At 40.8% G+C, this 72,089-nt stretch overlaps 2 protein-coding genes across 2 annotated transcripts; both read left to right on the top strand.

The window, feature by feature from the left end:
• Positions 1–486: 486 nt before the first annotated feature.
• On the top strand, positions 487–8,822 carry moxd1l (monooxygenase, DBH-like 1, like). Its single transcript, XM_084953849.1, has 13 exons — positions 487–771; positions 2,552–2,698; positions 3,442–3,594; positions 3,677–3,760; positions 3,978–4,133; positions 4,721–4,823; positions 5,717–5,886; positions 5,961–6,049; positions 6,151–6,247; positions 6,340–6,399; positions 7,407–7,525; positions 7,620–7,698; positions 8,317–8,822. Exons 1-13 carry the CDS (start codon positions 502–504, stop codon positions 8,470–8,472), a joined length of 1,683 nt encoding a protein of 560 aa, XP_084809975.1. The 5' UTR covers positions 487–501; the 3' UTR covers positions 8,473–8,822.
• Positions 8,823–9,157: 335 nt separating this feature from the next.
• Positions 9,158–33,009, top strand: rps6kc1 (ribosomal protein S6 kinase B1). The gene is made up of 16 exons (XM_084953090.1): positions 9,158–9,349; positions 10,694–10,729; positions 11,813–11,933; positions 13,390–13,505; positions 13,582–13,675; positions 13,788–13,841; positions 14,316–14,738; positions 15,066–15,190; positions 15,407–15,505; positions 17,202–17,249; positions 17,780–17,912; positions 19,737–21,374; positions 23,133–23,222; positions 28,769–28,851; positions 30,578–30,673; positions 31,466–33,009. The coding sequence occupies exons 1-16, from the start codon at positions 9,248–9,250 to the stop codon at positions 31,565–31,567; spliced, it is 3,360 nt and encodes a 1,119-aa protein (XP_084809216.1). The 5' UTR covers positions 9,158–9,247; the 3' UTR covers positions 31,568–33,009.
• The last annotated feature ends 39,080 nt before the right edge of the window (positions 33,010–72,089 follow it).

The following is a 72,089-nucleotide window of genomic DNA, read 5'->3' on the forward strand; positions in this document are numbered from 1 at the left end:
CTAACTACACAATTCACATTCCTGCGCCATGAAATTGTTTTGGCTCGACTCAAGCCTTTGATATATGAGAACGTGACATCTAAATTTCACTTCTCCTTAGCACCCATTCATATATTAATTACCTGAGCCTGCCAGTTATAAAACAAAACAAAACGTAGGTGAAATCTTCAGCCTACCTGTGGACATTTTAGTGCTGTATGAAAAGCACTGTGGCTGGAGACTGCTAGTACATAAAAGATTCAATTACGGATTTAATACTAAGGCTTTAAAGAAGTTGAGTTTGAAACTCTTGTGAGTTTTTACAAGGATGAGAATGTGACAGGGAGCCCAGTTTTTATTGTTCAGCAAGGGCAAACAGTAAATGCCTGAGCACTTTTTTTCCCCCCACTATCATTTGAGCTGATCTCGAAACGCAGGTGTGTCTTTGGATGGTGGGAGGGAGTTTGGCAGCCCTGCTAGTATTCAGCTCAGTTTGAAGATTTTCAGCTTTGCAGAGACATCATGTGCTCTCCGCTTCCCTTTTTCTCCCTGCTACTGATCTGCGCAACAGGGTCATGGGCGATGGATGTCACAATGCCCTTTATGGAGTACCTGGACCAGGAGCAACTGGTGTGCCTGAAGTGGGGCTTTGACAATCCAGCAGGTGACATTACATTCCAGCTGGCAGTCAACACCACAGGCTGGGTGGGTTTTGGTTTGAGCCCGAACGGAGACATGAAAGGATCAGACATCGTCATAGGAGGAGTTGGATCCAGTGGAAGCTACTTCTCGGTTAGTTATGAAATAATTATAAATGAGCAGCTGTTGTATTTTTACTTATTTAGTATAAACAGCTGGAAGCTTTCATCCTCATTCATCCTGTTTAATTTAATTTTATGTTTTGGTTTTCTTTTCAGTTTCATATCAGTTGTTTTAGTTTGGATTCTATTGAAAATTATTAATTTTTGTTTAGTTTTTAGATTTGCATAGTTTTAGGTTTTATTGTTACTGTGTCCTGTTCGGTATTTGTCAAGGACAGAAATAGAAAAAATAGATACAGCGGTGTGAAAAAGTGCTTGCCACCTTCCTGATTTCTTATTATTACATGGCCCTGTGTGAAAAAGTGATGGCCCACACCTTGTTAAATCACAAATTAACTGTGATTAACCACATTTTATACAAAGCTGAGTTCAGTGTCACTGCCACACCCAGGGATGATTACTGCCAGACCTGCTGAATCAAGAAATCACTTAAATGGAACCTGTCTGACAAACTGAAGCGGGCTAGGAGATCTCAACAAAACATTTCATGATCCAAAGAAAAAGCTGAGAAACAAAGTCACTGACATCTATCAGTCTGGAAAGGGATATAAAGGAATTTCTAAGGCTCTGGGACTCCAGTGAACTATGGTGAGAGCCATTATCCACGAAAGGAGAAAACTTGGAACAGTAGTGAAGCTTCCCCAGAGTGGCCAGCCTACTAAAATTACTCCAAAAGTGCACTGATGACCCTTCCAGGAGGTCACAGAAGAAACCAAAACAACATCTAAAGACCTGCAGACCTCACTTGCCTCAGTTAAGGTCAGTGTTAAGGTTAGTGACTCCACTAAAAATGGGGCTGGGCAAAAGTGGCCTTCATGGCAGAATTCCAAGATGAAAACCACTGCTGAGCAAAAGGAACAGAAAGGCTCATCTCAGTTTTGCCGGAAAACATCTTGATGATCCCCAAGATCTTTGGGAAAATATTCTGTGGCCTGATGAGACAAAATTAAACTTTTTGGAAAGTGTGTATTCTGTTACATCTGGTATAAAAGTAACACAGCGTTTCAGAAAAGGAACGTCATACCAACAGTAAATTTTGTGGTAGTAGTGTGATGGTCTGGGGTTGTGTTGCTACCTAAGGGCCTGGAAGACTTGCTGTGGTAAATGGAACCGTGAATTACAGTCATCTGCTCATGACCTCAAGCTGAAGCACACTTGAGTTTTGCAGCAGGACAGTGATCCAAAACACACCAGCAAGTCCACCTCTGAATGGCTTAGGAAAAACAAAATGAAGACTTTAGAATGGTCTAGTCAAAGTCCTGACCTGAATCCGATTGAGATGCTGTGGCATGACCTTAATAAGGCATTTCATACTTGAAAACCCTCCAGTGTGGCTGAATTACAACAATATTGCAAAGATGAGTGGGCCAAAATTCGTCCACAGCGCTGTGGAAGTCTCATGGACATTTATTGCAAACTCTTGATTGCAGTTGTTGCTGCTAAGGGTGGCCCAACCAGTTGTTAGGTTTATAGAGAGGAATCACCATGCAGGTTTAGATTTTCCCCTTACTAATAAACAGCTTCATTTAGAAACTGCATTTGTGTTTACTTGTGTTATCTTTTTCTAATATTTAACTTTGTCTGATGATCTGAAACAATTAAGTATGACAAACATACAAAAAAATAAGAAATCAAGATGTGGGCAAACCCTTTTTCACACCACACAACTTTTGTAAGTGATCTTTCAAAAGGACACACCTAACAGTGCCAGAGACTAATGTCTGGCTTTCTGCTGTTGTTTTTTTCATTAGGATCGATACGCCACGGGCAACTCCATGCCTCTAGAGGATGCACAGCAGAGCTACACTCTCCTCTCTATGCGGGAAAATGAGGGGCAAACCATCATGACCTTTAAGAGGCCTATTAAAACGTGTGATGATAAAGACTTCCAGATCACTGTAACTATTTTGTTGCTTGTTTCTTTTCTTTTTTTTCTTTCCCCTTATCACAGTCTGCATGTGTAGGATTAGTGTGCCATCACAATTATTTTTTTTATTTTGTCTAATGAAGGTTTTTTGTTTTTTTCTTTGTTTTTTGTTTTGTTTCACAAAATAGTTCCCATAAAAACATAAAAACAAACAAGTGAATCATGCTGAGAAGAGGTGCAACGTTTCTCTCTTCATACCACATCTATAGGTCTCATATGACACCACAATTAGACTTTGTTGTCTAAGCCTGAAACACAAGTTAAGTCTCTTTGTTGTACCCTTTTCTCTGTTTTCCTTCTTTGTTGCCATAGATGTAATTCTCTGTCTAATGCTCAAGTTTCACAGTCTACAATCTGCTATTCCAGTTCTTTTGTTAGGCTCCCTGGGCTTTTTTTCCTCCATACATTGCCCTGGGTTTCCAGAAGAATACAATGGCATGATTTCATTTTGAACACATGAAATGCTACACAGTTCCTAGTAACAAGACTCAAAGATTATAGTACACCTTTGCAGTGGCACAGAAATCTACACAGTCAGAGCATTAAATCACTTTATGTAACATGTTAAGTTATTTTACAAGGTATAAAAAGATATTAATAATCAGAAACCTGTCACAACATCACCTTCCACATGAATGTATATATTACTTTATTGCTTCTATACTGTGTAAGGGATCATATTGCCTGACCTAAATTACCATCTCTCTCTCTCAGGCTCAGCCAATCAAACTCATCTTTGCCTATGGGAAAACAGATGAGATCTCTTACCACGGGGCCAGACGAGGCACCAAAGAAGTAAATCTACTGAACTATATGCCAAAGTCCATCCCAACCAACTCCAGCTATCTTAGTGCTACGGTGGACAACGTAAGAATTACTGACAATAACAGTCAGATCAGAAATATCGTATTGTTTGTTGTTTATTTACCTTTATATTTGTTGTTTACAGATCATAGTCCCTTCCAACACTACCTACTATCACTGCAAAGTTATGCAGTTCCCAAAGTTAAATACAAAACATCATATTTACCAGGTAAGCATTATTTCTTTATGTTTCTGTCGCCACTGTTCTTTCATTTGTGTCTGATTGGGTAATTAAGATGCATATAAAAGCACACCCACATTAATGTATGTGTAAGCATAAATAAACTAATAAAAAAAGTGTCACAACCAAGTAGACTTTATGAATTTATATGCTGTCATTGTGATTTTCATGTTTATTTCAACCTCATTCTCCTAATTTACCTCAGATTGAGCCCGTGATCGAGCACCTTGACCTCATTCATCATATGCTGCTGTACCATTGTCCTCCCAAAGTGACAGAGCCTTATGACAAGCCATGCTACATGGGAGACATAGGAGACAGCTGCTTTGGAATAGTGGCTTCTTGGGGAGTGGGAGGCGGGGTGAGAGAGACTGTACACTAAACCCAAAGAAGTTAGCAGAAGTTTATTAACTTAACAGTTGGACCTTCTCAGAACTCCAATATTTTGATTGCATTTGACATGTACCTTTTGTTTAAAATAAAAGTAAAATTGTTTAATAATTGAATTCATAAATATTTAGTAACAAGAACTTAGTTTTCGTTTATGACTCCCGTGTGAATAAGCTGACATAACTTACAAGGAACGAGTACAACAGAGTCACTGTTTCAGTTTAGCAAAACTCAATATTTATTGTTCACTTTTATAATCGTTTTTTAAATAAAGAAAAGTCAAACATCAACTTTGAAAACTCAAAAACAAATCAGACAAAATGTAAAGTTTATTTATATTTTTATATGTAGCAGGTACTTAATATCCAAAATAGTTGAAGTTCATCAAAAATAATAAGTTGAACTGACTAAAATGGGAGAAAATATTAGATTAACTTGAGTTTGTAGGACTTTTTTTTTTTTTTAATTAAGTTTACATCACATCATTTTTTTCTTGTGTGTGTTGTTTCTGTGCCAGTGTTACATCAGTTCTCCTACAATTCATCTCTAAATCTTCAGGTGTACGAGCTTCCGGAAAATGTGGGAATTCCCATTGGAGGAGAGAAGAGCGATGCATTCTATAGGCTGGAAATCCATTACAATAACCCAGAGAGGAAAGAAGGTAAATAGTGAGTTCATTAAAACAAGTTAAAAGAGAAATATGACCCCTTGACCTCTGCAGTGAGGTTGCACTTAAAGTGTCACTGAAAATTAATCCAGAGTTGTTCTAAATGTTCATCTTTCACTATGATGAAACATTTCTGGCCTGATAGAAGCCTTAATTTTTGCCACAAACCCCTTCAAACACCATTTTTGGTTTTAACCTTTATTTAACCAGAAAGGAATAATTTTGAGATTTAGAAATTATTTTCTGAAAGTGTCTCGGACTAGGTGGCATGGTGGTTAGCACTGTTGCCTCACAGCAAGAAGGGCCTGAGTTCAATTCCACCATCAGGCCAGGGTCTTTCTGTGGGGTGTTTGCATGGGTACTCTAGCTTCCTCCCACAGTCCAAAGACATGCAGTTTGTGGGGATAGGTTAATTGAAAAATCTATAATAATGCCCATAGGTGTGAACGCGTGGTTGTCTGTCCCTGTGTGTTAGACTGGCGACCTGTCCAGGGTGTACCCTGCCTCTCGCCCCATGACAGCTGGGATAGGCAGAAGCAAATGGATGGATAGATACCTCAGACTAAAACGGGTAGCGTTAATCTTAATCTTACATACCAACGCTGGGAGAAAACCGGCTCCCAGCTAGAGTGGGGGGCACCTGGGGAGCCATGTTTAAATACTGCGGCACAGATGTGTTATGCTGTGCCACCATTGCCACCACCAAAACACCCAGTTAGGTTGGCGATCTAGTTAAAGTGTTGAGGCACTTTGACACCCAGTATCCAACTATGTTTGTCAAAAATTGAATATGCTTCCTATGATCTTGAATTTATTTACTTAACTTTAATATTATTATTATTATTAGTAGTAGTAGTAGTATTTGACTGTTCTTTTTCTCTCTACAGGAATTAAAGACAGCTCAGGATTAAGATTACACTATACTGCAAAGCTACGGCAGCATGATGTGGGCATTATGACTACAGGTGTCTTACCAGGAAGAGTGAAGTACGATATCCCTCCAAAAGCTAACCAGTTCCACACCTACGGCATATGCAACACTGCTTACTTTTCAAAGGTATGCACCTCTGCAATATGGATTCCACGATGCATTTAAAAAGTCTGTAAAAGTTTTTTTTCTCCTTCCCATAGTTTTTGAACCCTGTGCCTGATCTTCAAGTGTTTGCTGTGTTCTTGCACACTCACTTGGCTGGGACGAAAGTCAGAGCTGGCCACTTCAGGTAAAAAACAAAAAAAGGCAGACTGTATGCAGCTCAACAGCAATCAATGTCGTCTGCATGAATTTAGAGTTGATTGGTTTTCCCGGTGCATCCCACTGCAGAAATGAACGACAGATAGATTTTTTGGGCATAGATGAAAACTACAACTTTGATCTACAACAGGCTGTCAGTTTGGGAAGCATAAAGACAATCAAGCAGGTAAGGGTTCATTACTTCCATGCACATTTATGAACACGATAGAGAAAAATGGAAAACAATTAGCTGTCTATGGTTTTTTCCTTCCACTACAGGGGGATGAAATTGTAGTGGAGTGCACCTACAATACTACCAATCGTGCTTCAGTCACTAAGGTGGGTTAGTAGTGTATGACCTTGTGTCATCATATGGCTTGAATGAAATCAAGACTGCCTGAGTGAAACCAGAAAAAAAATGTAGCACAAGTAACCTTAAACAAACAAGTGGTTTACTAGTTTTTGCATCCATATCTTGGAAATGACATGTAATGCACAATGTTCAGCTGTGATTATGACTGTTAAATATGTAATGCTTCCCATAGCAGCAAAATCCTTGTATCAAGAAGCATACAGATATGAACACAGTGTTCCTTCCTATTCATTATAATAATATCAAAAGATATGACACTGTGATCTGTAGTGACGATAGGGAGTCAAGCGGAGACCTGGAGGTGTGCTCTGGAGCGAAGATGAATAAAAAGAAAAAATATCTGTAAATGAGAGGGAGACATTTGTAACATGTGAAATTGCAGGGAGTAGACGTAGTGAAAATGAACTAGCTTAAACACCTGGGGTTAAACAGGAATAGAGGGCAAGTGGGGTGATGATGAGTGTCAGGAATGATTTGTGATTGAAGCAACAGTGAAAGGGAAAGTTTACAAGATGGTAAACCTTGAAAACCACAATCTTCAAACCATACATCATAATGAGGCCTGTTGCGATGTATGGTTTGGAGATCGTGGCTCTGACAAAAAGAAAAGAGCTGGAGCTGAAGATGCTAATATTTTCATCGGGAACCACACTGGACAAGATTAGATATGAGTACATCAGAGAGGCAGCTCAGGTTGAACAGTTTGGAGACAAGGCTGAGATGGTTTGGACATGTGCAAAGGAGGGACAGTTGATTTATCAGACAAAGGATGCTGAAGATGGAGCTGCCAGGAAGGAGAACAAGAGAAAGACCTCAGAAGAGAGAAGAGATGCAGAGGGTTGGTGTGACAGAGGAGAATGATCCACTGTGATGACTCCTAAAGGGAGCAGTTGGAAGAAGAAGATCTCGCAATCATTTTACACCATGAAAGCAAGTTAGACGGCATTGAATCTCTAATGCATGCTCCTTTCAGATGGGGTTAGCAACTACCAATGAGATGTGCCTTGCTTTCCTGTTCTACTACCCTGCGATCAACATCACCTCATGCGTTAGCATTCCAGATACCAAAGGAGTGCTGATAGACGCAGAGAAGTAAGCTCTGATGCAATGCTTCAGCCACCCTTTTGATTTTTTTCCCCCATACATATGCATTTGAGTAAACTAGCTATATACTGATTTTTGACAGAATACCCATGGATAAGATCACTGAGTATGAAATGATGTTAAAGAAGGCACCGCAATATCAAGCAATCATAAACAGCAATGTAAGTATCAGTCTTAGTTATTTGATACTGTTCTTTTTTTCCTGTGGGATTTAATCAAATGCTTTTGAAGATTAAAAGACAGATACCGACAACACGTTATATTTTATTATTTATAGGTTATATAAAATGTTTATATCAATAAGCTTGTTTCTTTACAACTTCAGACATATAGTGGCTGGGTTATTAAAGTACAGGAAATAATATGAATGTGAACGTGATCCCATCATTAACATTTGACCTATTGTTTTTGTTTTTTACATGTATTTATTTTTATCTAACAATCCATTGTTTCCTCCTCTACATCTGTTCTGTATTGTTGCCATTTTGCATTTATGCGAAGCATCTTTGGAGTGTTAATTTTTATAATACAATTTGACTGGCCAGTAAGCCAGGCTTCTATACTGTCACACACATCTATGCATGCGTATTTAAGATTTTATAAATGGTTCTTATGGTTTATGATCAAAATATGATAAACACAGCATAATCACAAAGTTGGAGCTTTTATTTGTCTTTCTCTACAGTATGTGGCATTTAAGTGGAAGTCACTGAAGATATTTCATTGTTTTTAACTGCAGAAAAAAAGTGTTATTGTGATTATCTTTTTTTTATTTGCAGCACAAAGCAACCCTTTTCCCAAATGGCACTGTAAGGGATCTGATGAAGACACCTGCTGCTTGCCAGATTAGAAACACTTCAAACAGATTCAGCACATCCTGGATTGTGAATCTTGCAGGAATCATACTTGTGCTACTCTGGATTATATTAATGTAGCCCAGGCATTGGCAATAGAGCCAGTTGCAATCCCTATAAAGGAAGACAGAGTTGTTCAAATCTTTACTGTATCGACATTACATCAGATTTTCCAAGCCTTTGGTTTCTCTTTTTATGATATCATTTATCTTTCTTGTTAAATTTTAATCACAGTCATTTTCTTTAGCACCTGATTGATTTTCATACTAAGCACAGGGACAGGGATATTTACATTACACATATTAAGCCATTAATACTGAAGCACAACTTCAGTTTGTAAGATGGGATACTGTCTCTACCACAGCAGCAATAAAAACATTTATTGTTTCTGAAATGGCAATAATAAAAGTTTGCATAATTTTCAGTATGAATGCAGTTTATTTATTTTTCCTTTATTGCATTACTATTTGCTAATTGAGTAGATCAGAACTTTCTGTATTATTAAATCCAAATGTTGGTTGTTAAGATTAACAGTTAATTACAGATCAAGTGTACATGACATAATATGCTTCCCATGTTGCACAAAAAATGACTTTCTGTTTGGTGACATATATTCTATTGATTTAATGTCTAATTGTTAATTTCTGTGTTTAAAAAAAATCTGATCACTCACGGAATAAAGAAATGCACCGGTAGCAAATTGAACTGCCATTCCCGTAGACAAAGATTACAGTTCAGTTGCTTTCCTAAAGGGGGCGCTCTGATTTATTTGTCTGCATGTTACTGACTGTGCAGTCAGAGAATGAATGTGTACGGCTAGCCGGCTGGTAGCTTCGGCAATGTTGTCAATATCAGAATGATATCGCAGCGGGACAGAGGAGAACTTGCTCGGTTTTATACTGTTACAGATCCCAAGAAGCACCAGAAAGGCTACACTGTGTACAAAGTCACTGCAAGGGTAAGTAAATAGACGATGAGCACTGGGAAGGCTAGGCTAATGCTAGGTGTCAATAGCTAGCAGTGTTAGCCAAGCTGTTATGATTATAAAGGGACCCAAATAAAAACGTCAGGTTAACCGTGTGGCGGTGAATTAAAAGTGGCGACAGCTTTTGAGAACATATGTGTAGCTAATGGGCACATTCATACCCTCTCTTGTTTCAAAATACATGCTTTCTATTTGCTAACTTACACTGTCGATTTGAGGCGAATTGAATGTGACCCAGAGTTAACCCGGGTGTTAATGGTTTGATGCTAAGCAACTAAGTTAATGTTATGTATAGTGTTGTGATACACAGATATTCAGGAGGTGGCAACTCGTTCTTTTTTTTTTCGCTACGTTTTCAGGTAATAAAACTATTTAACACTTCTGTGTTAAAGCCGATGTTAAAGATGAAGTACTTTATGATCCGCATGTTGAGCAGAACCGAAACACAATACGTGTGTACGAATGAGGAGGAGGCAAGTGTAACAGTGAAGCTGCAAGGTGCAGAGTTCGTAAAGGTGGATGAGTTTAAATACCTGGGGTCAACCATCTAAAGCATCTGAGTGCAGGCTGGGTGGAGTGGGTGGAGAGTGCCAGTGGAGATTTCTGACAGGAGGATAGCAGTAAATGTCAGAGGGAAGGTTTAGAAAGTTGGAGATTAGGTTTAGGTTTGGAGACAGTGGAACTGACAAAAAGAGAGAAGGCAGAGCTGGAGGTGGCAGAGCTGAAGATGTTAACATTTTCATTGGTAGTGACCAGGATGGACAAGATTAGAAATGATTATATCACGGGGACTGACTAGCTTGGGTTGTTTAGAGGCAAGGCTGAAATGGTTTGTACTTATGCAGAGGAAGGATAGTGGATATATTGGGCAAAGGGTCCTTAATTTAGAACTGCCAGGCAGGAATAAAATAGAAAAACCACAGAAAAAATTAATGGATGTAGTGAAGGATGCAGATGCAGAGGGTTAGTGTGACAGGAGGATGCTAGGAATAGGGTGAGATGCGTAGAGCAGCGTGCCTACTGGTGATTGAGTTTATCTGATTATTAATCAGCACTTATGCGATCACAATGTTACATTCGCATTGTAAAAACTGGACTGGGGCAGGCTGAGTGTCTTTGTCTGGCTGCTGTCCTTGTTATGACTCTGGGTGATGTCTCGTTCTAACACTCGAGACTTCCGTCACTGTACATAATGCCATCATTGTGACACTCAGAGCCTTGTCCCTGCTCATACTTGTGACAGCCCTGCAAGGAAGTTGCTCTAGCAAGAGATAGGGATTACTCACATGGATTTTCTCTTCTCCCTCTTTCACACAGATAATCTCCAGGAAGAACCCAGAGGATGTCCAAGAGGTAAGACATGCAGCTTTTTTTCAATCCATTTTTTGAGTGGTCAATGCTTCTTTACCTTTGACAACTGAGAAATACCAAGACAGGGGCTACTGTATTTGTCATCCAAAAATAATGGCAAGGAGATATTTCAGTTTCAGATATTTAGTTTTACTCGTTTTAATTCATGAATTTCAGAATCTGGCTTTATGGCTTCTTTACACATTATATCCTGAAACCGAAGCTCTTTTAACCAGAAACATTGTGAAATGTAGTTTACAGATAATTAGGCCTACACCTGGAAACTTGTTCATATCTAACTTTTGCACTATTTATTTTAATCTAAATGCTTACTATCTATATATGCCTTGGTATGGACAGAAATCCACCGAAGTTACTCATTAATTATTTTGCTCATTTTACACGGTTTTACAGAGCATTTAACCAACTATACTTGTCTGTGTTGTGCATGCATGCTGTCTTACATTTCAAACACACTGAGGAATGCAGTTAAGCCCACAACCAGTGCTAATGCAACAGGCATGATGTCAATTACTGTATGTGTTTCTAAGAGACAGAGAGATGTTTTGCCAGAAACACACATACCTCCATTACTGAGTAATCTTCCTGTTTGGAGGATGTGATTGGCCTAGTTTTTCCCCACACCATCCAGCAGCCTAAAATTTCCGCACACCACAGTAGCATCTCAATATGTGGCCATTATGCTTTTCTTTATTCCACTAAGTAACTGCTTCATTCTGGGTGTTGTGGCTTGTATTTAAAGTTTCGAAACACAAGATGACAGCAAAATGTGGACTACATTGATTTATGTTTTGGCCTAGTAGCAGTCACATGAGGGAAAAGTCTCTAGAGTTTAAGGCTGTGGAGTACTCTGGTTGTTATGTTAGCTATTTTTGAGTTTAACAAGATTGCAGTGATTTAATAGCATTATCGGTGACAATGAGATTGCATTTACAAACAAGTAGAAAATCAGCTGCTTTTGTTCAGTCAACGATAATAATCATAATCCATTCAATTAAAGGTAGATAGATCTTTAAACCCCAAATGATTGATTTATCTGTGTCTTCTGTGTCTGTCTTTCTGTAGATAACGGTGTGGAAGAGATACAGTGATTTCCGGAAACTCCATCAGAATCTCTGGCAGCTGCACAAGAATGCATGTGGCCAATCAGAGCTGTTTCCTCCCTTTGCTAAGGCCAAGGTCTTTGGTAAGAAGATGACTTTCTCTATTCCCCTGTGTCACACATTTGCCCTAAAATTATCAAGAGCGAAAGCTTGTCTTGATTGACAGAATTACTCCTCTACAGTTTTGTTCTTCTGTGAGATTTCTTTCAATCCTACAGTACCTCATCTTTGAGTTGTTGAGATTTTGAACAAAGAAAAATGTGAATGTTAGACTCTGTAGTAGGGGTGCAACTAAAGATTATTTTGTTAGTCGACTAATCTGCCAATTTTTCTTTGATTAGTTAATCGGTCAACGATTATTTCAATAACTCTTATTCCCGCTGTTACCCTGTTGTCTCGTCCCACAGCAAATTAAAATAATGACACAGGAAACAAAGGATTTTGAAAATAATCAAATGTGTTTAAACATTACTCAAGAGGAACTCCGTGAGAATAAAAATTAAATAAATAAAAAATTAGGTAATACAAATTAAAGTGTTAGTAGTATTTTGGCAAAAAAAAAGTTATGTGCAAATAGGAAACTAAAAATGGCTTCTGTCCATAAGTTTAAATAAAGCTTAAAATTAAATCATAAAGATTTTTTTTCCAGTCCAAAATGAAAAAAAATTTCCAAAGTTCACAGATGATTTAATTCATGAATGCACAATTGCAGTGAAAATGCTCTGGACTGTTATCTTTGAGATGATGTCCCCAGCTGCTGATAATCATGCTGAGGATCCTCTCTGTCATGACTTCAGTCATTTGAGAGGTGCAAGAGCCTCTTCTCAGGACAAACTCATCTATACGCCTTTGCTTAATACTAGGAAAGCTGAAAAAACAGAATTAGAAAAGACCGTTACTAATCACAAATTTGGTTTTATTTCATGGTTTCTCAGAGGGTGTAGCGATCAATGCCAATTACACTGTTTAATCCTGATATTAATGTGAGAAACAAACTAGGAGACAGTGTAGCTACTACTGTTTAATGGTTTTCTATCGCATTTCACTTACTAGCCAACAAAACTAAAACAGTGTTCGCTTAGCAAGCATCATCCATGAAAAGTTTCCGACAGGTAAGCTAATATAAACATTACTGTACACACAGGAACACAAACAAGGCATTAACGCAATGCACTAACATGACTGCTTAAAACTGACCCATTCAGAGTCGACGTCACAGCTCCAGGGTGCCGGTGTTGTGTCAAAAACTGATTTCCAGATTTTTCCATGCGTTTTATATGTAACGTCTTTAGTGCATGGTTTTAGAACATGATGCGTCGAGAATAAAATTCCACGGTGACAAATTTTCATAGTTGAAGTCATCAATTATATCGACGCATCGTTGCAGCCCTGCTTTGTAGAGATGGATTTGCCCACTTCAGATAGCTTGGTGTTATTATACTGTAAGCAGGCACTAGTTATAATAAATACAGTATAATCATTTGCGTAATGTAAGCATCACTTATGTATGTTTTTTGCATCCGTGTGTGCCTGTCGTAGGTCGTTTTGATGACTCAGTGATTGAGGAAAGAAGACAGTGCTCTGAGGATCTCCTGCAGTTCTCAGCTAATATCCCTGCTCTTTACAATAGCCAGCATATCCAAGATTTCTTCAAGGTATTCTAGTACACATTGACAGAAACACAAGAATAATCGCAAAAAACTTTTGACTGAAGTATTTTTTATTGTCCAGGGTGGTGAGGTCCATGACGGCTCAGAGCTCATTGGACCAGCGGAGCCCTTTTCCGAGTTCCTGGCTGACACTCTATCAGACTGTAGCTCTGATGGTAGGGTTGCACACAGAATGTCTTTCCTGTTATTAGTCTTCCTTTCAGCTTAGGTGCTGATTAGTAGGTGCTAATTCAAACTTGCTTTGCGATGTCTGGATATGTTTTTCAGTTCAGAGAGATATCAGTGGGGCAGAAGATTTGACTCTCACATCAGAGTATGGAGGTATGTACAATAAACATGCACACTTTAAATATTTTGGGATGTATATGGATCTAATAAATGGTGAGTGCAAAAAAGAGTCAAGACAGGATGGAGAGGGTGAGCATGGGTGATTTGTGACAGAAGAGTGAAACTAAAGATTTATAAGATGGTAGCGACCAGAAGAGACAGGATTAGAAATGAGTACGTGAGAGGAAGAGCTGAGATGGTTTGAACATGTGCAGAGAAGGAATAGTGGACATTTTGGACAATCAATATAGGGCTGCCAGGCAGGAGGAAAACAGGAAGACCACAAAGAAGGTTCGTGGATGTAGTGAAGAAGGACATACAGAGGAGGATACTAGGGATGGGGTGAGATGGAGACAGGTGATCTACTGTGGCTACCCCTAAAGAGAGGAAGATGATGATGATGTAGTTTTGTTAAAGGTTTATGTTTGTAGCTGTCCGTTATGACCGCGGGATTCCTGTTATTCCTAGGCCCATCCAGTGACAGCGACTTGACCTCCCTTGCGGTGGACACAGACTCTTTGGCTGAGTTGGATGATGGCATGGCCTCAGGTCACACCTCCCCAAACCAGCCACAAGGGGGAGCCACCAACATTAGCAGCAGCTGCAGCCCTCGCTTGCCCTCCCTGCATGTACGTCGCACTCCATCACCTGCCCCGGTCCCTGCCTCCTCAGCCCCTAACCCAGAGGTTAGCTGGCCAGGTCGAGCACCGCTCTTCCCCAGCAGTCTGAAAAAATCCACTGCCGGCAACCTTAAGGACGTTAATTCAGACTACTTGGACAAAGCCAGTGAGCTCATTTGTTTTGCTGTCCAAAAGGAGAAGGAACAGGACTACCAGGCAGCTTTTTCATACTATCGCAGTGGAGTTGACTTGCTGCTGCAAGGCGTGCAAGGTTAGTTTGACCAAGAGCTCAATAAATTTCTATATGGTCTCATAGTAGTTTTAAGTTGAGTGACACTTGGGCTCAGGAACTTACCTAGAAAACTTGCTTTGATGTTGTAGACTGGCAGTTATTGAAATGCAGAAACAGTATTGTCCAGAAACAGTGAAGTCCAATTTGTTAAAATTTCACTACAAATGTACCTTAAAAAGGATCTATTAAGCATAAATGCATCATTTTTACTTTGTAAGCCATTTAAATTCCATGCTTTTAACTTTAGACTCCACTCTATTCGATCTACTTTGTTAAAAAAATATTCATTACATTTTTTTTCTTTAGGTGAGCCAAGTGCTACACGGCGAGAGGCCGTGAAAAAGAAGACTGCCGAATATCTGATGCGTGCAGAGCAAATATCTAGTCAGTATCTGAGAAGCAACATGGGTCAAGGGTCAACACAAACAGTGGTGAGTGGGAGTGAAATGCTGGTTCATAGACTTTCTGTATTGTATTACACAAATGTTCTTTATATGCATGCATCTACTAGGTTCCTCACACGCACTGCAGTGAAAACACAAGTTTGTGAATGAATTGATTAAATGATTAATGGAAATAAGTTTATCTTTTTGAATGAATGATTTAATTGCATATGTATGAAACACTGAAAGGTTTTTCTTTTCAAGGCCTTTGGGGTACAGTGCTGCTCTTCTTTGAACAGAGGAGGGCAGCAGAGTCCATCTGAGGAGCTGAGAGCTTACAGGGTATTAGGGGTCATAGATAAGGTATGCTTTCAATTTACAAGTGTTGCATCCTCCAAGCTGACTGTATGACTTCATTCAAGTGTTGTTTCATTCACCCAATCACCAGTTTGCCTTTTTTCTACCAAGTAATTTTTTAATGAAAACACATTTCATTAAAATACACATTCATGTAATTTGATAGCAGAATTCTCACAAAATAATTACACTCAGGGCTAGCAGACATTTGTTAATTTAATGATGACTTCGACCCAGAGTATGGATGTTATCCAACTCCAGATTTCTCTTCCTTGTGTGTCCTTTACTTCTTTGACCATCTCTTTTATCAGGGGGTAATAAAACACAGTAGATTTACTGGATGTATGGTAAGGGCTGAGTGTGTGTATGTTTAGCATCAGTTATGACTACCACAAGGTCAGTTTGGGTTGCTGGTCCTCTCAACCAGCTGCCGGCGAAGCAACTTCTCCACTCAGCCATGAAATGACTTGGCAAGCAGCTCAGAGAGCGACACACAACACTGAATCAATGATGCTCATCCTACACACTCACTCAGACGCACGCACACACAACAACAAACCCTAAGGAAAACGTTGACACAATACCAACATGTATAACTCCACTGAGGTGCACTCAAAATACATAATATGTCAGAAGTCTTTGAGGCGTTAAAACAAAACAAAAAAAAACCTCAATCAAAGATGAAGTTATCCAGCAGTGGTGTTTTCTTTCCTCTTATCTATTTCCACCCCCTCCTCCTTCCTCCTTTTACTTTAAATGGGGACAGCGGGGACAGATGGAGAGAGGTCCTCACCCTGCTGCCCCCACCAGCACCGCCTCACCCACCCCTCCTATCTATCTCCCCCCTTCCCTGATGTTTGTTTCTTAATTATATTAGCACCCTGGCTAGCACCGCCACTCTGTTTACTCACTGCTCCATTCATATCCATTTAGCCTGCACCTGTTTGGTCCCAGTCAGGGTCACATGGAGAGAACGCACTCTCAAAACATACACATGCACTACACACACACACACTGGGTCGCACACATATGCTCAAGCTCTCCCCTGAGACAGGGAGGGAGTAAACGAGCGATGGAGATGTCAGAGAGGAAGGGAGAAATGAGGGAGAAAATGAAGATCTCAGGAAGGAAAAAGGGGGAAAGAGTGAAAAAGAACAGGGAAATTAAATGGGGAAAAAAGGATTTGCTTTCCCTTTCTGTTGATATCTGACAGTTTAGTGATGACACTGCTAGTAATTACTGCCTCTGTCATGACAAATTGCATAGCTCTGTGTTGACATGTTTTAGACAGCACATGTTCTCTAAAATTGATGCTCAGTCTTGTATATAAACAGAGTTATAAATGACTCTCACTTTGTTCTGAATGTTTTTTTAAGGACCAAGGAATGGCCAGATTTGCTAGAATATTTCCAAGAATATTTAGGTCTTTTATTAAACTTTAAAGCTCTGTTGATTCTTGTTTTTCTGTATAATATCGCTGAGACTGCAGTTTGGTTGGCACAACAGGATCTGACATAGTAGTGTCAATTTAGTGTAATTTAGGGGCCTGCATTAATCTCTCAGTAAACCTTATGTGTGTCCTGACCCGGTCATTTAAAAAAAAAAAAAAAAAAAAACTGCTTTGGAGGACATAACCACTACATCATCTTAGTCTGCATATGTCTCTTCGTGTCCTGCAATTAATGGTACTCTTCTATCGCAGGTTCTTCTGGTCATGGACAAGAGAACACAAGAGACTTTCATCCTGAAAGTAAGTCTAGTGTGTGTGTGCGTGTGTGCGCGCGCGTTATGTTGTGGTGTGGGTTTTTTGCCCTGCATCCTCGTCGTCCTGACTGTAAGTGTGAAGTGTGCCAGAAGCCCCTGTGTGTGACTGGTGTAATTGATTCTAATGGGCCTGTCCCTGTCAGCTCCTCTGCTCTCAGGTGTGAGACGTGTGCCAGATGCCAACACACCGCGCAGGCATAAATGACTACACACACGCGTGCGCACACGTGCATGCATACACACTCTCGCACCCGATGTGAACTTTACATGTAGCGCTGATAGATTTGTGCGGCTCTTGTGCTGTATGTAGCCTGATGAATTCGGTGACTTTGGGTTGCCACAGGGCATAACTAGCACTTGGTTAATGGGAAGTTTCTCCTTTGCCACATTTTTTTTCCTCCTATTCATGCACACTCTTTTCTTATCTTCTACTTAAATGCTTGTTATTTGAATCAGTGCATATGTTCTCTTTAATGACTCACCTCTCATCTTTTTTTTTTTATTTTTTTATTGCAGGGTTTGAGGAAAAGCAGTGACTGTGGGCGGACGAAGATGAACATCATGCCTCGCTCTGTGCCCCACATGGTGCAGCTGAGAAAGTTTGTTGTCTCCGAAGACACTGTTTTTCTTCTGCTGCAGTATGCCGAAGGTAAGGGACACATTTCAGTCTCATCTGTTTCATCTTCCCTCATTTGTCTTCTTTACCTCCACCTCTCTTTTCCCCTCCTTCTCCTGACTCTCCGGTCTCCTGCCCCTCTCTGTGCCCTTGTTCCAGACAGATGTTTGATAGAGATGGGTGTGTGTCACAGGTCATTATTCTGAATACCAGGTGGCGCCATGCTTCATTAGCTATGCCAACACCTGGGCATCCTTACATCCCACTCACTCTAGGATGTGTGTGTAGACTGTATGCGTGGGTGAGTGCATACTATGAATGGCAGCCATATTTTTTAACGCCCTGTAACCTATTCAATCTGGTGTACTCCATAACCATCCTGTGCTAATATTAGTGGACAGTATTGAATTTCATATGGGGATGTTCAGCAGGATTTGATAAAGCCAATCAGAAACCGTTTCACTCATTATGACTCACTCCTGTTACACGAAAAAAATCCCGTAGTAGTCCTGCTTTTATAGTATTAACATGGAGGTAGTTGATAGGCTGAATAAGGATAGACGGGCAGACGGAAAGAGGCAGTGACCTGAGTGACATTGGACAAAACAACATGTGGATGGTTTTACTTTCTAAGCCATCGAGCTGCCCCGCTATCATTATCATCACTGTGAACTTCGTATTCATTCTAATTGCACACAGCAGATGCTAGCTCCCAATTACTTACACTACAGCTGCTTGTGATACGTATGTATGTCTGTGTGTATGTAGCCACTTTTGATGTAGCATTTTCAGATTCAGAAAAGTGAGACGCACATCTGGAAAATGGTGTCAAAAAATGGGGATTTCTACCTGCATAGAAATCCTAAAACTCTCAAACTCATCTGTGTGCCAATATTTTGTTGTACTTGAGTCAGTTATTAATTAAGTAGTTAACAAGTACCAGTAAATTTTAAGTGAAGAATGGAAGAAGAGTGTAGAGGCGTAGAATCAAAGGTGTTTCACATCCAATGTAAAATTTGATGTTAAGGTTAGCTTAGTCACCTGACCTCTCCACATAGACGATCTGTAATGTGTTCTCTAGAGCAGTGGGCCCCTGTTTTATCATGAACTAGAGGGTGGCTGCTTGTAATGTAAATATAACTATTGCACTTTATATTATGCACTGTCAATAATTATTACATGATTATCACATCAATACCAACTCGCCATAATGCAGAATCAGTGGGAGCCCAGAGCTTGTTTCATGGCTTCATTAGCTAGCTGGGCAATATTATACAGAGTAGATGTGGAGCGTGTGAATCACCTGTTGCGAAAGTTGCACCTGAAGCTGCAATTTAAATGGGATTCTTGACATTTTCTTTTAAATACAGTTTTCTTTCCATTGTTCTCAGCTTTTTGTGAGGGTTAGCTTTCAGAGTTACTGATGCATGGGGGGCAGAAAAAAACTCAGAACTAAGTTAAGTGCAGGAGTGAGGTCCAACTCGAAAGTGGCATTGTTTTGAAAAGTAAAAATGTCTGGAAAACTGATAAAAAATAAAATACATACAATTTTAAGCAATTTTCTTCTGTCTTTGCGACCTGGTAGCGGTCCTCAGGCCAATGGTTGGGGACCTCTGGTCTACAGGAAGATAAGTTGTTATTGTTAACACTGGAGCAGAAATGTTTTAGATAAAGAAAACTGTTTCCTAGGAACAAGATTATGTGTTCATGATAATAATCACAAAGAAAAACAGGAAAGTGATTATCTAGCTAATATTGGCTCATTTGTTTCTGTCTGCTCCCTAAGTTCTACTTCTGATACCTCTGGTTCTCCCCATATTGTGCACCGTTTTCTTTTTAATGCTCTGCTTCTTTCAGGTGGGAAACTGTGGTCTCACATTGGAAAATACATGCATAACTCCAGCCCAGAGGACAGCTTTGACATCCCTTTCATCCAGAAGAGCCACACAACCGCCGTGCGCTCTCCTCAACATACCACGCCACAGCTGGATGTAGATTCAGCCAGCTGTGGTTCGGTGCCTGTTGCTGATTCAGAGTCTGTCTCTGGGCTACAGAAGGAACCCGAGAGCCTCTTTTCTCCTCTTAAAAGCGTTCTTCCTCCCAGGCTTGTGGAGCAAACTGACTCTGGAGCCACTTCTGAAGAAGAGTGCACCAACAGCTATTTGACCCTTTGCAATGAGTACGAACAGGAGAAAGTAGAACCAGATGCACTGCAGGAGGAGGAAGAGAAGAGCGAGCAGGAAATGCTCTCATTAGAGGTACCTAATGCAACGACCACCACATCGTCACGTAGCCGCTCACTTCTCAGCAATGAAAGCCTTTCTTCACCAATCAGTTCTCAGGAGCTTGGCTTCTTCAGTGAGTTGTCTGATAAAAGCGGTAATGCCCAAGACAGCGATCAAAACCGTGGTGAGGGACAGGATCACAATGAAGTCTTTAGTCCTTTACGTTCCCCCGCTGTGCCTCTGTCTTTAGATGAGTCCAAGAACACGCCAATGGAGTTTTTTCGTATTGATAGCAAAGACAGTGCAAGCGAGGTTATGTGCCTTGAACTAGGAGAGCAGCGTCCCTCTCATAAACAAGTCCCTTTCTTTTCTACGTCCGACCTGGACTCAGGTGTAACTGAGGATCTTCCAGAGCTGGCTCAGGAGGTCAAAGGTCCCGGGTTGGATCTTTGGGGTTTGGACTGTAGTGATAAAGCCTCCAATGAGTCAGTGCCAGTGATCTCGTTTAAAGAAGCAGTAGTGGAGGATGAGGGGCATCCACCAGACCTTTTGGTGAACCTCCCTGTAGTGAGCGGGACTGCAGACTCTTTACAGGAGGAATTGGAGACTTCAGGAGTGTGTCTGGGCCTCGAGGTCACGGCCTCTCCTCAAAAGTTCATCCAGCCAGATGTCTTACAGCTTCATACTCAGCCTGAGGAAGAGGAGGAACAGCCACTGGAACAGGACCTTTCATCTTTATGTACAGCCTCTGCAACTTGTGACACGAGTGTTGCATCTCCATCTCCATTCAACTCGCTTTTGGATGACTACAGTCTGGCATTGGGACAAGAGGCTTCTGACAAAATGTTTATCCACCCTGAACGCCAAAATAATGACCTCCCTCTTGACACAGGCATTCCAGACACTGACTCTCATAGTGAGAAACTAGAGCCCAGTGCAAGAGTAAACACAGACTTGGTTCCAAACAGCACAGGCTCTGACTCGGCCACAAATGGCACAGAGGCCTGTGGAGCGGTTGAGAATTTATTAGGACTTGATGACGAATCATCAAGAGTTATTAGTAATACAGGTGGTAGCGAATTTGATAAAGAAGTATCCCGGCTGTTTGCCGAGCTGGACAAGCTGTCGTTGGCTGCTTCCCAAACTCGTATCCCGGAGGAATTTGTACGGTGCTGGGCAGTAGAGATGGTGACAGCCTTGGATTCTCTACACCAAGAAGGGATCATCTGCCGGGACCTAAATCCCAATAACATCCTGCTTGACCACCAAGGTTAGACTTTTTTTATAATTGTGTTAAGGGTTTTGTTTTTATTCTGTCGGGCATTTAATCAGTCCTGAAAAATCTAGGGAATAAGATCAAAATTAATATTTAGTTATGTTTGATAAGGAAAGAAAGAAGGATATGCAGTTTAATGACAGAATGTTAATAATTAGTCTAGTTTACCAAACTGGTCCAACCTTGGTAATAGCTACCCCAAGTCATCATTCCCGTCACTTCTTGGTGGATTACTGGGTACATGGGTATGTTAAGGACTTTTACACATGAAACTAGGGCTGTTTGATATAACGATATATATCAGATGACGATATAAAAACATCTATCGTTTCATTTTACGCTATCGTTTGTTTCGTGGTGTTGCAAATTAAACTGTTTACGGCAATATTTTTTCATCGTTTTGATGGTCACTGTAGTGGCTATATTAATTTCTTAAAGTTCTCTCTTTCTCTTATATTTAATATAACCACACTACGGACGGACAAGCGCCCGTTTTTATGCGTTGTCGTTAGCAACAACGACGGTAAAACCATCGCATGTCCGCTTGTTTATTTTCCACATAAATCCTTCACAATAAAGCTCAAGATTCTGTTGAGACTTTTCAAAATAAACTGAATCACGTGAAAAAGTATGCAGAGTATTTACGGATTAGATGCAAAAAAGAGTCGTCAGGTGCTAAAAAAGAAACCTTAGACTCAAACGTTAGAGCAGGCTTTTCCCCGCAGCACGGCGTGTAATAAATACTCACAAAGAAAACGGCGGCCGTTACAACCTATGTCTAAAAATGTGTAGTTTCTTGCATCATTTGAAACAGTCGACTCCAGGTACATGACGCCCAGCTGGAAACACTTCAGCTACCCGAGATTCACAGAATTTACAGAAAATGTGATTTATATCGTTATCGGGACGATAGATGTTTTATATCGGGATATGAGATTTTGGTCATATTGCACAGCCCTACATGAAACGATAAAATGCACTAAAACAAGAAACCAGGGAAGCAATTTAAACCTTTAACAGTCAGTATGAAAATTAAAAGCGCACTTGATTAATCTAATCTTGATTAAATCTACCAGAAGCTGGACAAAACCAGGTTTAAAAAGAGATAAATAAATCACCATGAAGCAGCTACTGTATATAACAGTTGTCATGTTTAATTTGCCCTTTTTTCCCTCCCCAAACTGGATAACTTGCATTGTAAAGATACAGTCCACAGCCTTCATCAGTCAGCCGTGATCTAATCTGTTTAGCAGAATGAAGTCTCTCTGAGAAGCGAAAGCGTTGTTTTACCATGAGGTCACAGATTCCCCCTCAACTTCTTCTTTTGTCGTCCTACAATCATCTCTCTCCACCTCGTTATCAACAAGCATCTAATTAGCTGAGTGGCTGTTTTCGTCTCCCTGGTGGTAATTATTGTTCTAAAGGGCCCATCAACGGCCTAGTGTGGTGCATCAGTCTGGCTAGCCCAGGCTAATGGCCACGGCTACCTAATGACACCATTAGTTCTAATGATAGCGTTAACGGGTACCCGCTAAACAGGAGTAATCGCTGGGGCTGTGTGCTTGAAAAGTTCAGAGGGATGTAGAGCGGCAGAAAGGAATGGAGGAAGGAAGTGCTTTAAAGGTGGGGTGAACAGTTTGAAAAGTTGAGTGTCTGGGTGACACTAGCCTGTGTGGGTTTGATGAGAGGCAGATCAGCAGATTGATGTTTAACTCCAAGCTGCACGCTTTCTGTCTTTCCTTCTCATCTTAGGTCACGTTCAGCTTACCTACTTCTGCAGCTGGAGTGATGTGGAGGAATCCTGTGACAAACAGGCCATTGCCAATATGTACTGTGCACCAGGTGAGACATATGCAAAGATTTCAGTACATTTTTCTATTGATTTCTTTCGTTTTATCAGTTAGTGGGTATATTTGGAGTTAATTATATGCTGACTTTTGTTAATTCCCACCACCATAATACTCAAAGGAGCTTGCAAAGAAAAGCTCCTTTTTATATAAACTAATGAAATATGAAGTATTGAAAAACTAACAAAATAAAATAAATGTACACAAATCTTTTATGGGGTTAAAAATACTTCTTATACATTTTATTTACCTTTCTAATTGGTCAGTATATTAAGGATAAATAAGAAACACCATTCATTTTTAACTCTTCCTCCACAAATGTGAGTTGCTGAATCTCGTTGTAGTTGTTCTGATGTCCTGTAGAGTGCGCTGTTGTGCAGCAGTCAACTGGTAGCACAGTGGGCCTGCTTGTGGCAGCTCTGGCATGCTGTTTAAAAGCTGCCTAAAACAAACTGGTGCTAGACTACAGCACCGAGTCCCTACTTAGCCCTTCAGCGTGCGTGGTTGGGCATTTGTACATGTATGTGTGCCGTCTAATGTATTGGTCCTTTAAGCAGGTGGCTTCACACTAAGGCTGTCAGGCAGAGTGTGCGTGATGTGTTTAATCTTCTCAAAATGTTTTAGCAGCTAGTTGAAAACACTGGATGCATTCTGAGACACTCACAATGACCCTCACACCCATTCACTCTCCCACACACTTATATTTAGCTATTCTTTCATATTCATCCTCTCGCTCAAGTCAGGAAGGTCACTTCAGATTTAAATCCTCCTTTTGTCTAGAACGTACAGTGTCTCACTTTTGTAATAAATCTGAAAGGAACAAATGCTCTCTTTAATATCCAAAGTGTTCATTTTTATTCCCTTGGCAGCAGCTTGTTTAACAGCTTACTAATAGAAGTGCATACATTTTGAGACATGTGTTGTGAGTGATGTGGAAGCTAGCTTAAACTCTTAAATGGTGAGCAAAGACATCCCACTTGTTTATTTTTCTTCAGTCATTGTAAGCAGTGGTAATTTTTACACTAGTCTCAAATGCGTGGTTGATGAGTAAACTGTAATATGCGGATGATGCTTATCCAGTAAATATAGCCTCATTAAAAGTTTTTTTTTTTTTTTAATGCATTGTATTTTATGCAAGCTTTTTAAGTTCTATCCTCATGTATCATATTTGGTCAGAACCATAAATATATTTCATTTAAAATGATATAAAAATGTTTCAGTTAAACCAAAATTTACAGTTTTTAGTTTAATGGAAGTCATCCTTGACAGCGTCTGTCAATGGTAAGAGGAGCAGGAGACAGCAACATAATGACACCTTTACTTTATCTAAACCATCTGCAGTTCCTCCTAAAAAAATAATGTGTTTGGCTCACATTAGTGTAATTCATGCCGTAGCATCAAAAACATTTTATGACAATATGTGACCGGGAAGAAAATGTGGTTCTGTGATAAAAGGCAGATGACCTGTGAACTGAGCTGAAACTGAACCCACCTCGGCCTAAGTGTGAAAGGTCTAGTTAGTCAAACAAGTTGATCCCATGTGAATTTAAGGATGTAATGCATTTTAGCTGCCAACAGGGGGTGTGTTACGCTGCTGTTAAATGAAAAGACCGCTTCGACATATATCGACTGTCCTACTCAAACGCTGGCAACTTTCTCTCTCTTTCTAGCGTCTCGTTCTGCCTCATCTTTATTTAAAATTCATCCATAAAGACACATTAAAATGTAGAAGCTGTCACACACACTTTGTTTATTTATTTATGTCACACCAGAAGACTTCTACATCATGGACATGCATATGTCTTTAGATGTATGTGAACACACAGTTATGTGTGTGTGTGTGTGTGTGTGTGTGTGTGTGTGTGTGTGTGTGTGTGTGTGTGTGTGTGTGTGTGTGTGTGTCTCCTGCCCTTGTTATGCATTGCTGTTTATCCAGACAGGGTCAACTCATGCAATGGCTTCATTCCTGATGACAGATTTATGAATGTTTGCCAGAAAGCTAGCAGGGGGCCTGCTGTGACTGTGTGTGTGTGTGTGTGTGTGTGTGTGTGTGTGTGTGTGTGTGTGTGTGTGTGTGTGTGTGTGTGTGTGTGTGTGTGTGTGTGTGTGTGTGTGTGTGTGTGTGTCAGAAGGAGAGAAACATGTTTTTAAATAACACATATTCACACCCAAAAAAACACAGGAGTGTTCTTGGAAAATGCATCAGCAGCAGGGCATTAATCCGTTTGTCCAGCACTTCTGCTTATTTATTTTCTCACCATTTTTTTCTTTACTGATAAACATCAGATGGCTAATGTTTTGTTCCTGGTAAGGAAAAAAAAAACAAAAAAAAAAAACGCCTTTGCGCGAACACGACCTGATTTGAGCAGAAATGGGAATTGTTTATTGTTCTGCTGAGAAGGAAGCACAGCCAAAACCGATTGTCTTCGATTTCTAAGAAAAGGGAAATTAAATATTCTTCCTCTCTGAGGTGACAAGGCAGTTCCTGAGGACACGATCATCATAACCACTGTTTGTTTTATTGTTTTTGTTTTGTTTTGTTTTTTTTAAGTCCTTTTACCTGCTCAGCCACGCCTGATCTGATTGAAGTTACAGTTTAGTTCTCCTTTTGACACAGAGCTATCATCTCATTATTTTTTGAAAGGTTATACAAAGAAGAACATGTACCCTGAAGCCTTAAAGTACTTCTGCTTTACTATTTCAGTGTGTTTACTCTGCTTGTGATGCCAGGAATCTTGATGTGGACATGAACTCTGAGCTACATTAAGGCAACTGCAAATTTATCGACCAGTCACCTCTAGATTATATCATGATTTACCTTATCTTGGTATGTCACTCTAACAAGTCAGATGGAAGACCAGATTCTGAGTGACACTGTCATTGCTCACATTTTTTATGTATGTCAAATAATTCAGCTGCTAATGTTTCCCCAGGCTGAGAGGCTATACATGTACATGCAGATGGAAAAAGAAATTCACCCCCTGCCCCCTAGAGTGGAGGTGATCTGGTGTCTTTGTTGTGATATGGGGTCATTTTACTGGCAACATTTGAGTCATCTTGTCTAATTAGAAGAAACCTTCACTACAAATCAATTCAAAGTTGTTTGGACTTCACAGCTACTGGTTCCAAATGTTGGTCGGGGCTTTGGACCCGTGTCATCATAAAATTAAGGGTCAGATTTACTAAATGGCACAGTCAGTTCATTTCATTATCAAGCGCAAAAAATAAGATATCCTTTTTTTCCAATGTTAAATGAATTAATGGTAGTTGCAAACGTTAGTAGATCAGTTTGTGCGTTGATACCTTGAGAAAGGAACTCCCTAAGATTTGTTTGCTTGTTAGTCAGATTAGTTAAAGGATTTTATCTGCTTGGCCCAACTTACACGTGATTAGGAGTTTTCAATTAGTTTATCATTGAGATTGCAGGCAAAACTGGACACTGGTCAAAAGTTCACAAGTGTTTGTATATTTGTAGATGTTCGTGTTGATCTAAAGTTCCTTCTTAATCCAGAGATTCCATTCATGCACGGTGTAGGGTCTTGGCTTTTTCTTTTCTTTAGTTTTTCACATAAACTTGAAGTTTATTCACAGTCTCTTTGTGGTTTCATCGTATCGTTTTTATAATGGAATCTTTTTATACAAATGTATTTATACCTTGTATGTCTTGTGTAAATCTCTTTGTTTTAAATTGTCGAGAGATCCTTTACACACAGTGCTCGCCTTGCCTTGCCTTGGAACAGCAAACATCAATCCTTCCTTACTTCCTACCTGCATATACTTGACTTCCTCTTTTGGTAATGACTGTCGGTTAAGTTTTTAGGGAAGTCAGACCGAGAGGAGAAGAGAGAAAGTTCCTTATGGTCCCCAGGAGGGAGGAGATGAAGTGTGATTAAGATACAAAGTAGGAGGGAACTTCATTGTTGAGGGGAAAGGGAAGAAGAAGAGGCCATGAGGTGAACACACTGTATTGTTGTCGCGTTGGAGCCGAACTTGTCTGTATCCCTTTGTTGTCTTAGAATTCTCGTGTTTTTTTTTTTTCTTCTTTGAGCTGTTTAAGAAATACAATGCAAAGTTAGTTTAAGTATGCTCAGTGTGGAAAATGTGCACATCGTGTAGCACACCGTAACACTGGGCTTTGCACGACCCATGGCCTGTGGATGCAGTTAATTCTCCCATCCTCTCCTCTCTTTCTGCATCTCCCTTTCTCCTGCCTCGCTCTGACAGAGCGGTAAGTGTAGCCAGCTCCACTGTACTCTCCCTGCAGCTCCTTAGACATTAATCCATTGTGATGACATCGACCTTGCTCTGAGACGTACGCGTGTGTGTGTGTCCAGTATTTTCCCTCCAGCTCATAACTACACAGGTATCACTGGTCCATTCAATGACGATCTTCTCTCCTTGGCTGTCAAAACAGTAGTCCTGGGGAGCCCTGAAGACTGGTTGCTCAGTTGGCCGTGCGCGTGTGTGTGTGTGTTTGTGAGTATATGAAACATGCAAGTCGTATCATAGCCCTCTCTAACCTTGGCTGCAAGAGAGCTGCACAGTCCCCTGGAGTTCTCAGCAGCCTCCAGGAGACGAGGGGTCTTTGTCTAATATGCTCCTCCAGCTGAGGAGCCAGGTCCCTGGGCGCACACAACCATGACCCTGGGTCCCGGCCCAGTGGGCGACCAGACCCCCTCCCTCTGGACAGGAGAGGAGAGGGACACTAAGCGGCACAAGAGGCCATCTGGTACCCAATGGAGCTGCCGTACACGCTTGACTTTTGCAAACAAGTGTCACTCTTGTTCTCTGTGTCTTAGTTAGACTTGTGCTGCGGAGCCTGCCAGATGGGTTGTAGATCAGTTATTTCTGTCAGGTTTTTGAACAAAATACATAATTTTGGGATGTAAGTAAAATAGGAAACTAGTTTCTGACACTTTACGGAGCAAAAAAATACTTGAATGAAGAATTTTTTTCTTCAAACAAGCTGATGTCATTAGTTTTAGCCCTGAGCTCAACTAAAAGAAAATGTGGGAGTAAAGAAAAATGAACAACATATTTTACTCTTTTTTTTTTTTTTTTTTCCTCAAGTGTTCCTGCTTTATCTTTCTTGATTTGTGTGTGTGTATGTGCTGCCTGAGTGTCTGTGTGTTGCATGAGTGTGTGTGTTTGTGTTTGAGGTCAGGTCATGCAGATGGCGTGAAGTTGCAGCACAGACGGTTTCCTCAATTTAACTGCTTTTTATTATGCAAATCACCCTTTTATGAGACACACACTTTGTGTGTGAGTGTGGCCACGTTTTTGTGCTCATTTCGAATTGATTGCAACAATTCAGCAAAATATTAATCCAAGTTGTTACTCTGAAACGGTGGCACAAAAGCAAGATCCTTAAAGTTTATCGTAGGCTTAAGATCAACGACTCCACGTCTGTATGCTTGATCATATCCCGACTTCACATTTGTCACTAGTTTATTATTGCTACCTGGTTTCCTCTCCCACACACAGATGATTTCTCTGCTTTTTAATTTATTGATCATTTCTGTCTCTCTCCTCTCGCTTCAGAGGTGGGAGGTATTGGTGAGGAGACGGCATCGTGTGATTGGTGGAGTTTGGGCGCCATCCTGTTTGAACTCCTGACAGGCATGGTGAGTCAAAAAGTACAAAAACTGTTTTGTTTTGTTTTTTTATCTTTGTTGCGAAGGTGTTGTGGGATGTCTGTAGGTGTCTTGGCTTTCAACTCTCTCACACTCTTTATGGTCGTGCCAGGTTGTGTGTGATTCTGCGCGCGTGTCTGTATGTGTTTGAGTAGGTGGAGGTTGTTGTTTTGGTGTGTGCGTGTTTGTGCGAGGTGCGTCTTGGCTGCAGTCTCTTACTCTGGTTCTCAGGGAGTGCCAGGGGTGTCGGTGTGACTTTCTCCCCCAGCCTGAGCTCCATCTGCTGGGCCATGGGGTCAGCTCTCACCGGGCCTCTTTGCTGGCTCCTAGAGCAGCGCTGGGCTTGGAGCACACCGACCTTAGATCGCCGTGGAAGGTGAAGACCAGGGCAGCTCTCAAGGTGCTGCAGCTCGGCTGGTCCAGGATCAGAGGGGACCATCTTTTAAGACCAGCTTGGGAGAAAGGGGAGAATCTCAGAGCCTTTTGTTTTGAAGATAACGGATACATTTATAGCTGTCATGCATGTACACAAACACATGCTAATTATAACTTGCTGCTCTCTTGAAGGACAAATTCGCACACGGATGCAAGCACAAACGGCCAGTGCAGGTGCAGAGCGTCCCTTCAATTTTTCATTGTCTATTAAATTTGAATAAATTCTAACTGATTGCCAGTGGGCACATTTTCATATCAGCCATCAGCGCTTCTTTTCAGTGGCTCAGACATGAGTCGGGGTGTTAGGTTAGGGCCATTGTGTTGGAACAATAAACAACTACTTACCTGGGTAAAAAAAAGGAAAAAAAATCCCAAAACAAATAAATAAACAAAAAGCAAACTGAGTGACACAGATGTCTCCTTTGATGATTATGTCTTGGTACAGTCCTGGCAAGGATACACTCACACAGGCACACATAGTGTCTCTTGATCCTTGCAGGATAAGATCTTGCCTGGAGCAGTCTTGACTGCAGCTAGGAATGCAGCCAGAACTCCTGCAGCACGTATCAGGAGAGAGAGAGAGAGAGCCAACCGACCTAACTGATGGAACCCCCCCCCCCCCCCCCCCCCAATACAAACACACACAGTTTGAGGCTTTTGCTTGGTGCACACATTTTGCTCTAGCATTTCCAGCCTGTCAGTGAAGATGCACTGAGAAAAGTGCTTTTACAACAAGCAGCGATTACACTCATTATTGTCAATTATTTCAACAATTGGGCTATATACTGTGGTTAGGAAAGCATTTGGAGGTCTTACTGCTTACTTTTTCTCACTTGCAGGATTAGGTTTGCTTTATTTTCCTCTGAGTGAACTGATAATTTGACCTGATCAGGTTTTACCTCTCAAAACATAAAAAAACGTTTCGCATTTACCGGTGATGAGCTGCTGTCCCTTCCAGGAAGCTTTCTCTGTGTAAGCGAAGAACAAACTAACCAAACACAATAATGTTTTTGTCATTCTTTCTTTTTCCTGTGATTTTCACTTCATGTGACACACACAGAGGGACGGCTCCAAGAAAGAGCAACAGTGCTGAAATCATTAGCTTGTTGCAGTTGGTGTGATCAGTGTTGTTTCAGGTGCTCTAGCTCTCTGATCTCCTCCCTATTTGTCCAGTCCTGGTGCTTTAACATTGACTTGTGCTCTGCGGGTGTCCGTATATTCTGTGTGTTTACATGATGGTTATCTACCTCTCTTCTTTCCACTCCTCCTTCCCTCTGCACAGTCTCTGCTGCGCTGCCATCCAGCAGGAATCGGTCGTCACACAGCGCTCAACATCCCCGAGTCTGTTTCGGATGAGGCCAGATCTCTGCTAGAGCAGGTGAGAGTCTAGTGTGATTACTACTAACTTAAATGCTGTACACAGAATTAGGTTTCCCTCCTAAACAGATATTGAGTAGGGCTTTCCCAGGAACAAAGGAAGAACAACTAATACTTTCTTATAGTAGTGGTAGTGGTTAGTATGCAACAAATACAGTGGAAGAAATGGGTTGACATTCACTGATGTTTTCCACCAGACATGTTAGTAATCTCTGAGAAGTGCAATGACACAACAGTGAAATCTCCAAATATATTTTTAAAAAAGCCAAGCTTCACTGTAACGTCATTAAATTATAAGGAATATACAGTATGCATTTGTCAGACAGATTATGGCAGATGAACATACACTACTGATGATGGACATGTCCTTAATAACACAGCTGGCACTGTGCTAATATCTTAGAGCTAATTGCAAATCCTCAGAATTGGTAATCTTTGGATATATATTAATGTGGTCAGCCTGGATTTTTCTCTGCTTAATGTAGCATAAAGCTAACAGTAATCCAGTGTGGCTATGCCTACAAGGTGACAGCATATACAGACTGTATACCGTATTTATTGGATCTGCCTGATGTCTTGATTTTGGTATTTTTGGGTGCATCGTATGCAATATGGTGCTTATACTTTTATAGGCAACAGCTAGTGGTAGTTTGAAAATGTCAGATGTACTGTTTTTAACTCAGAAGTTGAGTAAGGCTTTCGAAATAATATGGTTTATTTGTGTCATTTAAATTATTAGTTTCATTAATGTTTTTTTTTTTCTCTTCAATTTCTGTCTTGTGCTCCTGTGCAGCTGCTCCAGTACAACCCGACAGAGAGACTGGGGGCAGGTGTGGGAGGTGTGGACGATATCAAATCCCACCCCTTTTTTGCCACAGTGGAGTGGCCCAAATAGACTCACCCCATTGTGGAAAGCAGAGTCGCTTGTCGTCAAAAAAAAACTGGCTGTTCTCAGTTAACTTCCTTCTGACCGAACACACAAATACAAATACGGTAAACTGAACTTTGACCCCCTTTTTTTCCCTCTCACTACAACCACGCAGCCCCCATGTCTGAGTTTTGCCAAGTGGGAGTTTGCTCAGTGCTCATTTCTTTATCTCATTTACTGTGTAACGTTTGGTGCAGGGAACACTTAACACGTGTGGTGCAATAATTTACGCAGTAAGTGTTTGTACAGAGCGATGATCACTGCAACACTGTTGCATTTCCACTCTGCGCATAGTAGCTGTAAGCCAAAATGATCTAACTGAGAGTGAGAGGTGACATTTCTGTTCCCTCATTAAGTACTGTAAGCTATTCAGTCACTTGAGTCAGCTTTCTTAAAGACCCATGTGCAATACGCTCGGTTTGTTTCCATAGACGACACTTACATCATTCCTCATGGAGCCCACTGAGATTAGCTGACATGAGGCTGTGTGTTGTATAATATATGATTACCTACTTTTTTGTGCGTGTGTGTGTGTGTGAAATCCTTTTATTGAAGACCAGCCCAAGAACAGTAAATGTAAAATAGACTGACACTATGCAAGGCGAATGAATAAAATAGTTAAGTGATATGAGTTGAGTGGAGAATTGAGTGTGTTATATGGAGAATTTAGTTACCATGAGATTAAATTATTTGATAGACTGTAACTCTGTAAGGGCCGGTTGGCTTGAGCCTCCTCCCTGTGTGGTCAGTAACGCTTTCAGTGAAGAATGAAAAAGGGTGAGGCGTGAGCTACACATTTAAAACCAGCCCTTTTGCAGAAGGTTGTTTTTATGATTATCAGAGAAAACTCTCTCTGTGTTGTACAACACTGCATTTTGTGCATGTAGGATTAGGATATTTAATACTATAAAAAAATCTATAAATAATGCGTATCATGTAAATATACATTTTTAAGGATCCACTGATAAACAAAAGGACACCAGGTGTCAAAGTTGTGATTACGTTCAACCTGTCAATCATTTTGGCTCAGTTAAATCCTTTTTCTTTGTGCGTTTTGTGGTTGAGCAACACGTCTACTAACTTGCCGCAGATACGTTAGCGCTGCCTACGTTGACAGATTTACGTTTTTATGGTCACATGCCATGTATCAGATATAATCATACAAGGCTTTATTGGAGCATTTTCGATACATTTAATACATTTGTCTAATCAATATTCGGATAATCACTCAGCTGTTAGATGCTGCACTCTGTTTTTGCAGTATTCATCCATCTATTAACCATTTTGATGAGACATAAACATAAATGTGACATGATGTTTTTTTGTTTTTCTAATGCTCACTCTTGTCTGTGGTCAGTGTCGTATCAGTGCACTCTGGAAAACAATAAACATACCTGGATGAGCACATGTACAGTAGTGATGCTTTGTGTGTTTGTGTGTGTACACAGTGATTAAGTGCAAGCAGCTGTGTGTGTATTTCATTAGTTTTTTCCTGTTCTGAGGCTACAACCTGTCTTATCTGCTGGACGCATGATACTCCTAGAAAGCTGATGTCACGCCTGCTGAGTGTCATGTTGAGCGCAATATGAGACGGCACACAGACATGCCAACACACACACACACAGTATGGTAAATACCCAGCAGTCACTAATGCACAAGGGACCTTTTTTTTGGGTCCAGTTACTATTTTTCTGCCCTCATTTTGCTTCTACGGCTATTTAAAACTGTCACTACAATTTTTCCAATAAAATTAATATCAGAGTCTTTGTAAAGCAGGAGTGTACATAGAGGTACACTCGGGACTGCAATGAGCAGTTTTCACAGTAAAAAGGCAAACTACTGAGGTTGCACCTGTGTGGAAATCAGGCTCCAGGGCTAAAACACAACAAAAACATTGAGCCAAAAAGCTGCAGTTTCTTGAATGGCCCCTTAACGTTGAATTTGCATGACAATCCTCACAGACTCAGCACAGATATTTTAAACTGCTAACACTACAACATAAATGAATAATTTTCTTCTTCATAAGTGCATGGGAATTATTATTTTTGATTAAGTTATCCATATAAACTGTTAAGGCTCAACTTTGGGGATGTATATAGACTCAAAAGCATTAAATCATAAGGAAAATTGTCACTAAGGTCACATGCAGGGTGAAAGCTTAAGTTTATTTTCCCACAGACTCATCCCTTGCTAAAAGAAAGAGTACAGGTTTAAGGTACTTTCACATTGGCTTCTCTTTACAGACTTGACCCCGTGTTGAGATATGCCAAGTTTTTGACTAATAGCACTTTGGGAATCACCTTGTTGGTGCAGAACTAAATAAATGGAAACAAATTGTACATTTTTGTGTCTGGCTGCTAAAATTGGTTGTTTGCTAAGTTGTCTGTTATCTGTAGACATAATTGGGGTTCATCCCTCGAGGTAGGTACCTTTTTATGCTTGGATGATTCATAGGTCAGTATTACTTGGCTTTAAAAAAAAAACTAAGAAAGAAAACAAAGCTCTGAAAATGGTCAGGTACAAGGATGGAACTAAAAATGAGTAATACAAAAGCCAATGTCCAAAGAAAAACTGAAAGACTTGATGGGTGGCTCTAGATTTTTGCACAGTATTGTACATAATTACTATAAACATACCTCATGCAGTTAATGATTGGATTATTTTCAAAAGGCCCACAAGGACTGTGATGAAAGAAGGAAGTAATTTAGCTACAGAATAAACTCTAGCTAAAACAAATGAGAGCAACATCAGTGTCCTTAACGTGCCTTGACCTGAAAGGTGGAGAAGAAGAAAACTGTAATTAATCATAAGTTTAGTTTAAAATGTGAGTTGAAGTTACATATGTATGCTCAAAGGGATGCTTTTATTAAACATCTTAAATCAAAGAGAATTCTCTTAGAGATCAATATTCTGGCTTTTTCCATGTTGAGGAAAAAAATTACAGTCTAAGCGCAGTGACCTGAATGCGAAGCATTTCCCGCTTTGTCTCCATTACCTGACGTGCCACACGCTCATCCACGCACAGGTCGCAGGAGTTTGTTAGCAGTGTCGTAGTGCATTCCTCTGTGTCAGCTTAGCCGCCACGGGGTCAAGAGTCTGGGGTTATTAGTGCTTGTCATAAGACCTGTCTCACATTACACACACACTCAGGGCAAGAGGTTCACTTCAGTTCAGAGAAGAAGCCTGTCAATCTTATTCAGTGCAGATGTGAGTTATGCCTTCAGTGGGTTCGCAATAGCTGCAGGATCCCTCCAAGCATATTTTTATGATTTCTCTAGTTCCTGGTTACATTTTCATCAGATTGTGTGATCGGCGTTAACAACTGCTACAGCTCAGAAATGACTCCTGTTTGCAGTGAGACACTTTCACTTACAAATGTAAAGTTTTAGTGTAGTTGAAGTTTCAGCTTCAAAGCTTTCTTAAGTTCTTGGTGGTTCAGTCTGATCATTAGAGTTCATGTTTGGTTCTGGTGATTGGACTGACACGTTAGTCTACCTGCTCGTCTATTTAAAAGCTCTTCGGTTGCTTCAGCTCTAAGTTTAGAGTTGTTGTCCAGTTAGTTTCGACTCAGCTGTCTAAATCTGAGCACGCAGAAAGTGCCTGTATACGTCTGCATTCATGCTGTTGCTTCCGTCAGCAGTGAAACCATCAGCAAATGCTGGCGTGCCAGTTTCATTAGCAGGGATGCGTGTCCAAGCCTTAACATAAGCACCACCATGTTTGACAGATAAAAGGATGATTCTTTTTTGTTGTCACCACGCTTTTTGCTTTCCATCCTGTTTGATATAAAAGGAAGAATTTTTTTTTCCATTGTAGAACTTTGTTCCAAAACTCAACCAGTTTATTTTTCTGTGTTTTCTGCAAGCTGCGACCTGGCCTTTCTGTTTTTAAGGCTCACCGGGGGGTTTGCATCTTGTGGTGAATTCCCTCAGGTTCTGGTCATGAAGTCTTTCCTGGTTTGTTGACAAGGAAACATGTACACCTACGTCTTGGAGAACATCCTTGAGCAGTCTTAAAGGGCTCGCTGGTCCACCGGGTCATTTGTCATTTTCTGTACCTTTTCAACTTCTTTTTTTCTGAGGATTTACCCAACTGTTTTACAAAATCAACGATAGTACTGTGCAAAAGTCCTGAGCCGCCCATTATTTATTTGTAGAAAAATGTGAGAGGAGTGCAGTTTTTGTGTTTTACAGACCGCTTTTGACGCTCACTGTGTACAACCTATTGCCACTGATTTTCAGTCTGGTTCTTGTGTAATTTGACATATGTCAGACTTTTCGTCCTGCATCCCTTCCTTATCAATGGCTTCTCGACAGCCACTTTTTCACTGAGAAAATTTCCCATGAGTCTTCAGTGGATCCAGCAGGGCGTAATTGTTTTTCCTTATTGCTTCAGAACTTTCACTTAGTGTTTATTTTTACTTCACTTTTATGTGTAGACACAATGCTCGTTCATGTTTTTTTATGCTTGTGTTAAGTGTCTTAACAAAAAAAATGTTATCCACAAATGGTCAGATACTAGGAGTAGATTGAAAGTGAGAAGAAACACAGCCAATGTCCAAAGAAAAACTTTGAAAGACCTTCAGAAAGCCTGGAGAACAAGACCACTTTAAAAATCACAAGAAAAAAAACAACTTTTCAGACGGAAGCTTCTAGCTGATAAAATAACCCAATATTTCATAAAAACTGAAAGATTAAAGAAAACTCCAAATGATTTATCTAGGAGAGGTTTGTGTCTTCTTTCCCACCTCATTAATCTTTTTTCAGTCCTTCAGATTTATCTGTGACCTAGTTAAGGAGGACCTCACACCTCCAGTTGCTTATTACACCTTAAGTACACAGTATTTTAAAATTGTTGTACTGATACTTTGACTATTCTGCTCTCTCTGTGTTGCTCCCAACATACAAAGAACCAAGGTGCATGTGCTTTATATGTGTATCTGTGTCTTTGTGTGTGTGCAAAGCCACAGGGAGAGACCCGTCTGGTCAGAGGCAAGATTAAGAGGACACACCAAGGACTCCCGTGATGCAACAGAGGCCTCTTTTTCTGAGCCCCGAAAGCATCACCCTGGCCTGCAGGCTGAATTGACCCCTGAACCCATTCTGCAACTTCCTGCACCTCCCTCTCTCCCTTTCTCTCTCTCTCTCTTGTCTTTTCCCACCTCTCTCTTTCCTTAAATGTACCTCCCTTCAGCTCTCGCACCCATAGCTTCCACACAGAGGCACCAGTGTGCGGGCAGCAGCCAAATGGCCTGCCCTCTGCTTCATATTGCTGGTGGTCAGGTTTTGTTTTTGTCTTTGACGGTTTGACTTTCGTTCACAAAGCCCAGGAGGACTCAGATCGCCCGGGGATGGACAACCACACGCTCACACTCTCTCACACATACACTTACACCGAGCTGAAGAGTTCCGCTCCGAGACCTCAGGCATCTTCTCCAGCTTCTGTCAGAGCCATGATGTCATTATGAGGAGACACAATGCCTCTTCATTATCCCCCCCCGCAAACACACACACCCTCAACATTGCACAGACACACATACACTACGTGGTCAGTAGCTATAGAAGCCAAGGCACAGGTGAAAACAGGTACAGGTGGTAAAAATTAATAATTTATTCAATTTTAAGGGGCTTTTTTAAGAATTTGTGTTTTCTAGGATTAAAAACGATATTTAAAATGCAGACGGCAAGTCTGTGTTCTCTGATGTACATTCTCAAATTAGCTTTATTATCTGATGGTACTGCATCTGTTGGATGATGCATCACAGGTTTAGTTTTTATTATATTTAGATCTAAATAACAGAAATGTTTCATACACCAACAAAGTATGTCTATTGCTTTTTATCTATGGAGAAGTGAATATAGCTTCGAGGCGACCTGTAATAAAGAGTAAACTACGATGGTCTCTTGTGTCGTCCTTGGGGAGGCCGTCACCAATAAAAGCAAAAGGCCAAACAAACAGAGGTGTGCACAGCTATCATTCAGTTACCAGCAGAATAATTATTTTTTCCTTTCAAAGTTCTATAAAAATTATACAGATGTGTAATCATAAGAACAGGATCTTATATCTAAGAAAAAGATATTTCAACTTTGTACCGTCTGCTGTAGTTTACAGTAGCTGCGTGGCTTTTAATGAGGTTATTTCAGAAAACACAGAAGGTGAACTCTGATTTTACCGAGTTCAAAAAAGGCAAAAGTGGTCCACTAAAGATAAAAATAAAAAGGTCTAACTTAATCTGCTCCTGGTCTGACTTTAATTAACTGCTGTAATACTACTTGTTAAAGCGGGGTCACTGCCCTTCTGCCTTGGGCTGTCTCACACTTTAATCTGATCAGATAGCACAAAGCAGCTCTGTCTCTTACCCTAGCTCCTTCACTAGCCTGAGAAAAAGAAGCTCTGCAGTAGCAGCGTCGTAACTGTACAAAACATTTCCTGCGCCTGCACACAATCACGATTTCAGTTCAGTGTAGACACAGCCACAAGATTAACCACCAATTGGCCTTAAGGCTTTTGGAAACAGATCATTGACCCACTGTGTGCACCACCACCACCACTCCCTCCACCTGCAGTGGTCCTTCATTAGCTGTATTGCTGCAGATTTGAATGATCTGGTTTCTGCCTTAAGATAATGACCAGGGTCAGTGAGAGGCCACTGGAAACACTGTAGGTCTGGTCTGCGACACCACCTTGAAATATTGCATCCTTTGACTTTTGACTCCTGAGATCCTTTTTTTTTTAAAAGATAAGATAAAAGATTTTCAAAGATAATCCCAAATCGCTGTAAGAAATAAAACATTTACCCCAAAGAAGAGAAGACATAAATAACATAAACATAAGACATAAACTGTCAAGCATAGGTCCCATAGTTCTGTGGACTGGATGAATTTATAAAATGTGAAAACTGCAGAGAAACAATTAAAGATTCTACCCTTTTAACAAAATTTCTATTATTACTGTCATGCCAACATTACTACACAGGATTGAAAATGTATGGAAAGTTGCAAGTATTTCTGTCAATAGTAAGACGTCCAGAGATAGGACCGGAGATGCATCTGGCCCTTTATTTGACCAACCTACTGTTCACAATTCTTCTTAAGGAAGGAGAACAGGGCTAAAGTATGTAATTACACAGAAACTGGACTAAAAATCAGTGGCAACAGGTCTTACGGAGTGATGGAATTTTTGGTTGAAACCATCCTCAAAGTACAGAGGTCATCAGGAGGAAGGAACAACACAAGTGTCTACAACCATCTGTAAAATTGTGATGTTGTCAAAACTGATGGAATTATAAATGCAAAAAGTACCATCAGATATATATTGATATCATCTAGAAAGTATCTGATAGGCAAATGTTTAATGTTTCAGCACGACAATAATCCCAAACACATTGCCAATACGATAAAACCATCCCTGGATAGAAAAAACACAAAATGAAGCACTATCAGTCATGGGTAGGCCTTCTCAAAGCCTGAAACTCAACGATATTGAAGCAGTGTTGGGTTGGATCATCTCGACAGAGAACACAACAAAAGTCAGCCAACTTCCAAAGAAGATCTTTGAATGTCCTTCAAGAAGCCCGGAGAACTATTCCTGCAGACTACTTGCTACTACTTGCCAAAGAGTTCAGGTTGTGCTGAAGAATAAAGTTGGTCCAAGTACCAAATATTGACTGTCACGTTTCAATAAATCATTGCACCTATTTACTGTTTTCATAGCAAAATATGATGAATTGAAAGGTGGGTAATTATTACTACAAAACCTAAAAAGAAAAAAAAACCTGTTACATCATGAAATCAAGTTTTATGTTTTTTTCTTTTTTTGTTTTTGGGCATTCAGGCTTGTTTGATTAGGATGGAGGCATTTTCAAATTCTATGGAAGAACAAAGACTGTTAGGTCCTTATTGTTCGTACATTGTGGGTTTAATGGCGAGAACAGAAAAAACCCACTCCTTATTCACATATTTCTCCAAAGTGGTTAGCATTAAGGCTAACCTTTAGGGCTAATGCTAACTAACAAGTTAAAGTAGATACATTTCGTTCTTTTACTGTGTGGCATATTGTTGTAGCTGGTTGTTACCCACTGAAATTGAGAGTCTGGTAACATGTCTCCAGTTCTTTTCATTAATGGGATGTCAGCAATTTCCAGTAAGTATCGCTGACTTACAAGCTGAAACACGACAGGAAAAGTTTGTTCTACCTATGTCACTCATAGTTAACGATTTGAACAATATGGCATGAAAGCAACATCGGACTTGTACATTTTGTCTTATATCAAGGCAGGATACACTCAGCTGGGTAAGAGAGCAAGTACAGCCCTGGGAAATGTCTGATCTCGCTTCAAGTCAAATTACTCAGAGTGTCTTGCTGCATAAAGCCTTTTCTGTATACCTCGACTTGAAGTGCCAGTTAGTTTTACCGCTCTGAGCATTGTTCTACCTCACCTTCGCCGCCACATTAGATTTAGGGGTCTCTTTATCTAACCCACATGCCTGCATGTGAGTCATGGTACGGGAGGCTCAGATGGTAAAGGAGTCCCAACCGGTGCCCAAAAGATGTGTCACTAGTAATACTTCCCCTCGAGACCCGAGGTGTCTCTTTTCGTTGCGCTTTGGGCCTCTGTGATCTGTGTGGAAGGGCACCGTGCCAGGGCCCAGGCATGCCGTTAGCAGCTCACTAACATAGCATTAGCTCTACGGTCATCTCAGTGGGCCTGCGCTGTCTCAAATGTTTCCTCACGCTCGACTACACACACCTTCTGTGGCTCCACGCCGCTTGTTAGCCACAGACCCCCTCTGTCATAAGACCTCCCTCCTCTCTCCCCCTCCCCCTGACCATGTCTCCTCCTAGGCCTTTATACTCTTTCTTTTTTCGCCTTTCATTCTCTCCACTATCGCTCTCTCTCTCACGGGCTAAAGAGGCCTCAGCAGGGGCTCCTGTTAGTGGCGTACAAACATGCACAAACGCATGCAAAAGCATCTTAGGGATGTACCGTGTCAGGGGGGCGGAATTTGTATGACTATCCAGCAAAGAAAAAAGAGGTAACGAAAAATAAGCAGGAGAGTGCCATCAGATCACTTTCTGCGCTCCTTGTATTTGGGGTGGAGGGGATTGCCACAGGCCACCTGGAGGGGAATTTGATGCTTGTTAAGGAGGAGACGTTCCTGGGAATGTAGCTTGAATGGCACGCTGGGAGCAAGACTCTTCTCGCTAATCTGTCTGTTCCTCCAAGGCGCAAGTCTTTCTGGCGATGAGACACATTTTGCTACCACACACACACACAGTCGAAGTTAGAGTCCTGGCCAGATTATGTCTCGCTCCCCCTCGGGGGAGAGAGGAAAGAGCAAAGGAGGAGATTTAAAGGAGGGGGGGGAGTTAAGGGAGGTAGATGACATCTCACACATCTTGGGACAAGGGGGGCAGAAACAAGGGGAAGGGATCTGAAGGAGATGGAAAGGAAAAGGGAGGGGGCAGAAGCGATTAAAGAAGGGGAAAAAAAGAAGAAACCAGGTGGGAGGTTTTACTTTGATGTGCCAGAGGCTGTGAAGAAGATGTAAGACTATAGTGATGAGTAACATCTAAGAGAGGAGAGGAGAGCTAATTTTATGAAGCACTGAGCAGAGGATTTAGAGTTAACTGGACATCATGATGCGAAGGTTGGGGACGAGAGCAACATCTGAGGGTGAAGTGTAAAAAGGGTGATAAAGGGGTGAGGTTAGCAGGACATAGAGCAGTGTTCTTGAGGGAGTGCGGAGGATCCTTGGAGTCCTGGCACCTTATGGCATGGCCTCCAGTCAAACAGATGCTGCAGGCCTTGCCAGCCTTGAGCAGGGCACAAATGAGACCATTAGTAGCAAAGGAGGAACGTGCCTTGTCTTACCGAGCAGTGCAGGAGCGTGTCTGTGAGTGTGGACCTGTCTAAAAAAAAAAAGAGCGTGAGCTGTTTGCTGATGTTATGCAAATGAGCCCACTTTTCTTCACTTGTACATTTAGCGGCTTTATTCCATGCTGTCCTCGCAGTGAGCTGCTAACAGGAACTAGTTTTCATAGAAGGTTCCAGTTCACTAGGTACACATATTAATATTGTGCTGTTATATGTTGGAATCATTAAACTGGCAGTATGCCATGCTACTAGTGGCCAAAAGCTCGAGTATTTGCGGAATTCTTGTCAAATCATCGTTTCCTCTGACTTCTTAGTGTCACTTTCCCTCCACTGTTCCACAAAGGAATTCTCTTGGTCAGTTTGGTCAGATCTTACAGCATGGCAGTACTTTTTCATCGTCTTTCTCCTCACTCTTGTTAGAAGATTTTCACATGGACCTGTGTGTGTTCTTCATTAATCCTGCAAATCCTACAGTATTACTGAGTTTCAGCAGATGTGCGGAGCAAACCACTTGTTCTTCAGCTAGTCTCTTCATCTGCCTCTATCTCACCCTACCCCTAGCACCCAGTTTTATCAGACCAACCCTCTGGATGTCCTCCTTCACTACATCCACCAATCTCAAAAGGTTGATTCTGTTCATCTGGACGTAGCATTTTCAGTGGAAGAAACTTTTGGTGTCTTCTTTAGTCTCACTGAAAACGCTACGTCCAGATGAACAGAATTAACTTATTCATTATTATTAACTTATTCATGAATGATTGAGTATGCATCAAGATACACCCACCAATCTTCTCTGTGGTTTTCCTCTTTTCCTCCGAATATGTCCTCCCCCTCTCCTTTCCTTTGTCTTCGGCCAACAGTAGCAGTTTCCACCAACACACTATTGTCCAACAGCACCAGAGGTGGTTGTTATTAACACCGACCCCAACCGATGTAGTATCAAAATCTTATTGATAATCCAAAAGTTCAATTAGGCAATGATTTTATACCCTTTTTTTGACACAAGTCTACCCATTTATCCGGCCTTGGGACCAGACCCAGGAGGATGGGTTTAGTCAGTTTTTACAAATGTAGATAAAATTGTAATAAATAAAAAAATTATGTTGGATGATAGCCAATGGTTTAGAGAGTGGATGCTGGCAAGTCCCTCTTTTGCTTAAACATGATTGGTCATCTTGGAACTTGGACTTCAAGAACCCAATAGGAGTCTGCTACTAAAAAGCATATCACTTTTTAAATATATTTATATGCTGATTTTGATTTATAGAGATTACTCAGTTAATTCATATCAGTTTTCAGTTTTTTCCCTTCTTTGTCAAATCTAACTCTTTGAGCCTACTTTTGAACTAACCTCTATTAACAAAACAAAAAAAATTGTCAGCGCTGTCAGAGGATTTGTAACATATATTAGTCCTAACCATTCTTGACTCCCTTCGCAAATCACACCTGCATGTTTAAGGAAGGCAGATGAGTTAGAAAAAAAAATATCTTAACTACAGACTCTATGCCTCTGTTTTGGAAAACTACTGACTCTAGTGGGTGGAAGCACAAAGTAAGTGGAAGAAGAGCAGCGCCAACTCTCTCCTCGCTGTCTATTTTCTCTCCTCCATCTCTAGTTTTTTCAAGTGTAAGTGATAATATCCTGCCTTTTTTCTACCTCTCAACGGCTTGAGTGATTTGCTAAGGCGGTGTGTTCATGTGTGTGTACGTGTACATGTGTGTGTGCATCTCACATTAGCCTTTTTCCATTAAAGCAATTTCGACGCCCATTGTATTCCTGAAGAGGACCTGGGAAGTCACTAATGGTGCCTTGCGTCCACACTTGCACGCTAGCACACACACCCGCCGCGCATGCACACAGCAGAACATCTCTGAGCGTGTGCTATCATCACCTGTCGCCTGATAGCTGTAAAACACACACATTAGCATAGAATGAGACACATTATCACTCCTGATTATGGGACACTAAGAGGTTTCACAGAAAAAAAAGACCTCACACCTTTTCTCCACAATGCCTGCTGCTAGTGAGATAAATGCATGTTGTCCAACATCTCTGACGCTACTGAAACAGCCTGAAGACTCTGCTGATGGATTTAATGGCCTCTTGTTGTTCATGTTCATAACTGCTCAGATTTGTCATGTCAATACTAATTTTTTAAATTCAGACAGCGCTGTGATCCAGCTGCCACCATCAAAACATGTACAGTACTTTGTGTGTTTACGGCTGTTTTGAAAGTGGAGTGAAAAGCGCCCGGCTGGTGGTGATTTCAATAGGTTATTACTTATTTTAGTGAGATCAAATCTAAGTAGGTGCAGAGCAGACAGACACACAAACACACAGTGCATCCTTTGTGGCCTCCTCTTCCCTGTCTTAATGAGTCCAGGAAGTGTTAGCCTTGTACAGGAGAGGCAGCGGACACTTGTTTGAGTCAAAGGGCAGCCCTCTTTGATATTTTGCATTGGCTTCTAAAGTCTCGCATATCGGAAGAGGTCCCGGCACATTTGACACCCTTCACTTATTTCAGATGTATAGGAGGAACAGGAGGAAGGAGGACAGATGTTATCATTGAGTTTTGACTATTTTCTTTAGTCTTTCCTGTATTTTTTCACCAGCAGACTGGAAATGAGGGGTGCATCCTAATATAGCTTAGAAAAGGTCACAGGGTGATAGGCGGTGGGTGCTAAGATGGGGATTCCCTTGTAGTCAGGTTTAGTTAATGGTATATTGTTTTTAAAAAAAAAAGAAAAAAAGAGGGACTTTCCATGCTGGCAGAAGACGTATGCTCTCTGTTGAATATATACTTTCTGGTATGAAATCAGGAATCAAGGTCCAGGAAGTAGCTTGACATTTTGTGTTTTCTTGTTAAGAATGTCAAAAAAAAGATACCACTTTTCATAAAAGCAATCAGCACTAGCATAACATGAAGACAAGAAGGTTTGCTGTGTCCGCAGGACGAATCGCTAATTAGCCCATTATATATATATATATATGTAAATGTAATAAATGCATTAAGAATAGGTTTAAAAATTATACATCGTGTTTTTACTGGGTATCACATGATGAAATTGTTACCTACTTTTGGTCTTCTTGCTAAACAAAGCCCCTATAGCTCGAATAGACACAATTTTTTAACAATGTTTAAAACAATGTGGCGTGGACATTATTCTTATTCTCTAGTTTTGTTTTCACTGCAGTTTTATTTTTGTGTCTACACACACACCTTTAGATTACAGTTAAAGTAAAATCAACTCACACAGTGTATGTTCAGTTGAATTCTTTTTCATTCGGTTCTAACAGGACCTGCGTTTCTTTCCAAAGCTTGAGCAGAGAAGCTTGAAGTTCTCTGTTTGAATCTCTCTGCACACTCTCAGCAGCTTCTAGCAGGAAGCCAAATGAAACAAACCTGAAAAACCTTAACAATGATCTAACACACATAAAACAACTAGGGCCAGATTTACTAATGTATCTCTGGCTTTAAAAACTTTTTCAAAATCACTGGGTTTTACAAACAGAGCGCAGTGACAGGATTGTGTGTAAGAGGTAGAAACCCTTGTGACTGACTCAGTTGCAAAATATATGTTGGAGAGTATACTGCTAATTGCTCTGATATTTAATGCTTAGAAAACAGTGCAACTTTTGTAAATCACCTATTAAACTAACCAAACCCGTGAGCACTTTTTGGGGATTGTACTTACACACTATATTGTGGCGCTACATGCAAACTATTTTAGCTAACACGTACAAGCTTTGCTACTTGAAACTTGCAAATCCGGAACTTTCCAGACCCACCCAGTCTGCACTACCGCATTAATGACAAGCTGGCAAACATGGTGTTGGTGGGTCTTCACTTTTCCTCACCTCTCTCCTGTCTTTCTGGATCATAGCATAATCTATAATTGCATGCTAATACTCTCCTGACAAAGGCTAACACTAGTACTTTCCTATAATGCATGGCCACATGCATTAACATGATGACACGACGACACACACACACAATTAAATACTTCCAAGTGCTGCCTACTTATTCAATACCAATCTATTTAATTAATTCAAAAAAGAGTCACAAAAACTCAAAATTTTGAGTAAGTAGAATTGTAAATATTAAAGTTTGCACAGCTTAAACTAGCTTTGAACATTCAGGTTTACAGTGTGTAGTCCTGGCTGCCACATCGCTGCTAATCTCACCTAACATTCAGAAAGAGGGCCCAAATACATTTGACGCTTACTTTTAGCTTAGCAGGAGCACTCACTGCAGGAATTCCATTTACTGAATGAATGAAATTAGTGAGAAAAGATTTCCGAGTTAAAAGAAAAACCTGCTGAAACAAACTGAGAACATGCTATTAAGAGATTTTAACAGGCAACAGAGAAAGTGAAAGAGAGTGAGTTCAGATTTCCTTGGCACTTAGCTTCGTTTGCCCACCTGTCACCCAGCACACACACACACGCACACACACACACACACACACACACACACACACTCACAGAGGTCTGTGATAATGACATAATTGTCCCAGAGCACACAGCCATGCAAATAGGGAAGATGGCTTGTGTTGCCATCCGTAGGTCTCTGCCATCTATTTCCATTATTCTAATGCACTGCTACTGATGACCTGCTCTCACACAATTAACAATCAGCGAGTGAGAGGCAGAAGCAGAGAGAGAGAGAGAGAGAGAGAGGGAATGTGTGGTATTTGGGAAAAGCATTTTTCTGTGCTCGTCTTTCTAGCCTGATCTTCTGGCCTTTAAAAAAAATGGCATTACAGATGGAACATATGGTAACTTTTTGGCTCTCATTTTTGTTTGACTTTTGTCATCTCGTCATTCATCCCCAAAAGGCAAAGCTGGAGTTCACTGAACTTAGAAAAAAGAAAGAAAGAAAGAAAGTAGCTGGAACGATTGCTCGCTTTTCTGTCCATGCTTTCTACGCCATTCCTCTCTCCATATTCTTCCCGGCGTCTCTTCTTGCCCCGATATTTTCCGTGTGTGTGTGTGATCTTGAGAGAATGGGCTGTTGATTCTGGTCTGTTCCTTGGCTCCCCATTTCATGGTCTTGGCCCAGGTCTGATCCCTGTGATTGGATCGGGGGGCTTTTGTGGTGGCTGATGGGACAGAATTAAGCCAAGTGGCACACAGTGAGCACGCTCCATGGCGGGCAGATGGACGAAAAGTGAAAGAGCTGTGATTTCTCATTGTGTCCCACCGTCTTTTGGGGTGTGTGTGATACCCCCAGAGCACATCCTCCATCCAAGAGCTCTATTCTCAAATCAGTGGCCACCGCTTCCTGGATCCAGAGACACGCCTCTCCAAGATTTCATCTCTGTATCAGACCACAACTGGGTTGTAAGCAGCTTAGAGAAGAATAATGCAGGGCAAGATGTAGCTGCTCAGTCTTTGTTTAAAGCGCTGTCAAAAACTGCAATACAAAGTCTTATTTCACATTATTTCAATCTATTTATCGCTGACGTCTCACCATAAAAGTTTCAACTTAATCACATTTGCATCTGCGCTTATTGTCGCACATATGTTCTTGATCATTTTAAAACACAGTGCTTGTGTGAAGTCAATGGATCAGTGCACTTGCAGCCGTCCAGCTGTTGACAATGCACTCGGCATTTTCCAAAACCGATTATAAATACATAAAGGGGTTAAATGACTGAGGCGGTAAAAGTTCCAGCAGTTTATATTTAACCTCTTACCTTTGGAGCCACCCCCAAACCCAAGCTGTGCAGCTTAGCCTCAATGGGATTTGCACAAGTTTGTGCAATGGTTATTTGACCGACAGCTTTTCTGTGCATACATATGTGAGTGTGTCTGGGTGAATTTGCCGATTACAGCAGATTACTTACACCCGTGGAAAAACAGGAATTAGTTCCCAATAAGGCATGCTTAAAGGGCCTAAAAACATTAAAGATAATCATTAGGCCAAGGGGAGCATCACTCATCGCATCACGCAATCACACATCCTCACTATTACATGTTAAAAAGGAGTAAATATCCCCACAGCACCTTTTTTTTCCCAGACCCCCCACCCCTTCAGAAAGCAGCAATCTGAGCCGTCAGTGGTGGTGCTTAACTGCTCCTCTGATCTGGACATTAGCGCAGGAGCTTTGGAGTTTTATTCTGAGTAGGGAATAAATCACATGAAAGGTACTAGGAAGCATGGACAAAATGCTTTGCCTCAAGCCTTTCCCCTCTCTAGGACTTATTCAGGCAGAACCTTTTGTAGCCCTTTCTGAGAGCTGACAGGGAAAAGGAAGCAAGACTATAGGAGACAACAGCGGTAGCATGGCATCTCCAATAAGGGTTGAGTGATCTACTTAGAAGGGCCATGGCAGGCCTGGGCAGCAGAAGCCAGATAGATGCCTGAGCAGGCTGGCAGAGGACCAGACAACCCTTTAAATCTGCTACTATGGCTAATCTCTAATCTGGAGATTTAGTCTATCTGTTCCCCTCTCCCTCTGTTTCTCTTCCTCTCTCTGTTCCTACTCCTCTACATCTATAAATGGAGCAATCTGTGAGTATTTCAAAAATGCATTTATCCGCAAAATGTGTTATTAAAGACCGTCTAATTCCTCGCGCATCTCTCAGCTACTTCAGCCCCACCCCCCAAGGCCCAGCAAAACACACACACTCACACATGCATGCACATTCTCGCAGTTTTTTGCAGATGGTCACATAATGCACAATCAGCCAAACAAGACGGCTGATTTTCGGGTGGAAAGTTGGACTCCCTCTCCTTTGGAGGGCATCCTTGGTGGACATTGCTAGCTAGAAGCCATTAGATGCTAGCCGCATGCAGTGAGCCAGCAGCAGTCACAACCAATCCTAAATCTTCTTGTAACTGGAACAAGCTGCAGTCCAAAAACTGGAGCGAAGAAGAGCTCGCCTGCTTGAGTTAGTGTAGCTGGACCGCAGGAATAACGTGCCGAGCGCCATGCATGTAGCAGATGATTTCTTGCATAGCTCATGCTAATTAGTCTTTGGTGTTTCAATGGACATTCTGCTTGCTTGGTAGGTTTTCTTCCTCTGCATCTAACACTGCGAACAAATGCACCTTTCCCTCGCCCGAAGCACTAAAACATACGGTGGTCTTGAAACTTGCATGATGAAGACATGTTGTTTCATAATAATTAGAAGGTGGACAAAGGACCTGCTGTTTAACATGGAAATTTATGCAGCCCCCTGCGCTTTCTGTGAAGCTAAATTTGAGCATTAATTTATTTATTTATCGCCTTCCAGCTCAAGTTAATTTTCACTGCCTGTCCACTGAAGACTTGCAGTGGTCAGTGACACTACTGTCATGCAGGTCAACATAGGAAGGGTTCTACATAATGTGCATCTCCTTCTATGCTCTCTTCTTTGCTACTGGCAAAAAAAACAAAAAAGAAAAAAAAAACAATGCATCCCTCCTCCCTCGTTCTCGTCTCTCCATACTTAGGCCCTCGCAGCAATTATGCCCAATCACAGGGCCTCAATAGGAAGCAACCAGGGCTTGTTTGTGCCTCTGCGGTCATTAAGAGGGGGGCGAAGAAAGGCATTAATGACTTAATTGAGGAGGAGAGAAAAAGGGGGAAATCACACAGACTCTGGGAGCGGAGGGGAGAGTATGAATGGGGTGCCTGGAACGCTCCTGGAGCAGGGGATTGTGGGATTGCTGAAGTGTGTCAAGATTTTGGTCGTCCTCCAGAGCAGATGGTGGCTTGTCGTTCGCATACCATCTATTCTCCTCTTTGTCAACCCAGAACGGCTTCTTTTGTTCCTCCCCATTACTTTGCTGCAAAAGTTCATGGGCAGAGAGAAGGAGGAAAAAAAACAAAAAACAACACAACAAAACTGAAACATTGGTCCAGTTTGCTCCAGCTCAACAGTCTCAGCATCTCTCTCACTCGCTCTCCCTCCCTCCTAAAGTTTTGACCAAATCAAAAAGGATGCTGTGTCTACAGTGTCTTGTGTGCCAGGCTTGGCACATTGCTATTCATTCCTGTCTAATGTGGCAGTGTCCCCCTACTGCCAAGCCTCCGCTCCTGCTCCACAGACTCCTGATTACTGTGGATAAACACGCAGGAGGAGATCCCCCACACACACACACACATCCCCTCCTCTCTTCTATCCACACCAACTGAGACTTGAGAGATATGCTACCTCCAGGAAATTCTGGCTCGACCTGCTCTCGCAATTACTCTTCTTATCCAAGATTTCAAAACGATAAAGTAATCAGGAGGAAAGTGAAAAACAGCTTGCTATTAAAAAAACAAAAAAAACGCAACAAGGTTGGATGAAGCACTGTTAAGCCCCAGGGTTGAGAGACCTGATGATAGCAAGCTGAGGTGCTTTTAACATTCTCCTTTTTGTTTTTTCTTTTATGTGTCCTGATTCCTGGAAGCATTCTTTCTGTAAACAGCATCTGAAAAACCCTCCCAACAACAACAACAACAACTGAGGCTTATTTGGAAAATGGTTAGCACCTTTGCAGGGTTGAATAATTAATGTATGCTAATGCTAACGATGTATTAGTTATTCAAATGTAATCCTTTTAGACAACAGAACTGTTTACCCCCTATTACACCCTCTGATCGTCCACTCCAAAAGGGAAGCGCATAAAGAGAAGAAAGCAAAGGAAGAGAGGAGCAATGAGTGTATGTGACACTAGCAGACACCAGCCAACACAACAAAGAAAAGCAGTGAGATTAGCATGACAGAGAATACCAGCGCTTCACACATTAATACACAACATGAACTATAGCCATAACCCTCAGGGGCCCGATCCAATATGCATCTCCTCTATCTCCTCCTTCATTCTTTCTTTCTCTCTCTTCACATCTCTTTTCTTTTTTTTTTTAAAGAACATTTTCACCCCTCTCTCCGGTCTCTTCTGTTCTTTGCTCAGCTCCTGTCCTTCTCTTTCCCACCCCTCTGCTCTTTCTCAGTAGACGTCTGAAGGGCTCTTCAGTCCAGAGGAGATGGGGACTGGTCTTACCAGGGCAGGGGCCAAAGTGTGTGTGGAGGGGTGGCACAGGAGGAGAGGAGAGAGCTTTCTGTCTGGAGGAGGGAAGGATGGTTCAGTGTCTGAATGTTGGGAGAAGAGGGCCTCCCATTGATAGATTAAGGACCAGGTTGGCTGTACTTGAGAACTATGGTGCTCTATCGCAGGAGGTGAGACTCGAGAGCCAGGTCACGCATTAGCATGTGTTTTGTTTTCGGCTCGACCGTCCCAGAGTCCGTTACTCGGTTGTATCACTGACGAACAGGGGGATGTAGAGCAGGGTAAAGCCGTCTTGTTTGTAGAGCCGTATTTACACAGCGTGTTAGGCTTATGGAAATCTTTAGAACACACATTTACAGCACACAGCCTGCCACCTTATTCAATATAGTTCTGATAAAACTGTAAAAGAAAGTTTAATGACTGTCATGATAAAAACATCAAACTTTGTATTCTGACCAATCTAGTGTATATATAACTAGCTACCTATAAGATCAAGCTGTTTCAGCTACAATTTGGTGCATAATTTTTTTCACATTCCTTGTGGACACTGCTTGGACCCTGCAATGATGATAGGCAGTGTTGTAGAGAAGCGGCGTTGAAACCAAAAGGAAATATTAAAGACAAGGACATATTCAGTGCTTTCAGCTTACACCAAGAGAACTGAATAAGCTAAGATGTGCACCTGATTTCACCAGGTCATTTTAACTGCAGATAAAATGTCTTGTTACCCATATCAGGGTTCTATTATAATGTCCTGTTTAAAAAGAACAAATATGCCAAAACCTTTTAATGGTCTTGACTATTAATTAAGGTAGGTTTCCTTTAATATTTATCCATGCTCACCCATTACTTGGGTCTGGTCAGCGCAGCCACCAATGTCTTTCAAAATGAACCTCAATGCTTTGTTCTCCACATGCAAATCCCTACATAGATTTGATGCTGATGAATGACACAGTGCCTCTGTACTAGAGTTGTGCTGAGTGGTCACAATATCTTTTAAAGGTTCTTTAAAACATATTTTCATGGCAGTTCTCATTCATGTGACACTTTTTTTTATATGCTAAGACCACCAGAAGCAAGATCCTCAAGGTGATTCAGTCTGGGAATGTCTTTGAAGCTCCCCGAAGCCACTCCTGCCTGCACAAAAGATCAATGCGTCTGCGAAACTGCGAGCGCAGTTGAGTTTACCCCTCGCCCCCCTTCTTCTCATCAAAGATAAGCTTGAATTAGGTGCAATTAAGGTATTTCCACAGCCACCATAAAACAAAAACCGCATGACAGCGGAGCTGCGGCTTCACTATTAACAATAATCGCCCACTAACTTCACACATTGTCTCTCAGCAGCAACAAGGTCAAAGATGTGAAGCTGACCTGTTTAAAAAAAACCCAAAAAAAACGTACACGCCAATCACTAAAACAGTAAAATTCGACTAAGGGGCTCTGAAACAAAGTCATTTAAACACTGAAAGCTACAGACCCCCTCCTCCATTTCCCCTTTTGATAATGATATCAGTAATAGAGTCTTTTGTTTGATAATGAGAGCTGCTATTTCTGATAGGAAATAATAATACATAGCTATTATAGTTTCATCTGTTGGGATTGAATGAATAACAATGCTTGGTGCAATATTAAGCATCACACTAAAGCACACATATTCTGTGTGTCTGTAATTGAGGGGTTGATATTAAAGTGGCCGGCCACCTCAGTCCAGCAACACAGGGAGGTAAGCAAAGGTCCTTGAAGTTATTGTTGCCTGTGTAACAATGTAGACGATTTGGAGTTTTTTTGTCATGCGCTTTCGTCCTGGCTTTCTTCACCCTGTGATGAGATTGTTTTGATGCTAATTGTACAGCGGGCTAATAATTAAGTTAATAGCGCGGAGCTCTTTACCTGCAAATTAAGGGAGTATGTTTGTGGTACTGGGAATGCTTGGCACGCATAATAAGTGACTCAGGCCCGGCTGTTTACAAAAGTTGGAGAAGTCGAGATCGTAATTCCCTGCAATAATTACAGTGCACATTGTGAAGAAGAGTCAATATAGCTGGATCTCTGTACGGCATGTGCAAAATTCTCATGCAAAAACCCCAAAGCGAATTCACAGTTTTACATCCAAAATCCATCTATGGTTGAAGCGTAACCAGTTGTTTTGTTTTTTTGGTGGGGGTTTAATCTCTCTTGTTTTGCTTTTTTTTTGCTGCAACCTGTGAGAGCGAAAAACTGAAAGATGAAAACTGCGACAAACTGACAACTTTCCGCTGCTCCTGCTTCCTGCCAACTTCAATGACTCCAGCTGCAACTGCCAAAACACTGATTCACAATCTGACAAAACTGGATGATGACAAAAAAGCACATTCTTAACTCAAAACACTGTGCCGATGCTTGAGATAGAATTTCTCTCCTTTGTGGGATGGATGATAATAGGTGAAAACAAAGAAGCGGGGTGTAAAATGCTTCAGCTGAGCGTGATTACAGCTGTGGCCGTCATTAGGCAGCCTCTTTAATGTAATTGATGGAGTGGATTCTCATAGCAGACCTCAATAGACTGGGCAGGGTCTCCTCGTTTATTTGGACTCATCTGCATTTGGTGTGCGTGTGTGTGTTTATGTGTTTATGTGTGTATGTGTGCATGCAGGCATGAGGTAAAGCCAGAGTGTGCTATAATTACAACTTCACACTCTTCAGACACTTAGAGAAAAGAGCAAAACAAAGCCCAGTAATCAGTGTGTGCATTTGTGTGTGTGTGTGTGTACATGCGTGCACAGTTTGCTACATTCGGAGTGCAAATGCAGTGCGTGTGTTCGTGCACACATGCCTGTATGTGTGCGCAGTCCCGTGTGTTTGTGTGTGTGCAAGAGCGAGAGAGGGAGAGACTGTTTGCATTTGCTCAAGGATCCTGACCCTTCAGAAATGACACGTTTTCTCTATCTACCCCATCCTTTCCCCACACATTAGGTGCTTACAAAAGACAGAGCACTAATGCATCATCTAATTGGCCTAGGCTCCTGCCTCTGCCTCTCCCTCCATCACTCTATTAGCTCAGTAATTACCCATATGCCTCGGCGAGGCGGGCGTCCAGATAATGGCCACCTCAAGGGCCCTTGAGCGCGGCAGAGAGGGGCCGCAGTCTGTCGCCGCGGGAACAGAGCAACCTCTCCAAACTATCCCAGCACTGCACTGGGAAAAACACAATGGGGAAGAAGTTTGGCAACACCCTCTCCCCACCTTCCACCAGAGCTACCTCACTCCCACCCCCCCACTCAAAAAAAAAAAAGTTTTGAGTTGAGTGTGTGGTGGAGATTCGAATTGGTGGCTTTTCAAGTTGGATGCTGTCTGTTTACCTAATATTTCTGCACTTGTGTGAATGAGCCCGAGACGTGCTTTTGCGTGTCTTGAAATGAGAAGTATGGAGGGTGGTGAGAGAGCATCTGCACAAAACTCCCACACACACTCTGATGACAAAGTTCAGTCATTTAGATCTTCATGAAGAAAAAATACAATGGCACAATATCAACAAGGACTTATGTTAGCGGTGGTGAGTTGTTTGCTATTAGGATTTCATAGCAAATATGGATCAAGTGCAGTTTGATTACCAGGTTTGTAATACTCAAAAATCTTCTGTGCAGTACTCCTGTTACAACATAATCAGTAAAATGCAGTTGCATATATGTGTGAGTGAATGAGAAATTCTTATTTTATGTTTCTCACTTGAAACCATGCCACAGTTAATAGTACTGTACAAAGCATGAATATGTGAATACAAAAGCATGATAAAACATTTCATCGGCGTTGTTGTGCATTTTGCAGACTTGTCCAATGTCAATGTCTAGCAGTTGATTTGAGTACTCAGGTAGTGCACACGTAATGCATTAAAAGAGTGACTATTCACCATAATTATGTTTCCCTCTGCAGTCCTTTTTAAAATGACGAGTGACAGAAAACACATAATCGTGTTGATCCAAAACTTAACCAAAACAGTATTAATCCCCTGGTGATAATGTAAAGGTTTACAGAAACTACTGCTTCACTGCAGCTAAGACACTCTTTGGAAGACCACATGAGCCCACATGAACTTAGACCTCTTTTGGCTTTAAAAGAAATGTTTTGATTTAGTCCTCTGTTTCTGGACAGACGCTACAGGGCAAAGAGCTCCTTTGTCAAATACATTTCGATAACTAAGATTCTGGAGTATTTTAGCACATTTGAAAGTAACTAGACTTGTCCTTAAACTGTTGTCTTTCCGCCATTTTCTTCCGATTCTCCCCCTACATCTCATATCTTTTTAAAATGGAAATTATAATTCTCCAATCTTCAATCTTCATCCTCTTAATTGAAATCACATAATCTGTCACAGAATAGGACTCGCCATCCTCATCCCTTCCCCAAACAACACTTTGAAAAAGAGTACAACAAAGAGCTTCTTAAATAATTCCCCCGTTCTCCACAGCATATAATATGGATTACAGAGCCCTCTGCCTCTTTTCTCTCTCCCTCAATCTGCGATATGGTCTCATCTCTCCATCCTACGCAAGGCAGATTTTGTGACACTCAAACTGACCAGGCAGCATTATCTGTTTTTAAAATCAGATAAATATATAAATAAAGCATCCAGCAGTAATGCTAATATATGCCCTAAGAGGGTCTAAGGCTTCAGATCTGTGGACTTAATCTGGGTTTTGGGGAGGTATCTTCCCTTGGCCGTTCAGAGATTTGTGAGATCACTGTCAGTCCTGGGCTGGCTGAATTATCTTTGCGTATTGTGTTAATCTGTTGGCATGCAGATTGTGGTGGACTAAGGTTCAAGTGGGAAGGATTAGGGGAGATCTGAGCAAAGCTGATGCAGGCAGCCTTCTCAAAAACGGCCCATGCGTTCAGGCTCCTCTGTGGGGGGTTTTGCACGCTGACCAGCGGGACCACTGAAGCATGTTCTCTCCCTCGCTCTCACATACACACTCACACACAAATCGCCTTCATTCCACCCTCTCCATTCCCGATAATTCCCCTCTTAAAATCTCCCCCTCAGACCAACCACTGCAAGTGCAGGACCCAAAATGCAAAAACCAGCAGCCATGCCCACTCCACAAATCCCAAAACCTTTTAGAGCTACTTGACAGAGAGAAATCCATCTGGAGAGGATATCCACCATCCATTACTTAGAGACTAATGTCTAGTTTTAACTCAGCGGTATTTATTTACATCATAGCATCTAAATAAAGCACATTTTACACCACAAACTCAACCCGGTAATGCCTTATTAAAATACTTGTAACACACAGCCAGTACACGGACAAGGTTTGTAACTTTGTTAATTGTTCGTTGTCAGTTCAATAACCCAGCACTTTGTGTCAGACTCTCCATGATTATCTCTGGAGAGTGATAAAATCACTTCAGGTAAATGAGTGATTGGACTGGAGGACCGCTGAAGTACAACTTAGCAGTCCTTTAGCAGCTTCTGTTTGCTAAATGGAGCCATGGAGTTGGGAGGATGAGGAGGCTGGAGGGGTCAGAGGGGTACATACGGACCAGCAATTGGACGACTCTCGGAGGGACGAGCAACCAATCACGTTCTCTAAAAATCCTCGACCCAGGGACCCGGAGATCCAGCGGGAGAGCCGGGATTTCATTTCCACCAATCACTTGGCTTCAATGAAAGCTAATTGAACAATTCTGATCTCTCAAATAATTTTATTTGGTTTAAGTTCTCGGTGACAGAAATAACAGTGTTGGAGGTGCACTTGTCTTTATGGAAATGTTAGAAAAAAAAATCTCTTTGTGTGGAGATGACTGTTGAGTTGTCCAGAACAAATGGACTGTTATGGTTCTTGGGAAAACCAAAGGAACCACAATTCATCTTGTTCTGACTCTGACACAATTTCCAGAGTTAACTGGAAAAGAAGTGACCTATTGATTTAAATCTGGCTGAATTAATACATACCTTTGAAAAACTTGTATCCATCCATTCAGATCTGGGGGTCGGAGCCTATCCCAGTGGAGAGGTGCGGCAAACCCCGGACAAGTTGCTACTCTGTCACAGGGCTAAACCTTCAGAAATTTACATTTTAAATTCATGTATGCATTTTACATAGATAGAAATTAATGAGTGCATAAACCAAGACACAGAAAAAGAGAACTGATGATTGCACTTGCTTAGTTTAATAAACCAAATGTCTTCCATTGCTCATCTCGCTTTATTAGAGACAGAATCTTCTGAGTCCTTCTGCCTGCATTTACAAGGTTAATAGGGCTCTAATATGGCAATCGTGTGGTCAGGGTGGAAGGAGACCAAAAATTTTTAATTAAGAAGCGAGTAGGTTTTTTTTGTTGAGACTTCAGAAGCAGCTGTTTTGTCATTTCTCCAATTAAAAGAAGAGGACTGTCGGAGGAAGTCACTGCCTAATTTCTTTCTGTTTGTGATTCATGAGTGAACAATAAGGACACTAATAAAATCTGATTAGCGGTGGCAACAGGACTCCTTGATTGATTCTTGTCCGATATTGTTTTCCACAGACATAATTAGACTCATGTAGCTCTGCATTTCATTGCCACTGCATTCGTTTTCCATCTTAATATTCTTTCCTAAATATTCTGTAATTAGTTCCCATTATTAATTCCTTCCGCTTTCCAAAGAAATGTTGAACAAATCTTTAAATGCCACGAAAAATATCAAGCAGAACAGAGAGCAAATGCGAGGCAAATATATGTAAGTCGGGCAGAGAAGTTACAAAGAGAGACAAAAGCTTGCTTAGCATTAATGTCAAACAATTAAAGCAGGAGCATTCATAATGGGAAGGATCTTATTAGCTGGAGAAAAACAGAATGAGACGGACCGTTTCTCGGCTGCTTAAGCCTCAGGATTACTCAACCTTTGGTGGCGGAGACGAACAATGTGGCTTTTAAAAACCCATTCTGGAGAGAAACGTCTGGTTGACAATTATATGCCTCTAAGCTGTTTAATAGGTGGTTGGGAGAGGTCTTTAAGATCCTCATTCAGGACTAGTGATCTGGCCCACAGTGTTTTAGGCATCTCAGTGTGTGTGTGTGTCCGTGTGTGTGTGTGTGTCCGTGTGTGTGTGTCTACGGGGGGAATGAGAAGGGTTTTACGGAGAGCCTGACATAAGAAATAGAAAAGCGGCAGAGGAAGGGAGACAGTTTCAAGCTTGCTAAGCAGATCAGTGTCTTTGTGTGCGGTCAACAGAGGCACTTGAAACTTTTCGTGAGCCCCAGCTGTCTGGAGCTTATTCTTTCTTTTTATTGCTTTTGTACAGAGATGAGGGGGGTAAACAGAAGAAGGACATTTCTGAAAAACTTGCAAAGCTACTTTTTTGGGGGGCTCTGCACTTGTTGAAATATTTTGCCGCAAAATGTTACACATCGAGGGATGATTGTCGACGAAGCCAACGGATCCAACAAATCAAAGACTTAAAACACAACCAAAAATCGCTTTTTATTCAGAAGACTTCTAAGCTGAGGTGAAATCTATGACTCCTATTGGCTCCTTAAAGCAGCCTATTTGTGTTTACACATTGACTTTTTTTTTAAAGAAACAGTCAATAATCTGTTTTCCCAAACGACTTTTAATCACCCTTTCAAATATTTGTGCCGTCGCTTGTGTGTGGAGTCGTGTCCTTTAGGATTTCAGATGGCCACAAACAACGGGGGGGCAGGAAAAAAAAAGATCAACAAACAGGCGAAGCATAGAGACAGAACAGTTTGAGGATGAACGCTGCTAATCCTGACCTCAGCTAATGCTAATGCAAATGCATGTTTATCAAATATGTAATCGACATTAGTTAGAAAAACAAGGATCTGCCAGCACTCTGCTCTTTGTTCCGTGATTGTGGAAGAGGGAGATTAAGATGAGCTTTAGTGATGCTCAGATGAATGGAAGGAAAGAGGGATGGACGGATGGATGCACTTGTGCTCACTGTCAAGAAAAGACGTGGACCTGTGCAGCTGAATCTGCTCCATGCCTGAGCTGTGTGGAGCTTCATGTTAATGTTGATGCCTGATTTAATCTTTGCCTTTTGACCAAAAAATAATCTTTTGTTGTTGTTGTTGTTGTTTGTTTGCTTTTGAAGATTCCCATCTATGTCCATATTCCCCACAAATCCAGTAAGTTTTACTCATGTAGGTGATAATGTATATATTGCATTAGCCAGTATATGCACATGTATGCATGGAATGTCTTGAAAGCTGCCGAGGTAACAAATGTTCAGTTAATATTATAACTTTTAATTATTTCTGTTGATATCTGTATTGTGTTAATTATTCATGTAACATACCATTGAAAAAAGGCAATATCTAACCTGGATTCTCTTTCCACTTAACACTGGTTAGCACTGTTTCAACCAATTATCATACAGGCCGCCTGAACTTATTTTGTAATTTTGGCTGTAAAATGACAAAATATGTGTCATCTTTCAAGAATCTTTTAATTTTGTCTGTCTCTAGCACAAACGGTCTTTTAAAGGTAGGTTGTAGCTGATTAAAAAAAGAAAAACGTTAACACTGGTGAAGCTTTGGATAGCTGTCCACCTTCACCTGCCATAACAACATAAAAGATAGACAGCCAGCTGAAAATCCACAGCGGTCTTTATTGCCAATAGCTTATTTTCTTTATATGACCTTTCAGTAGGTGCGCAGGGTCCAATTAGATAGATTCACAGGTCAAAAGTGACAAGTTAGTGTAATGCCTGTCACGAGAGAATACCTGCACAAGATCCACCTCCACAGCCTTTGATGGCATGATATTTTCTGGTTTGCTCCAGCTGTTTTGTTGCTGCTTCTTGTTTAATTTTCAGACGGTTTATAAATGAACTTAGTTCATATTCTGCTTATGTTACTTTTTCCGGCTAAATGTTTACAGGATGACACAGGGGCACAACTCTTGCCAGTTAGTGGCTCCCCTGGGCACCCAGAGAAACAGAGGTAACCTATTTTCTTTGGCAAGGTTGAGCAGTCACACGGAGACTGTGTTTGTGTTGTTTGATTGCATTGCTCCTTTAGGCTTCTTTCTCTTCTTTAATCTACCTTTTTATTTTTTCCTTTTTGTCTCTTTGCCAAGATTTTCTCAACTTTTACCTCCATTACTGCTTTTCTTTGATTTCTCTTAGAATTTCCTTATTGCTTTGTCTTCATTTTCCTCCCTTCCCATCCCTCTTTTTCACCATCCACTGTCACACAGCGACAAAGGGGAGAGGTATTGCTTTGCTGTGTGTTTGCCTGCTTGGTTGCAGGGTTTGTTGTCAGTAAATGAGGTCATTAGAAGACACTCTGACCTAACCAAAGGCATTTGTTCAGCATGCTGTATTTTTTTAATGCTTTTCTTCTTATAAATATACACCTCTGATGGAATGGCCAGATGCTGGGATCATTAACATGTCATTATATCACCCAACAAATTAGCATGAAAAATTTCTTGCCGCGTTCCCTTCACCTCTCTAAACATTATATACAGTACAGAGAGGTGCAGATAACTTTCAATCTGTATTTGGGGATTGGCTATCTACTCTCTCTTTCTTTTTCGGATGTGCCTACTCCTTTTCTCCATCCCCTCCTGACTTCTTTCCTTGATGTATTGGTACATCTTGCAGCAGGATGACACCTTTATGTGTGCCTCGGGGCCTTTGGATCTTCTCTCTCCGTGGCACGAAGCCAGATCCCCGATGACACCTGTGAGCCTTGGCAGAGCTCCTGGTTTACAGTAGTTGTTAGCAGGCTATTATGTCAAACAAAACACCAATACAATGTGTTCTCTCTCACTATACCTCAACAATTCCCCACCCCAAATGACTCCAGCCCACTTTCTCCTGCACTCAACGTGACCAAAGCTCTCCGTGCAGTCATATGCTACTGTAAACACTGCCAGTGAATCAGCCTTTTTCTCACCATGTCAGCGAGTTTTAATTATTGGTGAATGTCAAGGATGTCTACTGGGTCCATCTCATTTCTCTCAGAGCCAAACCCATTTCTTGTGTTGTGTAACACTGTCCCCCATTGTCTGAGCGCACTCATAAACATACTTCATATGCAGCATCTCTGAAGTGTATTCCATTGTTCCTCAAGTGGGGAGACGAGTGTTGCTGCTCTCCAAATGGACATTGGCGCATCTCCTGAAACAATGCGGCTCCCCCACACCACATCACTCGCATGCGTTTAAAAACGCCAGACCTTGACCACTTACGCCTGGAAAGAAAATTACCTGAGCACAAAGCGGGAGCTCTTATCTCCACCCTAAAACACACCATAGCACTCTTGTGATTGCAAGTGGAGGGTCTATTATAAACAATTATTTTAGCCCTTCACGGACAGTTTGGTCTTTTTGATACATTGTGTGTTTGAGTGAAGAAGTATAGGCAGTAATCAATGGAGGAGCCGTACGGTCAAGGTAAGGCTGCTGTGTGATCTAAACACATGCAAACATGGGAGGGAGAGGGAGGCTATGTTGACTCAGATACTGATGTTTGATATGTTGGACTAAAAAAGCTGATTATGACACAGAATACTGGGTTCTGATTGGCACCAATACTTTTTGGACTGGCAACACTTCATCCACAGTCTCAGCTGTAGTGACCCTAGCTTTGTGTTTCATCGGCTGAGACTGTTACTTACTGTTACTTTTCTATTTTGGTCACCAACTCCCCTGTTGTCATTTACATATGCAGTATAACATATATACATGCATAATGAGGGCTCATTTAATAAGCGTTTCTGTAACCATCAAATCTTTTTTTTAGAAAGAAAGAAAAAGGAAAGATTACCAAAGTCTTTTTTTGTTTTTAAAGTTTAGAAGATAATTTCTAAATTGTCAAGAACTACCACTTTCATCATTTCATATGAGGTGTTTGCTGTGTAGTCCTGAATGACTGGTGGATAACGTACATTTAAAAAGAATTACAGTGCTTTGATTGTAGTAAAATACATTTTTCTAAGGATTACCTTGGGTTAAATGTGGATTTGAGAGAACTGTAATGCCTGGTGTGGCCATAAGACATAAAAATTTGTTGCCTTTTCATAAAGGTTGTGATCTGCTGACCTGTGCTCTAAAGTTTACTGCTCTTTGTGGATTTAAGCAGAGAAATCATCTTTAGTTTAAATTGTTGGCTATCCTTTATGCAACCCCACAGGCTGCCCTGCATCAATCCAGCACAGTGCAGTACTGCAGACTTCACACAGTATTAAACTGTGTAGTATTTTCATGAAAACTTTGAATAAGACAAATGATTATGCTTAAATTTTCAATATGAAAAACAAATTTGAGCAAAATTCATATATAGCTATGGGAAAATAATGCATTGCTCATTTGCAGCTTATTCACGTGAAACACTTCAATAAAATGCATTTCTTGCACATAGTTTGAGAGATAATGGCAGACAGTAAAGTTAAGGCAACAAACAGAAGAAGATATTTTAAAGTTTGGATCTTCTTGATCGCATCATTGCTTTGCTGTTTTTGTGTCACTCTCAGTTTGTGTCTCTAGCCGACCTTTCTAGTGCTGGGTCACATATGACAGAGGTACCTTCTAGGTAAACTGACTCCTCTAGATCAGCTCTGTTACAAGGCACTAAAAAAAATTACTCCAGTTCTATGAGTATTTAAAGCCTCCTAACACTTCAGCAATTCTGGGTGGTGGTTGTGGCTACCCTCCGCCTTCGCCCCAGTTTGTGCAGACCTTGTACAAGTGGATTCCCATTAGAGCATTTATAGCTGCTGCTTGGAGTGTATATCATAACAGACGATTGATTTATGTTCATCCGGCAGTAATTAAAGCCATAAGAGTGTTGCTGTGAGACAGGTGGCATCACAGGAGAAAGGTTAATTGTAAACCTAAAACAATGAGATAATCAAATCAGGGTCAAAAATTATGATTAACTTTGAAATGTTATTCAAAGATAAAATGAAAAGTAACTGACCACTTGTGATACTGTCAGGTAATGTTACATTCGTCCCCATAATGTCTGTAAACCATGAGAGAAGCCCTGTGCACATGCACACACACAGTTGTGCAATGCTTACACTGTTTTGTCCGAGCTATATGCAAAAACTCAAAGGATAAAATGCCAGGAAAGAAGGATTCAGTTTTTCTTGCTACTTTCTTGCCACAATATTTTATACTACAGTGACGATCTGCAGCATGAGGAGAGAACAAAACATCAGTTAAATCTTGTCCAGGTCTTTGAGTCCAGGTATGAATTTCATGGAGCATAACTAAAATACAAAAAAAGAGAAAGAAGGATAGAGATAAGAGACACACAAAAAAAAAAGAAAGCGAGGTGTTAGACGTGTGGGTGGACATTGGGCATGGTGGCAATAGGCAAAAGGGGCTTAATGAGAGGTGAGCCAGAGGAGAAACAGAGCAAGGACAGACGGAGAGAAGGTAGCAGAGAGAGGGAGAGGTGAGAAGGAGGGAGTGAGTGATAGATGGTGCAGAGGGAGAGGGGGAACAGAGGAAGAGGGAGGGAGGACAGGACTTTGGAAAAAACAGAAGCAGTAAACAAAAAGCCAAGAATAGAGTCCAGGTGTGAAAAGTGAAGAAACAGGTGGGAGGCAGGGATAGAAAGGACGGTTTAGAGGAGAACACTGAAGGAGCAAGGCGGGGTCATCCGAGTTAAAACCGTGTATCAGAGGAGAAGAATACAAAAGGAAAACCCGAAAATATTTTACACTTTTTCTGTACATAAATCCATAATCATATCAGTAGATGATGAGCTGCATGCAATAAGAGAAGTTAAAGAAATGTCCTAAACAGGAGGCAAGCACCAGATTTCAGTGAATTTTATCAGCAGGTGGCACAAATTCATCCACGTGGCTTTGTGAAATACTGTCTCATTAGGCTGGATAACATATATACTTGGTAATAATTTAGACGGCCATAAAACCCCAGAAAGTTGGGACAGTGGTGGCTGCCGTTCACAAACAGATTCACCTGGTTTCGCAGCCTTGCATCACCTCTTGAGTTTGAAGGATTTACTGATGGGTGTGCCAGACAGCCACCAAGGTTCCAGTCACCATCATCAATAGAGTGATGCAGCGGCAGATATAGGCACAATGATAATAAGACATGACTTAAAAAGTAAATTTGTACTCACAAAGCAAATTGAATGCAAAATGACTGTGGAAGTGGATCCCTTAGTTTCTGCGTAGGATCAGGCCCAAGACATTTTCTCACCACTACACTAGTATTTCACTTGATTTCTACTCTTATTTTTTTATATATTTTTTTTAAAGTCTCATAGAAATTCCTGCTGATTGGTTGATAAGTTAGTCAGAATAGAGAAGGGAGCAACAGCGGAGCTCACTGGGAATGGGAGAACCACTAAAACACCTCCAAATGTAAAAGAACAATATGGGATGAAAAGCTGCTCTGGACACTTTTCATTGTTTATAATACTCATTTTCACTTCAACTCTTTCAATGTTATAACTTTGCTTTTCTCCACAGCAGGCTGATTAATTGACAACTTCACAAGCAAGAGTGGCCCACAGACCTGTGTAACCACATACTTTGTACACTGCCTTCATCTGGCAACAGAGCTCTCTGCAGGCTGACAGACCATCTCCCGACTGCCAGCTGACTTCAAAAACGCTTCTTCTGCTGGACTATAAAATTAGGTATAATAGCTCACATGGAAAGCTTCTTTTGTAACTGTTTTAAAATATATCTCTATTTCTCATACACTATGACCAGCGGACAGAACAAGAAGTCTTGGTCTGGATATTCACTGGAAACACCGGAAGCCCTCAAAGAGAGATGAAAAGAGAAAATAAAAAGAAAAGTTTAAGTTGTCTCTGAAGAAAGAAAATCAGTATTCTGATGCAAAAGAAAGGGGAAAGCGACAAACAGAAATCTGGCACTATCCCAATTTGTGAAGGAGTTTGGGACATCACTGCTTCCCCCCGTCTCAATACCCCCCACATAATCCCCCTAAAAGGTGATGTATGGCCAGGGAATGGATGTGCCCTTGTCAGAGCCCTGTGTCTAAAAATGCTGATGGATGGGGAGGAGGCGCAGGAGGAGAAGGAGGAGAAGGAATGCAGGTGATGGGGAGATGACAATGATGAAACATCAGCGTGCCACACCACCACATCTCAGACAGCTGTTTAGCAACGGGGGCTAACGCCCTGTATGTGTGTGTGCGTCCAAGCCTATCTCTGTGTGATTTTTGGGAGTAAGGGACAAGAGACATGTTTATTTTGTAACAAAATCTGTTGGCTTAAAGCCAGAGGCAGCTTCTCTTCTTTCTGTATCTCACGTCCTTCAAGGCCTGGCTGCAGCCTCCAGGCAAGCCTCGGGCTCCGAGGCCTCTCTTTGTGTGGCAGGATACCAGATCGGACTCAGACACACACAGCTGTGGCCCAGGGGCCCTCACTCCTCCCGGAGTGACATTCAAACTCCCAAGAGCTATATTTAAGTGCAACAGTAAGTGATTATGTGTGTATTATCTGTGTATTTTGTGTGGTCGTGACTTTTAGCCTCCAGACGGCAGGTATCCAAGGGCTTTTTCAAATTAGAAATGGGGGGATTAGCCAATTCCCCGAGGAGGCCAGTGGCTTTCTGAGCAAGGACTCAGGGAATATCACACATATCTGTCACAGCAGAACATGGTAAAACATCACAGCCGCAGTCATAAATCACTCAGCTGCTCCTGATCATCATCCACCAACCACAGGTTGCTTTGTCTGTGAATAGAATAGAATAGAATAGAATAGAATAGCCTGAAGCAGTTGAAGTTTAAGTGCTATTCTGTTTTACAAGCAAGACTCTGAATCACTATCAGTTCTAGAAATGCTCTTTTGTAACAGACTGATATCCATCTGGAGGACACTTATAAAAGACACTTTTAGTAAATGCCCAGTGTTTCCAGCTTGCTTAGCTAAAAAATAAAATATAATAAAATAAAATAGATCCCCTATAGCTAATTGATTGCTAATTTTTGCTTTTCTTGCCACTTGTGGGCAGCAAAACAAGTTGTTAGGATAATAATAGCATATCAGCCTTTATTCTAATGTGGTCGGAGTTGCATCATACTGACACAGCAGTTGCTGATCAAGATTATGTGATTCATTTGGAGTCACATTCCTGGCAACTGGTGCATATAAAAATATTCACTCTCTTTTAGCTCTGTTGTTGCTCTACTAGCCCTGAGGGACTCTGGCTGTTTAGCAGCTAGCTGCTGAATAAAACCCTTGTGTTCATTCTCTGACAATATGTAGAAGATGGAAAAGCTCGTAGATTGAATTACTATTCTGAAACCACACTTTTGACATTTTGGATGTTCTTTTAAACCAGTTGTAACATTTAGATGAGATGGTAGAGCCGGGGAATGATCAGTTTTGCTAGTAGAGGACAGCTAGCTAGATGAGCAAAATGCATTCCTGCTTCACTGTGATATTTAATGGGCTCCTTATTTGAGCTGCCAAAAACTAAGCCTAAAATAACATTTATTTACTGTGGAAATTAAATAACTGACTCCTTGAAGTGTGCTGAAATAGAACTGAACACGCCACAAGCCAAAATGAAGCATGCCTGGTACTCAAACGTGTCTCTTATATAGCTATAAGCTGTCATAGGATTTAAATAAATACGTTTTGTAAAAATCATGGAGGAAAATCATAAATGTGCAGGCCTTTAAGTTCAAGTTCCAGGCTGTTGTCTCAGACCAAAAACCTGAGCTGAAGTTGAAACTTCCTATTAAAGTTCTTTAAACTGATGACAGTTCTTTGCAGTGGTCATCAGGTTACAAACAGCTTCTTTCAAATGGCATCATTATTATCACTTTTAGACAAGCAAGCTTTAATTAGACTGCATTACCTCCCACCAGTTGTGGCAGATGGGCACCCCTACTGAAGGTTGCTTCCTGTTAAAGGGAAGTTTTTCCTCCCCACTGTTGCCAGAGTACTTGCTCATTGGGGGCCATTTGACTGTTGGGGTTTTCTCTGTATTACTGTAGGGTCTTTAACTTACAACATAAAGCGCCTTGAGGGAATTGTTGTTGTGATCGGGTTGTGATATAAATGAAACTGAATTAAATTGAACTGTATTGATAAAGATGCATGTAATCCATCTGTGATATTACAGCAACGAACTGTGAAAAATTTGTCTTCAAAGAAGTTCACATTAAACAGAAATCCACATGCCCTACTTCCATTCAATCTAGCCAGAATCTCATAGATTTGAAACAGAGGTTTAGAAATTGCTTCACAAATAGCGATGTAGTTGCTGCAGGACAGTGATTTAACTGCAAAATTAAATAGGTGCTCAGTCAACATGCTTTTATTTAGGAATCTAACCAGAATACAGTAAGCTGGCACCCAGTTGAGTTGACTCCCCTTTTGCAAAGAGGCAGATGAGCTGCAGTCATTGACACAGACTGACTCCAAATAACTGCAACAAGCTGGCAATCGGTCTGCATTTGTAAATTAGATAACAAGTATTTGCAAACCTTCACCAATTTGACTGAAAGTGAGCGGAGTCAGTTAGAAGTGCAATGTGATTGTATGGAGGCAGGTTGCCTCCCACCAAGTGATCGGTGTGATTGCCTTGTTGGCCTTACAAATGAAAGTGGTCACCGAGATGTTGAATTTGTTATACTCTTTAACCTCTGTGTGACCAGTTGGTGATTTCAAATACTTACAATCAGTCTACAAATGCAACAAAACAAAACAATTAAATGCAAATCACCAAGCAACCACTGAATTTTTCTTAGTTGCAAGGAAATTACTCTAATGTGACTGAGTCATAGCAAAACATTAACTAATCAGTGCTGATACACTCCTGTAGAACTCCTGCAGAATGACAAATCAAGGTAGAAAGAGAAAGAAAATGAGGATGAACGGAGGAAAAAAGTGTGGGCCGAGTTTTTTTTTTTTAAACAAAGGAATCTAGTTTCCATTCCATTCCTGAACGCAGGGGGTGATGCTGATAAAAAGACAGGATGTGAAAAAAGGGGAAAATGGGGCAAGTTTAATTGAGGACTGGAAGAGCACCAGAAGGGATGTGTTGAGAAGGGAGAGGTCTGGCTTGGGAACAGGAACTGGAAGTGTTTGTGTGTCTGCATGTGTGTCTGCATGTGTGTCTGCGTGTACAAAATGCACTTGTGACACAAAGCAGTATTGACAAGTGGGGCCGATGCCCCTGAGAAAACCTTCAGAATTCAATCTCATTGATTCCCACAGAAGAGTGGAGGACGCTGCCTCTGGTCCATGCCCTGAGTCGCATTACATACACACACAATCACACACACAACCACACACATACAAAAAAAAACCTTACAGTACTAGTGCAAATTACCTAAATCCATGCACAATAGTTTGATACGTGTGAAACTTAAGAATTTAAAATAATTATTTAGATACATTTTCCAATTTGATGTGGACAGAACCATCCGAGAGTATCAGTGAGCCATCACTGCTTTCGTGATCAGCTGCAATTCTAGAGATATCAATAGCTCCCAAACTTAAGACTTTATTATATTATTAATGCCTTTCCCTTTGAGAAAGTTTATGCCTGATAAACAGAATGCATGAGTGAATACATCCAAATGCATTTGCACATACATCTGCTCACAATATGTGTGTGAGAGAGAAATGAAGTGGAGGAAGAGATTATAGTGGGTATAGAAGGGGTGGTGGTAGTGGTGATGGTGTTGGGAAGGGGGGGGTGGCACAGAGTCCATGTGTTGTATGACCTTGGTCACCACTGAGGGGACCTAGTTTCTTGCCAAGCCAATCAATAAGCTAAACAGGCGGAGGATGGCTATTTGGAGCATGGGAAGCCAAACTCAAATACTGATAGTTTATCTGGCTGTCCCAGCACCACTTCTGTGCAAATATTGGACCAGCACATTTTTCACGGTGACTTGCATTTGGAAAAAAAAAGAAAGAGAGTTAGAGGGGGGTGGTGTTGAGAACATTTATGGTTGAGTGCATACGTTTGAGGCAAAATCTCCCTCCTTCCTCCATTTCAGTCAGTCACAACCCTTCACCCAACAAGTGAATCTCAACCAGAACAAACACCAAGTCTCCAAATTTTATTGTTAAATTTTAAAATGCACTAATGAGGTACCGTGCAGCGAGGCTGTAAGAACATTTTAAGATATTTATTAAATTACAAAAATATTTAAAAACTCTAATCCCTCCAATACTGGTAAATGGTAAATGGCCTGTATTTGTATAGCACTTTACTTAGTCCTAAGGACCCCAAAGCGCTTCACACTACATTCAGTCATTCACCCATTCACACACACATTCACACACTGGTGATGACAAGCTACATTGTAGCCACAGCTACCCTGGGGCACACTGACAGTTGAAGACACTTCTTCAACTGTGTTTTACCATGATGTCAATTCTTATCTTTTTATAGTCCAGACCATCACATTTTGTTATATTTGTGGTAAATAGATAATAATGTTATTATTATAGTCAGACCATAATTTAATCATAAACTGTAACAAGTAAAACAAATATATATAAATACATTATTCCCATTAAAACAACTGTATTATCTATTTAAAAAGTAATAAATTACTTTACTTTTTGTACTCCTTGTAGAGATGTGCTGCGATGTATACATTTCTCATTGTTTAGATTATAAAGGACACCTGTGATGTCTTGTCACATACTTGTAGTTAACAATATAAAATTAAAACATATATATGCCCATAAATCAAAACTCTATCCTCATAAGGCAGACAAAAGCAAAAATTATTTCACCATTACCACAAATCTAACAAAAACTTCACAGCTGGTGACAATAGTAATGCTGCTTTTAAAATGGGCTTCATTTCCTCTTCTCCATATAATGCATCAGACCTTTTTATCTGTCTTTTTGGTAACTGTTGAAAATTGAGCTTTGACTATTTGCTCAGGGTCAGCTTGCACTCCATCTGGACACCACTCTGGGTCCTGGATGTTTTTGCATCTAGCTTTATGTTAGCATTTTGGATTTGCAGATGCTTGAAGGGATTTGGTGTCTTGCTGCTAGTGGGCAGTTATTTCCAACCTGGACACAGTTCAATTATTAAATAATAATAATATAAATCCAAATGCAAAACTTTACCTTATGAAAAGCCAGATATTTTCAATTTTTTTTTTTTTAAAAAAAGGTACTATCTGACAGCTTAAGATGAGTTGAGTGTAGTGAGTTTAAGAGAGCTATTTTGGCTCAATGACTACAATCCAAAGTGCATTTTTTGTTAACTTTCAGGACAGACCAGAGCTGCCATTACAAAGTACACACTGTTGCAAACGTCATAAGACTGGCCCTTTAAACTTGATTGAACTTGGATCCTCTTCCAATAAGTGTAGCTAGGGCAAAGGATTGTGTGTCACAATCTCCTGAAAAGTATTCTGGTTTGCATACTTGCTGGTTTGCATTGAGAAATAATGGTATTTTTGCCATTTGACTAAAGAACACACCAATATTTTCTGAATCATCATAACAAAGTCTACCCAGCCACATTTACTATTTCACACTTTGCACATAAATGTCTACCCAGTAAGGCAGCTTTTGATTGGATGAGAGAGAGTGAACACAACTGCCAGGCACTCAGTTAATCAAAACAGTTGAGTTCATCTATGGAGATCCTGCTATTGGCAATGGCAATAGCAATTCTATTTGTATAACACATTTCATTACACGTAACTCAATGTGCTTAACATAAAAGATAAATACATAGAACCTATGCAGTTTTACTCTGCCTTAAAGCAACACATACCATAAAATAAATCATTACTACAAATAAATAAATAAATAAATAAAAGTTAACACACATCCACAAACACGCACACAGCTAATAAGTGTAAGTTTAAGAATAAAAAAGTTTGGTTTTGAATGGGCACACGGTTGTAATTGATTTCAGATCAGCCCTGTTCTAAACAACAGGACCTCAGTAACTAAAAGCCCCTTCAATACACGCAGATCGAATTCTGGGAATAGTTAAACAAGAACTGAGAGGTCTGACTGGTTTATACACACTGAGTAAGTCAGAGGTGGCATTGGGGAGCCAAATCACTGAGTGCTTAATCTAATACAAGGATTTTAAAGATAATTCTGTATTGAACTGGGAGCCTATGAAGTGACTTCAGTACCAGAGTAATATGGTCAACTTTCTTTATACGTTGCTGACTGAATATATGAATTCATGGAGCAATTTCTCAGACTCAGTTTGAGATAAGAATTTTTTTTTTTTTTTTTCAAATGGTAGAAAGCAGTTCTGGTTATTTTATTAATATGATTATCAAAACTGAGATCATTGTCCAAAAGGTTCATGACTTGCTCACTGTGTTCCAGCAAAAGGGATGATAAATATGAACAAATATTCTGAATTTGACTTTTTGGAACAAAATAAAATATTTCCATCTATTTAGTTCTAAAATGTGAACAGAGCTTAGACGATCAGAGGAAAATGATAAGTGCAGCAAAAAATCATCTGCATTGGGATGACAGGATTTACTGCGATACTTTGTGGGAGCATGTAAAGGTTAAAGATTAATGCACCAAGAACAGACCCTTGAGGAACCCCTGATTGATTTTTTATTTCTCCATATCAAAAATTGAAATAATTGAGAATCAATTGCCTTTGAATTAAAAAGTCATAATCTTGAGTGTTGAAGGCAACAGCGAGATCAACTTGAGGCCATTATACACTGAGCATGGTGCAAAAAAAGCGACATGAAATTTCAAATTGTTTTGACGCAAATTCGTCGAGTAACATATTTACACTCTGAAAGCATTATGTTTTTGTAGAAAATTCATTTTAAAAAGCAGTGGAAAAAAGGAAGTCAACATCAATCGATGAAGAGCTGGTCCTGATGTTTCTAAACAAGAAAAGGAAAAAGATATTAGATTTTGGTTTGATCTATTACTCTGCTACCTTTTGCATTTCATGGTTTGAGGATGAACCTGTATCACGGCCACTTTCGTACATATTTCAGGATGTCATTTGGGCAGTTTGAGGTCTTGTTGGCATAGCTGGGAACACATCTGAGGAGGCAGAGAGATCATTTCAGAGAGCCGGTTATTACAGAGCATCTCACTGTGTGTCTGAGGTAAAACAGCTAGCACCTGTTGCCAGATGCAGTGATTTGATTGGCCAGATCTGTTTGTTCGCATCACAAATCAGAAATATCGAGCTAGGTTAGAAAAAAATAAATGCCGCAAATTTGTTCAGTAAAATTACACAGTTGGTGTGAACAGTTGCATTAAGAACAGGTGAGTCAGAAAAATATTCACCAGTTTGCAAAGGCCTTAAGACTGAAAGTTTCTGTGAGTTGCCTTTTCTGTTCAGGTTACTGGTTTTATTTTGTTGTATTTATCCGTGACACCTTCAAGGCCGGTCCGTGAAAATTCTGTCGGACATAAATCGGTCCTTGGCGCGAAAAAGGTTGGGGACCGCTGTTCTAGGACATGTTAACTCTGTGCCAAGCAGTCACTTGTGAGCTAAAGAAAATACACACCTAGTTTAAACAAAAAAAGTAAAATTAGATTTTACTTGTCAAAAATGCAGTATTATTGGCTTTAGGTCAGAAAAAACAATGAACAAATACGAAAAGTTTTAACAGTAAAGTAAAAAGGTACATTTTGTCCAGAAAACATTAGCATTCTGCTAACATATGCTATCTGGTCA

Source organism: Perissodus microlepis, chromosome 15 (assembly GCF_051167445.1).
Source record: "Perissodus microlepis isolate ML-2025 ecotype Zambia chromosome 15, ASM5116744v1, whole genome shotgun sequence".
NCBI lineage: Eukaryota > Metazoa > Chordata > Actinopteri > Cichliformes > Cichlidae > Perissodus > Perissodus microlepis.

Coding starts and splice junctions, on each gene's coding strand:
- moxd1l (XM_084953849.1), top strand. CDS start 502: ATGTGCTCTCCGCTTCCCTTTTTCTCCCTGCTACTGATCTGCGCAACA. Junction 5,887..5,960: donor ACACTGCTTACTTTTCAAAG/GTATGCACCTCT, acceptor TCCTTCCCATAG/TTTTTGAACCCTGTGCCTGA. Junction 7,699..8,316: donor AAGCAATCATAAACAGCAAT/GTAAGTATCAGT, acceptor TTTTATTTGCAG/CACAAAGCAACCCTTTTCCC.
- rps6kc1 (XM_084953090.1), top strand. CDS start 9,248: ATGATATCGCAGCGGGACAGAGGAGAACTTGCTCGGTTTTATACTGTT. Junction 14,739..15,065: donor GCTGCTGCAAGGCGTGCAAG/GTTAGTTTGACC, acceptor TTTTTTCTTTAG/GTGAGCCAAGTGCTACACGG. Junction 28,852..30,577: donor TTGAACTCCTGACAGGCATG/GTGAGTCAAAAA, acceptor CCCTCTGCACAG/TCTCTGCTGCGCTGCCATCC.